This window comes from Sturnira hondurensis, unplaced genomic scaffold (assembly GCF_014824575.4).
Source record: "Sturnira hondurensis isolate 20B ecotype Veracruz unplaced genomic scaffold, ASM1482457v3 Scaffold0009733, whole genome shotgun sequence".
Taxonomy (NCBI): domain Eukaryota; kingdom Metazoa; phylum Chordata; class Mammalia; order Chiroptera; family Phyllostomidae; genus Sturnira; species Sturnira hondurensis.
The window spans coordinates 3,632,184-3,703,175 of record NW_028082364.1 but is presented as its reverse complement, the minus strand read 5'-3'; positions in this window follow the sequence as shown (position 1 = coordinate 3,703,175).

The following is a 70,992-nucleotide window of genomic DNA, read 5'->3' as shown; positions in this document are numbered from 1 at the left end:
TGGGCTTTGGCCTGCTTTGTAGCAGACGCCGGAGCTCACAGCTGCTGCGGCAGGGCCTCTGCGGGCCCCTGCTTCCTTTCGCCTTTACTGGGGGACGGGGGGGGGTCGCACATGAACGAGGGGGCCCCCGCCGGTCTCAGGGCTTGGTGCAAAATGCTCCGGGAGCACTTTTCTCCGGGGCTGACCCAGCACTTTTCATTCAGCTCCTATTTCTTTCATTTAAAAGGGCAGTTTCCCCACTAATATCCCCTCCTCCCCGCCAATAAAGACTAAGTGAAGGTGTCGTTTGTTTCCACGGTATTTCTTCACAAGGTGGGCTGTTTCCAGGAGAACATGGCAGAGAAAGGCCATCTCTGAAGCCCTGGGCTCCCTCCACTGGTGGGCAGCCCCGCATGGCAAATTCTCGGAGTCCTCAGAGGCAGGAGGCTGTCTCTCCAGAAGCTTTAATAATTGACACACTGCGCACCTACTGTGTGCAAACTCTGCTGTGAATGGAGAACTGGAGACCCACTCACATGCAGACCCACAGTGGAGCCCATGGCCAGAGCTTCCTTCCCGGTATGTAGGGAGAGCCGGCCAGGCGGTGTGCAGCCACAGAGGCCTGTGTCGGCTCACGCAGAGGGAACACAGACCCCCCTCCCCCCACCCAGCGACAACGGCACGTTGGAAGAATAGCCCGTGGAATGGGCTCTTTTGAAGGAATGGAGAAATAGAGGGAGAGAAACATTGATTGGTTGTCTCCCGTAGGCACACAACCCAGGCATGTGCCCTGACCAAGAATCGAACCGGCGACCTTCTTGCTTTGCGGGATGACACCCAACCCACTGAGCCACATGGGACAGGGGTTTCCCACCTTCTTATTTTGGAAGGACATGTAACAAAATGTCAGTCCCTAAGCTTCGGACCTGAAGCTGCCTGTATTGGTAGGCCCCTTCTCCTTTGCTTTCTTTTCAATACGCATTTACTGGGAACACTTGCCTTTACGCAGCCCCCAGTCTGGTGGGAGACACAGGCGAGTGAACATATGGCAGAAACCCGGGGGGGGGGGAGGGCAGAATCGGAATGTGGAGCTGCGGTGGTTAACCTCATGTGTCAGCCTGGCTGGGTCACGGCACCTGGACCGGCTTAGGTGTTGCTGAGAAGGCATTTTTTTAGATGAGATTAATTTGAATCAGTAGACTTTGAGTAAAGCAATCTCCTCATGTCCTCACCGCCTCCTCGCTGGGTGCAGTTCTGCACATGGTATGCCAGACGCACAGAGAAACAGTGACTGCCCAGGGCCACACGACCAGGAAATGGCTGAGCCAAGGTTCATGACCCAGTCTGCTTGACGTCAGAAGCCCACGTCATTGACACCACAAAGTCAGGCGGGTTCCTCACCTCCATCCGCGCTCAGGCTCTAGGTGGAGACAGGTGAGCACCCACCCCTCTGTCTGCCCCCGCCACCAGTTTTACCTGCCATTCCTACTCGAATATAAGGAAACCACGCTTGAGAAGCAGACGCCATCTGAGAAGTCCAAGAAAGGGCTTGGCTTCAGTCACCACGCTGCCCGTGGATAGGGAGGGGCATACCGTGTCTGTTGCTTTGTTGAAGGGAAGTGCTGGAAAACAGCGAGGCTCATTAGGGGAAGGCATGTTTGCTGACTCTGTCCAGTCAAATGAAAAGAGACTGGACACAAACGCAACGTTTTGAATCATTACTACTGTGATTTAGGGGGAAGGTGGGCAAATCTCGTTAACCAGTCATTACAGTCACAGAGAGAGGATTTTTTTTGACTGGATGAGCTAGCTAATTGACTCAACTCTCCATTTTGGTAGAGCTGGAGTCTATTTCTATACCCACAACTATAGTGGAGGATTCGAAAACAAGAAGTTGTATCCATTAATGTGTACCCTTGGCAGCGATTTACTGAGTATGCTGAAGAGGCAGCAACGGAAGACACACAGCCCCTTGCTTCTAGATGTTCCCAGTTTCCTTACAAGAGAGGCTGGGTATCTGTTCATCCACCTGTCGGATTTTCCTCCAGCTGCACAGCTGGGTGAGGCCGCATGACCAGTTCAGCCAATGGGACGTGAGCAGCAGCCTGCTCTGTACAGTTCCCTTTGCACTGCTCTGTTCCGTTCCTTTCAGTGTCTGCTGATGGGTGGCCACACCCAGGGGGACCCTGGAAGCCTCGGTTGCAGGAGGCAGGGCTTTCCTAAGCCCATTCCTGAGTGACTGAGTGTGTGAGCACATCAGTCCCCAGGCCCGGGATGTCAATTAGATTTTACAGGAGCAAGAAATAAATTCCCATGGTATTCAGCCATGGAGGTTTGGGGGTACAACTGCTGAAGCAGTCAGCACTGCCTGCATTGATGCTCCAGACGGTTGCCACACACTCAGGAGTATGTTGCAATGCGGGCGTGTGCGGGACTTGGTAGAGCATAGAGGTGTGGAATGCCCTCCTTTGGAGACCAGAAGATGTTGGCGATTTCCCATCAGCTTGGAGGAGTCGCTGGTGTTGAGGGAGAAGGGATGTCAGGGAAGCCTGCCCAGAAGCAAAGGCGGCATTGGAAATGTGCCTCGAAGAGGAAACGGGGTCGTCCCAGCAAGCGGGCCAGGGAAGGGCACAGTCAGCACAGGGCACAGCCTATGCACAGACTTCAGGTCTGATGGTGTCCAGCACATCCTGGAGGTGGCCAGCTTTCTCGCAGGACCAGAGTTACACCTGCCCGGGTGAGACGGGAGGAAAGGTTAGGAGAGCAGATGGACACTGTGGTTTGCAGGGCGGTGAACGGCATGGTAGGATGACCCGAGGTAGTGAGGAGGCAGCGAAGAGGGGGTGGTGAAGGGGATTGGTTCCAAGCCTCAGTCAGGTGACGCCAGCGTCAGGGCGGCGCGGATTAAAACAGGAAGAAACTGGATACAAGGAGCTCAGGCCACTGAGAGGCATTGGAAGAAATTGAATTATCCTAGTTCAGCACTTTGCTTTTTCCGTGTCTACATGTTGACAAGGCAGAAAATGATTTTGCAGTTCAGTTAAATTGAGGAGTGGGTGGGAATGGTCAACTCAGTATTTTAAGCCAACGACAAAAAAAGCGACTGGCATGAAGTTAGCAAGATGCTTTGATTTGTGGGTGGTTAAACTTGACCCTTACTGAGTCAGTATTTTATTGACTCTCTGGCAAAGCCTGATTTCATTTTTTTGAGACAAATAGGCCTCCCAACTTCCACATGAAACCAGAGGACTTGTTGGCCATTGAATAGTTCTTGCTAACTTGGGTTTCAATACTTTTATGAAAAGGAATCGAAAACATTTAAATCAAATTTCCTTTCCAGGAGACATCAACTTTAAAATGATGGGAAAAGTGGATTGGCAAAATGTGTTAAGGGGCTTGGAGGACTAAAATTATTTTCCAGGAAAAAATAGATGTTTTAAGCAGTGCACCGTAAAAGCAAAACACGACAGAGTCGATGGAGCCCCGATCCAATTGCCGAAAAACCAAGCCCTGGGACCAGCGCCTCTCCTTGAATTTCAGCATCGTCTGAGTCCCAAAGGTGAGTATCATGCTTTTGTCCAGGTGGAAATGATTTTTCTCACCCCCTAGCCACTGTGGTGAAGTTAGCTGCCATGCAAAAATCCAATTTTTCAAAAAAAAATTATTTTTTTATTTATCCTCACCTAAGGACATTTTTTCTTCATTGCTATTTAAAGGGCAAGGAATTGCATTGATCAGCTGCCTCCTGTATGTGCTCAGACCTGGGACTGAACCCACAACCCTTTGGGGATGGGACGAGGCTCCAAGTAACTGAGCCACCCGGCCAAGACAAAAATTCCATTTTTAGAGACTCTCTCTGTGGTGGGCGGGCTCTGAGATAGATGGTCCCCAATCCCGGCTCATACCCTTCGAGGGTGAGCCCTCTCCCGTTACCCCAGGGTAAGTCTGTGTGAGCAAATGGTAAGAACATGTCACTTCAGAGATCAGGTCCCCCAAAGTGGTGGCTTCCATCTTGGGGACTAAGTTGCAGCTCAGACTTCCTCTTGGGGACAGGAAGGGCCTTGTTGTAAACATGCCTATGGAGAGACCCATGTGACAAGGAGTCCCACCACCAGTGAAGGACACCCATGAGGGACAGACACCCTGTAAGGGACGGGACTGCCTGCAGTAAGTCCTGTGAGTGAACTTGGAGAGAGATTCTGCTACCCTGGAGGAGAGGAGTCTTGGGGTCACTGACTGCAGCCCCAGCTGACAGCGCCACTGTGACCTCACCAATGACCTTGAACTAGAACCATGTGGCCACGGTGCCTCGGACGCCCGACCCTCAGACACTGTGATGTGGTAAGTGTTGGCAGTTTCAAGCAGCTGGGCTTTGGGGCAGTTTGTTACACAGCAATGGCTAGCTCACACACCCTTCAAACCCAGCTTTCCTTTCTTTGTGCGAGCTCATTTCGTGTGGGGCTGCCTGCCAGTGAGCACGTTTTAAAGTTGTATCTATTCCAGATGCATCTCAGGCTTCAGCCAATGGGCTCTCTTTTCCTAACATTTGAATTAAAAGATTATTTCCTGAAGCTTCCTGTCTTCTTATATCTGTGTTTAAGGCTGGCAATTCCCCTCAAAATGCCACCTTAGCCACAGGCCACCTATTTCAGTTATAATATTTTCATTACCTGTTTATCAATAATATTTCATCCCGTTCACTATAGTTTCTTTGACAAATGATTTGCTAGGTTTTTTGTCAGTGTTTCTGAACGTGTGTTGTTTATCTCTATCTGTCTGTCAACCATCTATCCGTTGGCTCCGGGTTTTCGATGTTATTGCACTGTGGGTAGAGGGTGATTTCTGTGGCATCGATTCTTTCCTGTTTGCAGGGGTTTCCCTTTGGGTGGGTGTCCGCTAGGCATCTTGGGAGTGTTCCACGTGAGCAGGGAGTAGGTGCGTGTGTTTGCTGGATTCCAGGCTCTGTGCACGGCCGTCAGAGCTGTGTGTGTGCATGGCAGTCAGTGGCTGTGCACAGCTCTCGTTTCTTTCTCTCTTGACCTTTCCCTTTCTGAGATGTGCCTTCAGATCTCTGTCGTGGTCATGAACTCGTCAGTTCCGAACGGAATTTCCAAAGTGCTCCTCCTGATGGGGCAACTTTACATTCGTTGGTTTAAAGGGAAGGGCACGTAGTTAAACGTGGTATCGAACAGAAAGGCCCAGACAAGACTGGGATTTCACATGGGGAGAATAAACTCAATAGCAAAACCTTCCGGGAAGAGTACACGCCATTTTTCAAAGCCCTGAATCTCTTTATCCAACGAGATCAGTTTCTTCTTCCGCTTCTCACCCCAACCCCAGCCTCACAGAAGGAAATGTTAATGGACTTACATTGAACAATCACTGATACTTGGAACAATGATCGAGAGGCCTAGAAGGATAACGGATCATGATTGTCTTATTACTAGTAATCTTTCCACCAAACAGGAGGAAAATTCAGTCCGTGAGAGAGCCCATTCTCCGAGCGCTCTGCCCCCGCCTCCCCCCGGCACCCACCCTACACCGTGCCGGGCAAACCCAATTCTTGAAAGCAGCGCTAGGTTCCCGGTACCGGCCACTCACTCTTAGCAAGACTCTGCAACATACAGTGATCAACTTCTAGGGCTTTGTTTTTCTGGACACACTTTCTCATTGCTAACATTCTTTTTATTTCTGGGTGAGTCATTCTTTGTATTTCCCGGTGAGTCAAGCTCCCCGCACCCTTTCTCTGTCTCCCCGACAATGTTCCTCCCCGAGGCAGGGGCTGGGTGCTGTTTTCTGTGGCTCTGACCCCAGCACCCAGAACTTTGTGTATTTGTTATAGAGACAGAACCCATGTCTCTGAGAGAGGTGAATGAATGACGGCTTAACCACTATCTTACCTTGACCACCTGTGGCAGATGTTAAAGGCTGGACCCGTGGCGGCTGTTCTGACAGCTGTTGGTGAAGGATGGTGACCCAGCACGCACTTCCCGAGGTCACATGCCTCACGGCAGCGTCCCTCTGGGGGCTGGGAGGGCGGGGACGAGGGACAACAAAAAAGGTTGTTTCAAGTAAAGAAAGTGAAGCTCTAATTAACTTGAAATAAGTCATCAAACAGAGAACCAATGGTGATTATCCCCAAATAAGAGGCCTCCTCTCCAGGCCTCTAATTTGCGGGACCCATAACACAATCTGGTTTCTCCAGGGCCCTTAAAAAGAGGCTTTGTTCACCTGGGTGACTGAACTCCAGGGAAGGACTCAAAGGAATGAGCTAAACCATTAGGATTCAAAGAGCGGGGTGGAGGAGGAAAACTGGACAGGCTCTGGAATGAACCCGAGGCGTCATCTCCCCAGAGCGCTACAGTCTTCAGAGCCTAGCCGGTGGTCTTGGGGGATGGCCTCCTCCCCCCTGCAGCCCTCCAAGCCTGCGCCTTGCTCAGACATGCCCCTGCCAAGCACCTGGCCTGGGCCCGGTGGCCCTCGGTTAGCTCACGGTCCGGTGAAGTGGGGAAATGGACTCGAAGACTGATCCGTCAACAAGCACTTCTTGGGCATAGAAAGTAACTATAAGGAGCCTTGAGTCTAAACTCGGACAGAATGACGACCCTCCAATGTTGCCTTCGCTTGGCCCATGACCTGAAAAACATGATTCAGCTCCCTGCACCTCTGTTTCTCACCTGTAGTGCAGGAGAACAACAGACCCGACCCCACGGTGGTGGCCTGAGGACTGAGTCCCTGCTTGGCCGTCCCTCCACCCGGTGCTCCGAGAATAGTCAGTCATCAATGGTGGGCACCGGGCTGAGTTACTCAGTCACCTGTATCTGTCCTGACACCGGTTCAATAGTTCCTCGGCTTTTTAGGGGCGCACGTGGGAGGGGAGGAGAGGAAAAGAGACTCCCAAAGTCCTTTCCTTGTAGAATTTTCATGGGACCTGGGAACCCTTTGAACCCATTCAGTGATGAGTTTCTGGGCTCCCATCACCGAAGCGCCAAGAGGTAGCCACCGTGGAGGGCTTAGCGCACGGACGTCAAGGTTCTTTGGCCAGAGACAAAGGATGAGGATGGAGAACAAAAGCTTTGAAGACAGGTAGACACCAGTTCTAATCTCAACTCTGCACTTTGCCAGCTGTGCTCACTTGGGCAAGACCATGTGTTCTGTGAGCCTCAGCATCCTCATCTGCAGAATGGGCATATGATACATGTCTCTTGGTTTGGTAAGAACTGAGTAAGCTGTTAGTTGCAAGATGCCCAGGATAATTTCTGACACACAAGAAGTGGTCAGTGAATGAGTTTCTTATCTTGAGATGTAAAGGATACAAACCTAAGTCTAAATCAGGGCTTGTTTAACAAGAAGCAGGGGCATATGGAATTCCCGGTCAGTGAGACAATATTTTGCTTGTCATTTGCTTAGTAAATATTTGTCCGGCCAACAGTTGGCCTCCCAGTAACTGGGGCCTGTCTGGCGCCTCCCTGGGCCTCAGTTTCCCTGGCTTATAGCGCGTGGTGATCTCTGTAAGGACCCTTCAGTTTGAGTGACTTTGATTTAGTGGTTCGACCCATCCGTAGGTGAGTGGGTGCACATAACCGTGGGGTGACTGTCACCGAAGTTAACCCGGAGTCCTCCCTAACAAACGACAAACCGTAGAGCTATCTGTGCTGTCCCGAAACGCCGATCTTAAAGCCGATCACAACGATCTCTTGCCCTGCAGAGCGCCCTCGGGAGGCTGACGTGATGAACTCGGCTCCAGAGTCGCAATAACATTTGGAATCTGAAATAAAGGTCTCCTCGAGCTCAGGAAATTCACAGGCTGCCCACAAAGGTGTCTGCAGACAAGGTCTCTGTGGGTCCCCAGGCTGTGTGGGCGGCGACCAAATGGCTCCTTTTTTGGAGAGATTTCTGGCTGCTGTGAGTGATTGACCAGCGGGTTCCCGAGGTTCCTGTCACATTGAGAGACTGACAGAGACAGGAGCAGACTCCCAGGCAAGGTGTCGTGGTTGGGGTGGGCGCAGAGCCGGGACAAAACATTCTCACCGTAGAGCCAGCTGGAGTGCCAGGCTCTAGATCTGTTCGTTCATTCGTTCATTCATTCATCTGGGAAGGCGAATTAGTACCAGCTGAGTGCCAGACGGGGAAGGTGCCGTTGCAGGAGATTCTGCCCCCCCCTCAGGGACCGCACCTTCCAGGTGGGGAGGCCGCCCGGTTCCCAGGCCCCTGCAACAGCAGGACCAGTGTTACAGCAGGGGCCGGGGCCCCTGAAGGGAGGCTTGGGTGCACCGGGCGGGTGCAATGGAGGTGTCCCAGCAGAGGGGGCCGTGGGTGCGTTTGGAGGGAACGTGATGTTTTGGGAAGATGGGCAGCGGCTCTCGCCAGGGCTCCTCCCCAGTGACCTGTTGGAGCCAAAGAGCTGTGAACGCTCTCGTCCCTTTGTTCCCTGCGGGGTCTCGGCACCCCCCACCCAAGCCCACCTTCCCCTTAAGGCTGTGGCTTTGTGGCCCGACTCACAGGACACAGAGGCTGTGTCCCATGTGCTCCTGGTCTCAGCCGGGCTCTGATGGTTTCGGTGGGCAAGCCCTCGTTGGTGACAAACAACCTGGAAGAAACCGTGACAGAGGGCAGGGGGGAGCAGTCTCCACCCCCAGCCCCACGGCACACACACCACACTGCAAACCCAATGACTTCCAGCCCCCGATGGATGACCCAGCGCCGGGGTCAGAAACATACCGGCCCGACTCAGACCACAGCGTGACCCTGCCCGCCCCCACAAACAGGCCCTGTTTGGGGTCCCTCAAAAATGCCAACACTTTTTTTCTGGTGGTTTGGGTTTGAGGAATCCTCAAGTGAGTTTAGTCAAACTATTCGTATTATTTGGTTCATGTGTAATTTCAGGGAAATTCAATCCACGATGTGTTGCTGATTTGCTCACCAACGGATCCTCACCATAGTGCTGTTCTAGAAGCATTTCCCACCTCCGGGGCTCTGTCCCAGGGGGGAACGCTCCCTGGGCAACGTGGGTAGCGGTCCTGAAATTCGGGAGCGGATGGTGGGACCCGCATCATCCTTGTAGAAGCAGCCCATGCTGCCAAACTGGGATCTGACTCCAGGCGGCCGGCAGGTGTTCGCGAAGCCGGGGAAGATCTCGGACTCTAGGAGCCAGACTTTGGAGAGTACTGCTTGTCTTAGACTCAAGCACCGGGAAGGAAAGAGAAGAAACACCCAGTTGGAGTCTTCCTCCTGCTGCTGACTAGATGCGCTACACCTGCCCACGCACCTGCTCCTCCAGGCCTCCGAGACTCAGCTTCCCCATTTCTAAAGCCTGGCTCACGATGTCCTCCCTGCACAGCTGTCGAGAGGGTTAAACACGCACACACACTGTTGGTGGTACACACTGTTGGTGGTGGGTGGTAATCAGCCAGGACTGGGCTCTTCCAACTCCTATCAGGGACACAGATAACTTCTCGGTCCTGGGGACGTCGCCTGCCTGCCTACGAGGGGTCTGCGCCTCTTCCGGACCCCGAGATCCCCTTGGAAGTCAGTTCCCTGGGTCGCTCCTGAAAATGCCTGACCTCATCCAGCATGTATGTTTAAAAATAACGTCATGGGGCTTTCCTCATGGTAAAAGTAGCCTCTTCTGTTCACTTAAGGAACACGCGTTACGGAAGGCCAAGACCATCCAGCAGAAGATGGAAACCTCTTACCATCTCAGCCCCTGGAGAAACGGTTAATGCCTTGATCATATTTATAGTCGGGGATGTAAGTGCCAGCACAGTCCCCCGAGTTTGGCCACCAGCGACCTGTGCAAACAAGGTCACGTGGATGGCGGCTGTCGGTGCCTCCATCTGCTGACGTCCCGGAGTCAGCTCTGGGAGCCCCGAGGGTCTCGGGTGTGCCAACCACACAGGCCTCTTGCTCTGTCACTCGGTGCCCAGTGCTCTGTGCCCTAATTAGGGACATCGGGGCAGCATCTACCTTGGCTGCTGCTGTCCACGTCACAGCCCACTGACATAATGGTGGCATCTGGGCCAAAAGCCTGTCCCCTGAGGCTGCCAAGTGATCCTGAGTTCGCAGGTCATTCACAGGACGGGGGCCAGGGCTCTCCCGCCTCCCCCGTCCCTGTCTCACGCGAGCCCACCAGGCACCCCGCCCCGCCCCGCCCCCCCCCCCCCGTTCCTTTCCAGTCTTCCATGTTTCCACTGAGATAAATGCGTGCAGTTCGACACCCATTCAATGGGCTCGTCAACACGGGGGCCCATGTCCCAATCAGGGGGTCAGGCCCCTCGGGGACACAGGCGATTGTCACAAAATCAGAGTCACGAGTTACACCGCTCTCACGCCACGTGTGTTTCTGCCTGGTGTTGAAGCTTCTCAAACCTGCTCTTTTTCATTTGCCACCTACCACCATGCCCTCTAATTCTGTGACAACGGTTGGTGTAGGCAATACCATATTTGGGGGCTTTTAGGGCTCTATTCACAGCGCTTATAAAAAGCCTCTCCGTGAAGGCTCCGGTGTACCCCGGCTTTCGTGCGGACATCAGGAGCCCCCATGTCTGGCCTGCTTTCTCTGCGGCTGTCAAGACGCCCACTCGTCCCAGGGGGCAGCTTTCTGCCGATGCATAAAGCTAAAAACAGGTCACCTTCAAACTCCTGAAACAGGAAGCCTTCCTCTGAGAACGAAAGATGCACCCTCCATGAATTGTCAAGGTCAAGCCCTTATAACACGGATGGCAAACCGGTGGCCCCAGAGGATGAATCTGCTCTCTGACTGGCTTGGTTTGGCCGGTGCCACCCTTTGAAATTGAACTTGAGTCCTCCACCTCCCCACTCCCAAGGTCTACCGTCAGCCTTCTGTTCTACCCCGGCACCTGGCTCCCAAAGCCCTCCCAGTTTTCAGCTCACCCAGCCACCCCTGTCTCGCCCACCTAGTCTTCCAGTCAATTCACCAGTTAATCAAGCCGGTCAAGTGTTTATTGCGAGCTCTTGTGCTGGCTTCTGCGCGCTGCTGGGAACCCAGCTGTGTGCAGTGGGTCCGGGCTCTCATGGAGCTGATGGACGCACGGGGAAGACAGACAGCTAACACACAGACAGACAGACATAGTACTGAACAGGCAAGGAACCCCGGAACAAGGGTTACGATGAGGCAGGAAGACATGCAGGAGACACACGGGGAGTGTGGCCTTTTGGGTGGGAAGTTGGGGGGGGCCGCCGTCCGAGGACATGGTTTGGAAGCTGGGACCTAAAATGACAAGGAGCGAAGCACCACACCATTGTCTGTGTCCACAAAGTTTCTTTCTTTTTTTTGGGGGGTAGGCTTAATCCCCTCATGTATTTCGCCAAGCCCACCCACCCCTCCCCTCTGACAGTCTGCTCTCTGTGTCTATGAGTCTGTTTCTATTTTGTTTGTTTCTTTATTTTGTTCATTAGATTCTACACGTAAGTGAAATCATATGGTACTTGTCTTTCTCTGACTTGCACACTTGAACCCTATATACTTTTATTAACCCATGTCACCCAATAAATCCAATAAATAAATAGAAAAACACAAATGTTCCCCTCTGGTGGGGGTGTGGATGGGGGGGCTATGCCTGTGTGGGGTCCCTGCCAAGTCTCTGCGCCTCCTCGTTGTGCTGCGCCCCAAGAACTTCTCTCCGGGGTGACATCCATGGGAAAACCACTGCCGGACGACAGGAAGGAGCCTGCTGGCCATTCTCAGACTTGGGGGAGCGCCCTCTCCCCAGGCAGCGTCCTCTCTTCCTCAGACGGGGACCTGGGGGCCCCACCTTCAGAGGGTCAGGGCCAGAGATCTGGGCTGGGACCCGAAGGCGTGCATTTTGGACAAGGTCCCATGTGATGCTGAAGCTCTGGCCCAGGGACCCCAGAGGAAGCTGCTCAAGCTCTGAGCTGGAGTTTTATTTGACTCTATCAAGAAAACCAAAGGGACAGCAATAAAGACTGTTTGCTGTCCCCGGTCCCCAGAACCCCACGTGTTCCTCCACATCTCTGGGTGTCCTGCAGATGAAATGGCCCCCGATTTGGATTCCAGGGACTCCACACCCGGGTCTGACAAACTCGCTGCAATCTTGTGCAGCCGCTGAATTTCTCTGGGTTTCCATTTCTCCACGGCCACATTAATTAGTATGTTTTGGCTTCAAACTAGCAATTAAAGCGAAGTTATTTTGGAAGGCTGACAGGGGCCGGGAGACTCGAGGGGTAGCCGAGTAACAGGCATGGGCCGTGGGGAGGGGGCCGGGCTCTCAGTTCCAGAGACCAGAAAGCAGGCCCTTGGGCGGGCGAGCCTGTCTGTTCAATCCTTTCATTTCTCGGTTTCAGATTCCACTTCCTGGGAGGGAGGGCCGGCTGGGCCGACTGGGGGATGTCCTAGCCCCTCAGCTGGGGCAGCGTGGGAGCGTTCAGGAGCCCCGAGCCACATCTAATGAGGAAGATGTGATTTCTGGAAAGGAGACCAGAGTGAAAACGACGCTCACCCACCGCAGCTGTGCCGACGGGCAGGGAGGGGCGTAGGCACCTTCAGCGTCCCTTTGATACCTGAGGGGTTCTGTAGTTCCCAGGGAGAGAGCCCCTTTCTCGGCCGGGAACAGCCACCCTCGGAATGGACAGTCCCCGAGTCTGTAGACCTGGACAGTCGAAAGCAGTCCTGCTATTGAAGGCTAGCTGGAGGGCTGACACTTTTATTGATCTCAGGCCCCCAAGTCTGGCACATCTGTTGGTCGCGGGGACCGTGTGGAGTCTTTCTCCACCTGTTTCTTCATAGACTCTCTCTCCCCAAGGGGCCTTTCCCAACGGGAGTTCCGCCCATTTTCCAGGCGAGGAACCTGAGACTCACGGCACGGGGCCGCTTGCTGGATGAGTCGGCGCTGAGACCTGAGACCAGTCTGCCTTCCAGCCAAGACGTCAGTGGAAGTTAGGAGCTGTCATTGGCTTCCCACGCACCAGAAGTCCTCACCCCGTCCACACGGCCTGTGTGACCTGGACTCCAAGAGCCTTCGCCCTCCGCCCGTGGACCGCAGGGCCCTCTCTGGGTGTGCTGGGCATGCCTCCCAGGACAGGGCGTTTGCTCGGNACCGTGTGGAGTCTTTCTCCACCTGTTTCTTCATAGACTCTCTCTCCCCAAGGGGCCTTTCCCAACGGGAGTTCCGCCCATTTTCCAGGCGAGGAACCTGAGACTCACGGCACGGGGCCGCTTGCTGGATGAGTCGGCGCTGAGACCTGAGACCAGTCTGCCTTGCAGCCAAGACGTCAGTGGAAGTTAGGAGCTGTCGTTGGCTTCCCACGCACCAGAAGTCCTCACCCCGTCCACACGGCCTGTGTGACCTGGACTCCGAGAGCCTTCGCCCTCCGCCCGTGGACCGCAGGGCCCTCTCTGGGTGTGCTGGGCATGCCTCCCAGGACAGGGCGTTTGCTCAGGCTCTTCTCGCTGCGGGGCACCTGGGTCTTTGGCCTGGTGCCTCCTTCAAAGCTTAGCCCAATGGCTTTCCTTCCCTGGCCCCCCAGCTGGACGGAGCTTCCGATGATGAGTTGGCATCGTCCTCTCTGCAGCGTGTGGCGATGGCGGTTTTCACGTGATTTTTCTCCCCTAGTCTGCAAGCTGCTGGGGGACAGCTGCCGTGTGGTGGCGTTTGCACGTCTCCGGTGCCTACTAATTGCCCAGGACATAGTCGGCCCTCAAGACACATACATGAAATAGATGAACTACATGCAGTTTGTGTGGCAAAGTCAGCCAAGGCCTCCAGGAGGGGGGACGTGGAGTTTTGCATGTCCCAGAAGTTCCCCCCCGCCCCCAGCCCCAGTGTCCAGCCCAAACACACGTGATGTTTGTAGCGCTAAGGCCTCAGTTTTCCCTTTAAAGGTGGCTGACGCTCCCCCCTGACTCCGAGATAGCCAAGTGTCAGACTGGCCCAGACTAGCTGGTTACAAAGCAGACGCATGCTCGTTACTAATTCCCTTTGTTCTACCCTTTCTTCTTCTTCCACGCTCGTAAACATTTTCAAAATCTATAAACTGTTAATGAAGGACAAATAAAGTGGGGGACTGCCAACACTCAGCCTCTGAGACCCCTGCGGCCCAGCCCCAAGGTCCTGCTAACTAATCATTTTCAGACTGCTTAGGAGCTGGAGTCCCCCCACCCCCCCGAAAAGTCATTAGATCAGATGGGATGTTTTGATGAGGGACAGTCCTCGGCCACCCATCATTTGTGACGCGGCTCGGGGAATACTGTGGCCCCGCTCTCTGACTTTCCTTCCGTCGGTTGCTCCCAAAACTTGATCAGAAGCATGACCCTGAACACAGTCCAGCTACTGTTTGCAGACCCCGTGCCCATATTTGCCCACACTGTCCCTGGATTTAATAATCTATCTAACAATCTCACCCCAGGTGAACAATGGAATCAGAGCGTTCTTCAAACAAATTAAATTTTTGTGACACAGAGATGCGCCCCCGGATGGGACTAATAGGCCGGGGTGTTGGCAGACGCGAGCTTCCTGGCACGGAGCACTTCAAAGAGAAGCCTGTCCCGTAAAATTGAAACCCCATTAAATCGGTGCTTTCTCCTGCTGCTTCTCCTGCAGATCTGAGCCGTTTGGGTTGACGGCGGAGTCTGTTTCGGCGAATTAACTAAGTGTCAGCTCCTTTTTAGTGGCAGCGACTAGTTTTTTTCCGATAACAAACGTTTCGGGGAAAGACACCAAATCCACTTGCTCTCGTTACGTCTGCAGCGACTGTTGACCCTGGGCACCCAGGCCGAAGGCCAGACCCCTTTAGAAGGCAGCACGGTTCTCTTTATCTCAGCAGGTGCAGGGGCTGCCCCAGCTACCGAGGGTCTGCGAGTGTGGCTTTCTCTCATGGCCACGTAATCACCATCGATTCTGAACGGCCTTTCAAAGCGCCAAGGGAGCTCAGAGCTGTTCCCACCCCATGCGTCCTCACTGACCTCCTCTCACATGTACTGGGTGTCCATGTGGGCCAGGAACCCAGGCATGAGCCCGTCTGAGGCTCCCGTGGTGAATGGGACAGGTCCCTGCCTGGTAATAGTCACTGCCTCGTGGGGAAAGACACCTGGGAACAGATCATGGCCATGTGGTGGGGTGAGGGCTCTGATGGGACAAACCAAGTGTGCCGTGGGGGCATGATTAGGGACATGGTGACTCAAGTCTGGTTGGGGCCATGAAGAGGTTGTAGGTCAGGGAAGGAGCGAGGCATAAACTGGATCTTGAGGGCAAAGGGAAGCTGGCAAGGTCAAAAAGGGTGCGTCTTGGGCGAGGGCATGGAGGCGCCGAATACTGTGTCATGCTTGTACACCCACAGGTCTGGAGAGGGGGGAGGAGGAGGGGGAGGAGGGCGGAGAGTGCAGGGCTTGGATGGGAGGCTGCGGAGCACGGACTTAATCAGTGGTAATGGGGTTAGATGGACATTTCGGCCTGTGCAGGGCAGGGCCAGCCTGCCCCTGGGGGCCAGGCAATGGGTCCCAAGGCACAGCCAGTGAGCCCCTGGGGCCCCATCCTGCCCCCACCCCCCGCCATTGGATCTGGGCCGCCAGCCTCCTTCTATCCTGTTATCATGAACAGGAGCACCAAGCTGTTTATCTCCCCCTCAAGAGCCTTCTAAAAACAGACGGAGGGGACGCAGCAACTTCAGAGGGCAGCGCTGCCCCCGGCTGCAGACAGCTCCAATCTCTGGCCAGAGCGGGGCCCGGAGGCTGGCAGGGGCCGAGCCGCCGCTATCAGGAAGCCCATAAAAATCAAAAGGCTTCTCCCAGAAGGGAGACGCATCCCCGCACTCCAAGAGCCCAGTCCTCGGGATCCCCTACTTCAGCGTAGAAGCTGAAGGTCGAGGTCAAGTGTTTGGGGATTGACTTTTGAGTCCACAGAATGAATGGGGGTTATGAGGTCACTGTCAGGGGTGCTACCCAAGGTCAGGACCAGGGCAGCCTCGTGGCTTCTGGGAGAAGCAGTCCCTGATCCATTCAGCAAGGACTTGTTTTCCCTGGAAGCCCGTGCATGTCGGTTCTGGAAGGGAGGCCAGAAAACAATGGGGGGCAGTTCATGGTGCTCGGGGTGTGCCCGTGCTGGAAGCTTCTGTGGTGTCAGCGGGTTCTTTCCAGCTGATATCGTTGGGGTTTCTGCCCTGTGCTGTGGGGCCCTTCCTGGGTGTCCCTGGTTAATTTGGGGTTAATGGAAATCGAGTCGGGATGGGAAGCAAGAGGCCTGGAGCTGGCCCACCGGAGTGGACCTCCCTCCCAGCCCTGGCCCCGAGTGCCTAACCGTTCTGCTGTGAAATGAGGCAGGTTAGTTCCTCTCCCAAAACCTCTTTCTTCCTTGCGGGAAGGTGACATGGCTGCGGGAAGGTGACACGGCCTCCTCAGACTGTCACTGTGGGGATGACAGGCGACCTTGTCCGTGTAGTCACCCAGCGGCAGCCTGTACGTCAGAGGGGCCCTTTCTAACACCGTGGCCCGCCCGGCGACAGGGTGCTGCACAGTATTCAGAGGACACCGGCATCCCACGTGGCTGTCATACACACCCTGTGACATGGGGCAGGGTGGGAGCTTTGTGGGCCGAGACGCTGATGTTCTCCCCGGATGCTTAAAACAAATTTCACCCGTTTCTTCTTCCTTGGCTCAGGGGGACGACTAGAAAATTTAAAATTCCCCGTGTGACTGCTGTTATACCTCCATTGGAAGGTGCTACCCCGCCCTCTTATGTGGCCACGAATGAGTGAGGTCTGTCCGCAGTATCGTCAAGGATGCTGTCCGACGTCAACCTACCGTTGCGTGACGGAGCTCACTGTATAGCTAAATGCCCCCCATTACGGCGAGGAGGGTGAAGAGAGGCATCTGAACAGGTCCCGGGGGTGGGGTGGGACCAGACAGTGAACCCCAATGTGGCCCCTGAGCAGTGGTCCCTAAGAAAGGGTGAGCTGCCGGATCGGTGACCCATCCTGGGAACGGATATGGACCCGGGGGGAGGGCAGTCAGGGAGGTGGGAGTTTGCTCTTTGGCTGTACCCTTTCTGCAGATTTTAAAATAACAAGCGTGATGCTTTCCACAACATCTTCCACAGAAAGCGATTCTAGAACAGACCGTCGTGGCTGACGGGCGGTCACCGGTTCTGGAAACTGCATCAGGACAGCTGCCGACGGCTGGCCCGGTTCCCCGGGCTCCCCGGCACTGTCTTTTCCAGAAGGTTGCTCCGTGGAGGCGGCTTCATTCCCTGTGTGATAAATGTGTTGTCAATAGCTGCAGCCAACTGAAATAATAGTGGGAGAAACGGCCGTTCTGCCAAGAACTCGGGCCCAGATTGACACTGGTGGGTGTTTCCTGATGCCGAAGGCAGGTTTCCTATAATTAGAAGCAATTTGCTAGAAAGTTTACCAGGCTCTTCCAAAGCATACAATACAGCAAGTTGTTAAAGATTTCTTTATTTTTCCTTGCCTTTCATGACACGTTGCAGACCGGGAGCGTGGAGGGCTCCCTTCTCCCCGGCCGGGGCTGAGCTGTGTTTTTTCAGAGGAGTGTGTCTCTGCCAGTCAGGGGAGTGGGAAGGAGAAAAACCAACGTTCTGTGTCGTTTCAGGGAGGAGTGGGTTTGGAATCATATTCCAAACACTTTGCAGTTTGAGGCCTTCCCAGCGGTCTCCACGGAGTGACCTTGGCCTCAGCCAAGCAGGATCCGGCCAGTGAAATGCACACCGAGACCAGGCTCACTGGGTTTCCATGCCAGGGCGAAGCAAAGAGGAAACGCAGGCCCGTATTTCCACAAATTGCGATGCCCATTTCTGGGTTCCGGCGTCAGGCGTGGAGGCCAGCAGGGCAGGGCTGGGAGGCCCAGCATCCATGAGCAGCAGGGCTCCCCCAGCCCCGTGCCAGCCCCTGGGCCCGTTCTTAGCAGGGCAGCGCCCCCATCACCCCCACCCTGCACCCAACGGCCCTGCCGTGGGCTCTGTCACTGCTCTCCGTATGCAGGTCACAGCGAGACCCAGCGTGGCTAAGACGTTTTCCCAGAGTCGGGGGCAAAGCTGGGAGGCACCCGGAGCCTGTATGACTCCTGAACCAGCGCTCTTTCCATTCAACTCATCTGCCGGGCTGTCCGGGAGGCAGATGGGAGGCCGGCTCTCAACGGCGGGGCGTGGGATGTGCCGATCCCCCAGCTCGGCCTCTAAGAGAGGGAGTCGGGGCAGACTTGACCTCCCTGCCGGGTCCAGGAGCCGGAAGTCTACGTCACTCAGAGGAGCCGCCTCCCTGGGGGCTCCCCTCCAGCTCTCTCAGCCCTTTGTGCGCCTTGACGGGAGCAACGGGAAGCCAAGGTGTCCGGGGGCGGGGGGGGGGGGGGGGGGGGGGCTGACGCAGGCCACCACTGTGCTGGGGCCTGCCTCCTGACCTTGGGCACCTGGTTCTCTAGGACCCTGGGAAGGTGGCCACTTGCATCCTGACTTCCCATCAGCCCGGGGGAGAGAGGGAAGGTGGGTGCCCAGGACTTGCAGTGTGTGTGTGTGTGTGGCTTGAATGAGAAGTGGGGTAGACGAGGAGGAGGATTCCTTGTTATAAAGGGAAAACAAATTAATGAATTAGCCCTTCCACCTATTCATCCTTCATCCATCTATCCATCACTGACCATTTATCATCCATCCATCCATTCACCATCCATCCATCACCCACCCATCTAACTATTCAATAAGCACTATACCTGGGATAGAACAGGCAATAATCCAGGTAATAGCTGTACCGCACAGGTGGCAAACACAAGGCCCGAGGGCCGAATCCGGCCCTCCACCTTGTTTTATCCGCCCAGCACCTTGTTTCTACTGGGCAGCAGCACTGAGTTCTCGATGAACTATTAAGGAGCAGTTACATTTACACAGTCCTTAAATTACATCTGGCCCTTTGAAGGCAACTGTGAGGCCGATGTGGCCCCCGGTTAAAATGAGTTTGACACCCCTGCTCTACATAAAAACAGGTTGTGTTAGGATGATGGGACAACAGGATTTTTTCCCCCATCCACTTTTTAAAAACTCTGGCTGGAACCTGAAAGAAACTGAGGAAGATGGGCAGCAAGCGCCTGGGCTCAGGCACAGAGCGACAGGAACTGCCTGGTGTGTCCCGTAGGCGGAGTCCGCAGAAGTCGGATTCACGGAAGCAGAGAGCCGGTGGGCGGCGGGGGCGGGGGGGGGGGGGTGGCCTGGCGACAGCGAGATGACTGCCCTGGAGAACAGCGAGTCTGTGGCGTGAAACCTGCAGAGCGAGCGCGCACCCAGGGGGCCTCCGCGAGGTGGGGGAAAGTCAGTGAGGCGGCTGGGGGTAACCTTTCACCACGCGCACGGATATCCCAACCCCACATCCCAATTAGAGGTCATGGTTATTCGTCCATCACACCGCAGCAAAGCCGAGACGAAGAACAGCCCTGGGCTTTGGGGTGTGTGTGTGTGTGTGTGTGTGTGTGTGAGAGAGAGAGAGAGAGCGAGCAAGCTGTGGAGCTAGTCTGGCTCTGCTCTGCACCCCACCCCCGGGGCGGGGGTGGGGGTTGGCTGTGCCCATTCTCTGAGGTCCCTCCTTCTGCCCTGAGCGGGGAGGGGTGTTTATTTTCTTGGTGGAGGCGAGGAATGGATAAGATTTGTGGACCTGAGGAGGGGATCCCTGTAGGAGGATTTTGGAAATATTTGTTAAACGGATGAAGAGGGAGGAGTGTGTGGAGTGGATTATGGGGCCTCCGGCACCCTGAATGATGGCTCCCATTTGATTCTGTAACCCAATGCCTCTTTTTTTTCTTTCTTTCTTCAGTGATTAGGTAACAAGTGGATTATCCATCCACCGGACAGAGGCTGTTAGAAGCCGGCCTGTTGGAGAGGAGGGGAAGATGTTCCAACCCCTCACCTTAAACCTCTTCATCAAACTGGGCACATTTTCAGCCGAGGTGCCTTTGAAACTGAGCAAGTTCACTTGACCCAGAGGTTAAGTGTTGCTGGGGCCCCGCTGAACACTTTGTCCGGGGACGGGGAAAAGCTGGGCGGGGTGTGCATTCCTTCCCCGGGGCCTTAATCTGCTTACGAGATCTCCAGCCCCGGCCCCGAAACCCTGGCTGGACGTGGCCGCTTGGGCGCCCAGGGCAGGACGCCTCTCCAGGGCTTGGCTGAGCTTCTTGGCCAGGAAGTGAGAGTCTTAAGTCTTTCGGGGCTCATGGCAGAACCGATTCAGCAGGTGAGGAAAGTGAAAAAGGGTGGAGGTGTCCCACGGCACCCAGGTCCCCAGCTGACCTGGGATGGCACCCCTTCCGAACCCAGGTGGACTCCCAGCAGCCTTCTGGCAGCAGAGTGCTCCCCCTTAATGAGGAATGTTGAGTCGGGCACCCCAACTGCATTTCCTTGTGCAGCAAGGGGGCCGTGAACTCCTGCAGGCTTTTATTCTGTCTTTTCTTTTACAAGTGCATATTCTTATGTAATTAAGTGAAAAATAAATGCATTTTGCCCTGGCCAGTGTGGCTCAGTGGGTTGGAGCGTCATCCTGTAGACCAAAAGGTCGTGGGTTCAATTCCCAGTCAGGGCGCATGCCTGACTTGCAGGTTCAGTTCCCGGCCGAGGACGTGTGAGAGGCGATCGATCCACATCCCTCTCTCCCATCAGTGTTTCTCTCCCTCCCTTCCCCTCTCTCTAAAATAATAAACATGTCCTCAGGTGAGGATAAAATATCAATAATTATAATTAAATAAATAATGCATTTTGTCTCAAAAAAAGACAGCAACACAATGGGGCACGGATGCTTCTGGGGAGAAGAGGATGGAACATACGAGAAAGTCTTCCTTTTTCCTTACTTTTGCTCTCCTGTCCTTTCTCCCCCCCTTTCTTTTTTTTAAAAATGAATATTCTTTTTATTATTTTTAAGATTTTATTTATTTCTAGCAGTGGGAGGAGAGGGAGAGAGGAAGAGAAACATCAGTGTGTGGTTGCCTCTCATATGCCCCCGTACTGGGGACCTGGCCTGCAACCCAGGCATGTGCCCTCCCTGGGAATCGAACCGGTGACCCTTCTGGTTCACAGGCCTGCGCTCATTCCACTGACCCACACCAGCCAGGGCTCTCCCTCCTTTTCTGGTTCCTCACCTGTAAAGGAGGGTGAGTCAGAAGGTCCACCTCCCTGGGTCATCGTAAAGGATGGATAAAAGCCTCAGATAAACTCTGAAGCGCTGGACACATCAATCAGAACGGCACTGAAAGGAAACTTCTAGAAGAACAAAAATCATTTGATTTTCCTGCCAGAGGGGATTGGGTCCGTTCCCACCCATCCACCCCCCTCCAAGGAGCCAGAGGCCTGGGGCTATAATGCTTTCTTGGCAACACAAGAACAAAGCCCTGCTGAACGGAGAAAAACGCTAACGCACCTTCCCGGGTTATTATATCAGGCGAGCGACGCTGTCAGCTGAAGCTGTCTGAATAAATTACTGGCAGGCGGAGGGTGAGGAAATTGAGCTGTGAATGCATTTATAGAAGGTATTTATGTGTCAGACTCTGCTCCTGCTCTGTATATTTTTCTGGCTTTTAGACATAAGCTATTCCACCAGATTCTGCTTCCCTCAGGAGGCAGTTGTGCAGGTTAGGAAAAGGCCCCAGACAAATTTCCACATGGAATATAAATTCTTCTGTGAGAAAAAAAAAATGATAAAAGACTCTCAAAAATAAAATAAAAGACTCACTGGTGTGAGGCACACATTCAGGGGCAAAATTCTTGAAGTTAGATTGGGAAAGACTTGAAGGCAGCCTCAGGATGCTCTTCTTCGCTCATCACCTAGTAAACTCCTACACACACGTCAAAACCCGGATCAAAGTCACCCTGTCTGTGAACCCTCCTGACCTGCTGCTAATGCTAGTGGACGCCTCCTCAGTACTCGGACTGCTCCGCATGGCTCTCTCTGTCACAGCGTGTGACACCCTGGATATTTCCTTGCCTGTCTCTCAGCAGATGTTAGGACCTTCCTGAAGGCAGGAGCCACGTCTGGTCTCTGTGGGTGCCGCAGAACCCAGCACAGGACTGCCCACCGCACAGGTGCTTAGCTAATAGTTTAATGAGTGGCGTACCTGCCCTCATTATAACACACAGGTGGGCATGAGGTGATGGAGGGACACGGTGCAGGGCCCTGTGCTGAAGGGGGGGTCGATGAGCCTCTGAGTGACTTGTAACCTCGTGTGCAAAGCCACCAGCAACTGCTTTTACTGGATACACAATACTAAGAAACAACATAGTACGTGTCATGGGGGGCAGGGTTCATCTTACTGGGTGTGAAGCCAGCGAGTACGGCAGGAGTGGAAACAGCCCACATGGGGCAAAGCCCGTAAGTCCCCATAAATAAAAACAAAAAATGGCTTTGTGTGTGCAACCTCTACACTGCCTGCTTCCACCCCCTAGAGTTCTCCGCTCGCTCTGCCCCCCAGAAGCAGGGCACCTTCACGACTCTGGAGCCATTTTCTTTAGAAAGCTGGGTCCCGGCCCAGTGGAATAAGATGCTCCCTCCATCGGTTCCAGGCGCACGCACGGGCCGAGTCTGGTGCCGGCGCCCCCTGCCCAGGGCAGGTGCTCCCGGAGGGGACGGCATGGGCTCGGTGCTGCAGAGTGTGACATCACGGGGTGAAGGTACGGGCAGTAATTCTGTAGTGATTGATTTATATCTGCTTGTAGAAAAAGTCCTGTTAAACACTGTCACTCATCAGAATGCACAGGACACTCCAGCCTTTGCAAGGGAAGTCGCTTACGTGAAAGAGGAAGGCTCTGTCTCGTTCTTCCGACTTCAGAAAGGGCGGAGTGGGCCTTGGGCTGGCTGGGTATTCTCTCTCTCTCTCTCTTCACCCCTCCCCGCCCCTTACAGAAGACAGCCTTCTGCTCACTTGTGCAGGGGAATAGAGTTGCTCCCAGGCACAGATTCGCATTTTCCAGCACAAAGAAAATTCTTTCTTATGGTCCCAGCAGAAAACGCCCAGAGAAGGGCTCTGGTGGCTTTGTCTTAGGTGACCCTCCCACCTCTCCCGTCAGAAGGGGGGCGACTGGGTGGTGGACAGACTCGGTATTAACCACATCGGTGTGGGATCCAACAGACCTCAGGGAGGATCCCGGGATCCAGACGTTTAAAGATTCCACTCTCAGCTGAAGGTCTCTGTGTAACAAATACGTTAAACGGATATGAGGTATCAGGTAACGTGTTCATAGATCCCACGGTGGTGAAAGAAATGAGCCTGTCTCGCCCCCGTCACTGCTTAGGGGTCTGCCCTGGGCCAGGCTGAGGAAGCCACTGCTGCGTGAGAGGGACAGACACAGACGACAATGATCGTGGAGACACAGCCTCAGTCGGTAGTCCGAGCCGACGAGGGTGGGAGCCCTGAGGTGCTGGGAGTACTTCCCCCGAGGACCAGGGTGTCGGAACCGGGTCTGGAGGGGAAAACAGAAGCTCGCCCTTGAGATCAGGGACGTGTAACTTCGAGGGGACCGATGTTCGAGAACCCAGGCGGGCGTTACAGCCTCATCCTGGAGCCTGTCACTTTGAAGTCCGGCAGCATGAGTTCAAGTCCCGTTCTTCCCACTTTGCAGGCACGGGACCCCCAGAGAGACGCCTGAGTGAACGCGCCAGGTCTGTGCCTCCCTCTTCTTGTTTATAAAATGGGGTTCACAGCTGTGTCCCTGTGGCCACCTCCCCGTGGTCTAATAACATGGGGTTCGCACCCTAGGGTTTTGAGTCGCACGCACTCAGCCGTGGGTGCCTGGACGGTGGCTCAGTGACTGCGACCCCAGGCGGGTTGTTGCTCTGGTCTGTTTGCTGGCGTCCAACACGTGGGTGATGACAGAGCAGATCTCGAGGGTATTTCTAAACTTGCGAGGGCAGTGATGCGTGGGGCATGTTCGCCTCCAATCTGGCCCGTGGCACGCACCGAGTCCATGTCCCACAGCCCAGTGGCATCATGGTCCCCTGCACAGTGCTTAGTGCCACACCAGCTCATAGTAGGTGTTCACTTTCTTCCTCCCAGGGCTCAGGGCAAGGAGCTGCCTCTGCGAGATGCTGGGAGAGGCTGGGGCACAGGCCCCTGAACCAGCCGGTCGGTCGGGGCTGTGCATCGGGTGGTCGGGGAGCTGTCTCCACCCAGGCCAGCTCTGTGCCCCCAGGCCCAGGCCCAGGCCCAGCGGCTAACGGATGGAACGCTGAGACACCGAGAAGTTCACTCTGGAAGAAAATTAAATTAAAGCCGTTCAGAAAAAGGGCTTCGGTCAACTTGCTCACAGGTCACAGACTTGCTAAGCAGTGAGGACGGCAAGACTTCCTCAGGGTGTCTGGGCCCAGAAAGAATGCCCGACGGCCCATACCATCGGGCCACTGTGTGGCGCTAATGAGCAGCCAGGCCTGCAAGAAGGGACCCCCGCTTCTTTGGGCCTGAGCGACGTCCCTTTGCCAGGCCCCTGATGCCTGCGGCCCCTCACACCCTGAGATGCTGAGACGAACAGGAAAGGGGCCTGCCCAAGGTCAGAGTCGGTTTCCAACGAGGGCCTGCTGGGTGCCAAGGCCAGGGTTCTTCCACCGGCAAACCACTGAGAAGCTGGCTGGGGTGAGAGGCCTGTNCACTTTGAAGTCCGGCAGCATGAGTTCAAGTCCCGTTCTTCCCACTTTGCAGGCACGGGACCCCCAGAGAGACGCCTGAGTGAACGCGCCAGGTCTGTGCCTCCCTCTTCTTGTTTATAAAATGGGGTTCACAGCTGTGTCCCTGTGGCCACCTCCCCGTGGTCTAATAACATGGGGTTCGCACCCTAGGGTTTTGAGTCGCACGCACTCAGCCGTGGGTGCCTGGACGGTGGCTCAGTGACTGCGACCCCAGGCGGGTTGTTGCTCTGGTCTGTTTGCTGGCGTCCAACATGTGGGTGATGACAGAGCAGATCTCGAGGGTATTTCTAAACTTGCGAGGGCAGTGATGCGTGGGGCATGTTTGCCTCCGATCTGGCCCATGGCACGCACCGAGTCCATGTCCCACAGCCCAGTGGCATCGTGGTCCCCTGCACAGTGCTTAGTGACACGCCAGCTCATAGTAGGTGTTCACTTTCTTCCTCCCAGGGCTCAGGGCGAGGAGCTGCCTCTTCGAGATGCTGGGAGAGGCTGGGGCACAGGCCCCTGAACCAGCCGGTCGGTCGGGGCTGTGCATCGGGTGTTCGGGGAGCTGTCTCCACCCAGGCCAGCTCTGTGCCCCCAGGCCCAGGCCCAGGCCCAGCGGCTAACGGATGGAACGCTGACACACCGAGAAGTTCACTCTGGAAGAAAATTAAATTAAAGCCGTTCAGAGAAAGGGCTTCAGTCAACTTGCTCACAGGTCACGGACTTGCTAAGCAGTGAGGACGGCAAGACTTCCTCTAGGGTGTCTGGGCCCAGAAAGAATGCCCGACGGCCCATACCAGCGGGCCACTGTGTGGCGCTAATGAGCAGCCAGGCCTGCAAGAAGGGACCCCCGCTTCTTTGGGCCTGAGCGACATCCCTTTGCCAGGCCCCTGATGCCTGCGGCCCCTCACACCCTGAGATGCTGAGACGAGCAGGAAAGGGGCCTGCCCAAGGTCAGAGTCGGTTTCCAACGAGGGCCTGCTGGGTGCCAAGGCCAGGGTTCTTCCACCGGCAAACCACCGAGAAGCTGGCTGGGGTGAGAGGCTTGTAGAGTCGTCGGGTGTGGGGGCTGCAACGTCCTAGCTGTGGGACCTGGAGAACCGACGGTCCCTGTCTGTGACACGGAAACAGTCACTCCTGTTTCAAAGGGTCAGGGTCAGGGTTCCACGGCAGGAGGGGCTGTGTATGGTGGCGATCGATCCCCTGAAACCTCTAAGTGCCCAGCACCCCCAGGCAGAGACAACTCTGTTTGGAATTCCCAGAGGGACGGATAAGCCAAGGGGGAGGGTGGACAATGAACCTTGAAGCTGACGAGCCGGAAACCCCCCAAGGGGCAGCTGGTCCTTGCCGGACACCTAAGGGGGGCTTAGTGAAATCTTGGCTTAGGAGACAGGGCAGGCAGGTGAAACCGGGAACACCTGGCCTGCGATGCGAGGCTTCACCCGGGTGTCTGGTGAACCAGGACCTCTCCGTGCCCCCCAGTCCCGCATGGGCATAGAGACGTCTTCACATGCCAACGACCTTGGGAACGAAGGCAGTTGCAGCCCAGGCCTCCGCCCTACAGCTCCGAGGAAGACTAAGCACGCCTCTCCCCACGTCGATGACACAGGGATGTCACATGGGCTTTGTTTGTCTGTTTGCTTATTGTCTGTTAGCTGTGCGACTTTGGTGCTTGTTTTTTCTTTTTATACTACACCTTAAACATGTCTCATGTTATTTGACATATCGTCTTTTTAAAACGTCTTGATTGGATTTACTGGGGTGACACTGTACGACACACCATCAGTATACGGTGGCAGTCGTTGTTTTCCAGGAACCACTCCCCAAAGGTGTCACCGTGCCTGTCCTGTTTCTGGAGAGTTCCGAGCAGGTTCTCCTTCCCGTCTGCTTGGGAGAGTTTGTTCCTGCGGCTCAGTGCCCTCACCCTCTTCTAGGCCCGACTGAGAAGTGTGCAGGGGCAGGGTGTGTCTGGGTTTTATTTTAATTTTTTAAACCGGTTTTAGAGAGCAAGGGGAAGGTAGGGGTTTGTGGGGGGAAAGAGAGAGAGAGAGAAAGAAAGAAAGAGAGAGAGAGAGAGAGGGAGGGAGGGAGGGAGGGAGGGAGGAAGAAAGAAAGAAAGAAAGAAAGAAAGAAAGAAAGAAAGAAAGAAAGAAAGAAAGAAAGAAAGAAAGAAAAGGAAATAACAATTCACGATTCCACTTTACTTAGCACTCATTGGCTGGTTCTTGTCTGTGCCCTGCCGGGAGGGAGGTCAAACCCTTGACCCTGGGGTTTCGGAATGATGCTGTAACCAAGGAGCCGCCCAGCCAGGGCAGGTGTGTCTGTTTCTAAATCGAAAGCTTCGGGGCTGAGAGCAGAGAGAGCCCAGAGTGCCGGGCAACCTCTCACGGGGCGAGCTCGGCGCTGGGCCCCAGGCTGCGGGAGAGGCGGGTTGAGGGGGGGAGGGGTCTGCGGTGGGCGGGTGGACACAGGCCAGGACACAGTTGCCCGTCCCAGGCTGGGGGAGGGAGAGTTTAATCTTCTTCAGGAAATCCTCGGGGTGTAAAAAGTCGGGCCTGATATTATAAAACCCCGCTGAGGGGCTTTAATGGGAACGGACGTGTATCGGGAGCGTTTTCTAGCTCCAATTTTCTCATCATAAAAGTGACCGGAGTCTAAGAAACACCCAACCCACGTTTAATATCTCTAATATGTGGCCGCCTTTAGCCTCCGGAGAAGGACAGGTATTCATTTTCATAAATTACTTTTTAACTATTTTTTTTTCAAAGGGGGGGGGGTTGGTGAAAGAAGACAGAGACGAAACAGATGCCCGCAGCCTTTGATCAGCCCCACTGCAGACAAGCGGGCTGCCCACTCGCACCTCCGCAGCCGCCGCTTGCCAGGAACAAAATGAATGGGCTTCGCTTGGCAATTACGGCGCCGCTGAAGGTCTGTCATCGCAGCCGGGGACCGATGCCGGCCGGCTCGGCCGCCCCCAGAATTACAACCAGCAGGCCAGAAAGTGAAACACCCCTCGTGGCCGGCGGCTTCCAGGGGTCCAGAAGTTCTCGGCCAGCCCCCTCCCTGACCCAGTCCCCTGCCCCTGTCCCCGAAGCCCTGTCATTATAAATAGAGAAAACAGAGACCATGTTCAAGGGCTGGCCGGAGCAGGAGGCGATGGGCTTATCACAGGGCCCTGAGCTGGAGAATGGGGCGGAAGGGAGGGGAGCGCCGAGAGGCTGAAGGTCAAGTTTCTGGATTGTCCTGGCCAGAGCAGACGGCCTTCCGGACACCGGCCCCTTACGGCATCAGCTGAGAGCACACAGGCTGGTCCGAGGGGTGTTGGCGTCGGGTGTCACCGACTCTTCTCCAAGGGCCCAGAGAAGGCAAGTGTGGACTCAGGCCCCATCCTCAGGCTCTGCCCGAGGTGACTGGTGGGCTTTGTCCCATATCCTTGTCCCATCTCTGCACATGCCCAGTGCCGGCACCGTGCTAGGCACTGGTTGGATAAATGAGGGGCTGTCAAATTTGGGGGAGAGAATCGAAATCCATAGAAGTTCGGTGACCTGCCCAAGGCCTCCCGGGTTGGGGTGTTGGAGGCGGAGTTGGGGTCCAGGTGGGCCCGCCCACATGGGCAGTTACACCCTGACACATGTGCCCCTGTCTGAGAATCAGGGAACACGGGTGCACCCTGACTCTCGGGGCTGGCACTGGGGTGAGGTGCTGGGCTCGGGAGCAGAACTTACAGGGGCCACCAAAAAAGCTGAGTAGTCAAGAGTAATAATAGTTTAATTCAACATTTTCCAACGTCAAAATTAGTGCAAAAAATCCACGATGAACAAAATACCACATTTCACCATAAAAACAGGGTCAATTTTATAGACCTAGCCGCAGGCTCGAACCTGACTTTATCTTTTCTAAAGTTTTTTGAAGTATGTATGTTATTGATCACGCTGCTGATTTTTAATTGCTGTGTGAGCTTAGGCATCCGTTTTCCCTCTCTGGGCCAAAAGGAACAGACCGGAGGACAGGCTGGTTTCTGGAACAGTCAGGCCCGCAGCTGCAAGGCTGGGGATGGCCAGTGCATGAGCCCTCACTCCCAGACCACGCCCACCTGCCCCAGAATGCACTGGGAACCCCGGTTGACTGCAGTTGGTGCATTTTTTGCCAGGGGTGCTACAGGGGCTGGGGCGGTTCCGGGGAGTGCAGTGGCTGGCTTCTCCGGGCGCTAGCTGTGACAGCCCCTCTCAAAGTCACCAGTAGCTCCAGCCTGTCCTCCTGGGATGGCAGCCCCCAGGGTCACAACTCTCCATTCATGTGGCTTTTTCATTCCCCGCCCACCCTCCTTAGCAGAAATTCTTTTATTTTACGAACAATGACAGGGACACTGGGGGACCATTGCAGCTGGCTGCCAACCGTTCTTCTGACATTTGCTCATTGTGTTATTACACTTCTGATGCTGTCGTCTCCCACGTATCAGGGCAAGGGGGCCATTCCAGACACTCATCGGCATGCACAGTCACTGATGTCCCCGCGAGACCGACATTCACTGCGCGCCATCCGGGCGCAACGCGCCCCACCAGGCAATCGCCCATCGAGCCGCCCCCGATCCATCAGCACCAGCGCGTGGCACCTGCCTGCCGCCTGCCAGGGGCACACAGCCTGGGTTTGCACTGCAGACCAGGCTGGCCACACGCTGCCGGTCTTGCAGAGCCGGGGACAGGCTGGGGACCACGGACCAAATAGAAATAAGGAAGCTTCTGATAGTTCACGGCAAGTGTCAACGGGGCCTGAGCGTGGGGCGCCCGGATGTTGGGTTCCGCCTGATTTCTAGGTGTGTCTGTGAAGGTGCTTTTGGATGGGATTGGCGTTCGAGTGGGCGGACTGCGTAAAGTGGACTGTGCCCCGCCCCCAGTGTCGGGGGGACCCGAATAAGGAGGCAGAGGAAGGGATCTGCCGGATGGCTGAGCCTAGACCACAATCTTCTCTTGCCCTCCGTCAGGAGTTACTCCCGCAGCCCTCCTGGTTCCCGGGCCTTCGGACTCAAAGTGAAGCTGCACCACAGGCCTTCCCGGCTCTCCTGATCGCTGGCGACAGGTCACAGGACGTGTCCATAACCACATGAGTCAGTGACGCACAAAGGGTCTCTTTACGTGTGTGTAAGTATGTGTGTGCCTGTGTGTGTGTCTGTTCTGTTTCTGTCGGTTCTGCGGCCAAAGAACCCTGGAGGGAGGGGCATCTGGGGCAGAGAACAGCATGTGCAAAGGTCCTGAGGTAAGGAGGCAGGTGGGTTTGAGACTCTGGAAGAAGCCTCGGGTGGCTGGAATGCAGGAAGCAGCGGGGCCCGTGTGGAATGAGGCCGGGGATGTCCGTAGAGACCAAGGTCACCCGGGACCTCACTGGCCATGTTGAGGAGTTGCTTCTCGACATTATCATCCCGGCTGCGCTGGTTGTTACTTTATTGCTGGTACCACTGTTTTTCCGAAGACACAAATTAGGCCCAAAGAGGTGTATTCCTTCACCCGTTAACCATTAGGGAGCGCCCACTGTGCGCCAGGTGCTGCCCAGCGTGCTGGGCAGACGGCTGTGAGTGGGACGGCCTGGGCCTCGCGGCTGGGGAGCCACAGGCAGGCACACACACTCGAGTGCCAGGGACAGGATGGGGACCTGGCTCTGCCTGTCCTGAAGGCTTTGCTGCTCACCCACGCCACAGCTTCCTGGGCCGGACACGGGGACGAGAGGTACAGCGCCTCTTCCCTGTCAAGGGCTGAGAGTCTGGGAGAGAGCAAGGGGACCGAGTGCTTTGTCCCATTGTTTGTTCACTGGGGCCAGCCCCGCCCCCCAGCCCCCAAGTGGTGTCCCAGGCAAATCCCAAATCTTCAATGAGGGAGATTGACGTGCAGGAGCCGGGCTGTGGCCCTAGCTGGGAAGTGACAAAGGGGACAGCCCTCTTCCTCCCTCTGGGCTGTCCTTGTGACTTACCTCGACCACTGCAGTCCAGGCGGCCGTGGTGACCAGTACCAGCCTTATCCCCATGCTCTGGGACGTGGCATCTCGGGGTGAAGAGGCTCAGCTTGCCACTGGGTGACGGGGCAGGACACAGAGGGGGAGCAGGACCCCGGGGGTCCCACGGGCACCCAACCAGGCCAGCAGAGGAGCCCACACGGACGTGAGAAAGAGCTGATCACCACTGTGTTTCCCGCCACTAAGTATTGGGGTGCTTTGTTGTGCATCAGGAGATCATGAGCGTCCCAGGGAGAAACGGAACGAGTGATCTGTGGACAGGTGACAAGTTGCTCTCACTCTGCCCCCACCCCCGTCCTTCCACTAGGGGCACCCCATCTCCACGGAGCTGGCTCACCGGACAGACAGGGAGGAGAAAGGAAGCGGAGACCTGGCCAGGCTACTACTTACATCCCCCACCGCCGTGTGCTGTTGTTTTTTCTGTCGCACACACGGTTTCACAAGAGGCAGCAACGTTTTAAAGTAAACTCCAGTCCCCAACCCTGGGGCCGTCACACCCCCTGTGTCTGCCAGGACCCCTCCTGGCAGGACCCCATCCTACCGGATGTGGCGAAGGTACCCGGATTCCGAAGAGAAGCCACTGTACGGCTTTCCTGCATTCTGGGCGGGGGGGGNCAATCTTCTCTTGCCCTCCGTCAGGAGTTACTCCCGCAGCCCTCCTGGTTCCCGGGCCTTCGGACTCAAAGTGAAGCTGCACCACAGGCCTTCCCGGCTCTCCTGATCGCTGGCGACAGGTCACAGGACGTGTCCATAACCACATGAGTCAGTGACGCACAAAGGGTCTCTTTACGTGTGTGTAAGTATGTGTGTGCCTGTGTGTGTGTCTGTTCTGTTTCTGTCGGTTCTGCGGCCAAAGAACCCTGGAGGGAGGGGCATCTGGGGCAGAGAACAGCATGTGCAAAGGTCCTGAGGTAAGGAGGCAGGTGGGTTTGAGACTCTGGAAGAAGCCTCGGGTGGCTGGAGTGCAGGAAGCAGCGGGGCCCGTGTGGAATGAGGCTGGGGATGTCCGTGGAGACCAAGGTCACCCGGGACCTCACTGGCCATGTTGAGGAGTTGCTTCTCGACATTATCATCCCAGCTGCGCTGGTTGTTACTTTATTGCTGGTACCACTGTTTTTCCGAAGACACAAATTAGGCCCAAAGAGGTGTATTCCTTCACCCGTTAACCATTAGGGAGCGCCCACTGTGCGCCAGGTGCTGCCCAGCGTGCTGGGCAGACGGCTGTGAGTGGGACGGCCTGGGCCTCGCGGCTGGGGAGCCACAGGCAGGCACACACACTCGAGTGCCAGGGACAGGATGGGGACCTGGCTCTGCCTGTCCTGAAGGCTTTGCTGCTCACCCACGCCACAGCTTCCTGGGCCGGACACAGGGACGAGAGAGGTACAGCGCCTCTTCCCTGTCAAGGGCTGAGAGTCTGGGAGAGAGCAAGGGGACCGAGTGCTTTGTCCCATAGTTTGTTCACTGGGGCCAGCCCCGCCCCCCAGCCCCAAAGTGGTGTCCCAGGCAAATCCCAAATCTTCAATGAGGGAGGTTGACGTGCAGGAGCCGGGCTGTGGCCCTGGCCAGGAAGTGACAAAGGGGACAGCCCTCTTCCTCCCTCTGGGCTGTCCTTGTGACTTACCTCGACCACCGCGGTCCAGGCGGCTGTGGTGACCAGTGCCAGCCTTGTCCCCATGCTCTGGGACATGGCATCTCGGGGTGAAGAGGCTCAGCTTGCCACTGGGTGACGGGGCAGGACACAGAAGGGGAGCAGGACCCCGGGGGTCCCACGGGCACCCAACCAGGCCAGCAGAGGAGCCCACACGGACGTGAGAAAGAGCTGATCACCACTGTGTTTCCCACCACTAAGTATTGGGGTGCTTTGTTGTGCATCAGGAGATCATGAGCGTCCCAGGGAGAAACGGAACGAGTGATCCGTGGACAGGTGACAAGTTGCTCTCACTCTGCCCCCACCCCCGTCCTTCCACTAGGGGCACCCCATCTCCACGGAGCTGGCTCACCAGACAGACAGGGAGGAGAAAGGAAGCGGAGACCTGGCCAGGCTGCTACTTACATCCCCCACCGCCGTGTGCTGTTGTTTTTTCTGTCGCACACACGGTTTCACAAGAGGCAGCGACGTTTTAAAGTAAACTCCAGTCCCCAACCCTGGGGCCGTCACGCCCCCTGTGTCTGCCAGGACCCCTCCTGGCAGGATGTGGCGAAGGTACCCGGATTCCGAAGAGAAGCCACTGTACGGCTTTCCTGCATTCTGGGCGGGGCGGGGTGGGGGTGAAGGGAGTTTTCAGAGAACGATGCCTGCCCCTCCCGAGTTTTGGCACCAGAAGTGTAAACAGCCGGCAAACACGGAAGCTCGGTTGTCACCCCCGTCCCACCGTCCCCAGGTGGATCCCTCATCGACGACATCCTGCATGCGTTTCTCCATCGTCCTCCAGCGAACCCACAGGTTCCTCTGGCCCGTGCGAGAAGTGGGGACGGGAGAGCCACGGCTGGGACAGCCCGTGGTCACGGGCTCAGTGAGCAGAGCCACGGCAGCAGGAGGGTGGCTTTGCGGGGACGATGGAAACCAGTGAGTCCAGGGACAGTCCCAGCGGCTCAGTGGCTGCAATAAAGCTGCAGCAAGTCCTTCTGGAGTGACCATTTGAGGCCGATGGCCACAGGGACAGAGAGAGGACTGAGCAGAGGGCAAGGGCCTTCGACCCTTGGCTTGGGCAGGGAAACCGCTCGGGACAGGGGCGTTGCCCGGCAACAAAAGAAGAAGAGGGAAGAAAAGGAAACACGGTGGAAGGCAGGGAATGGGGGGAGAATGGGAGAGAGAAAAGGCGGGTGGGGACCACATGCTAGGTCAGGTGCGTCACTAAGTAGTCTGAGGACCTATGAGTAAGACGTCCTCACCTGCCTTTTTTAGGCGAGGGAAGCGGCCACTCAGGTAGGCGAGACCGCCTGTCTGTACAGGTGAAGCCAAGCTCTGGATTCAGAACTGGAGACTTCAAACCGAATGTCCTGCCCGCTACCATGACAGCGGCAGAGACATCCGCCCAGTTAGTGGCGTGTTACTGGTCCAGAAAATGACCCAGAGCTCCCCAAGGCCTGACCTTGGCCATGACTGCATCTCAGCTGGGTCAGCCGCCCCTCCGGGTGCACAGAGACCTCCAGGGGCCCTCTCGTCCTCTGGTCCAGACGCCTCTCCAGACCCACCATCACCAAGTTTGTGACAGGGCCCTGGCCCCACACTGGTTCTGTGGGTGCTCTGCAGGGAGTCCCGGGACAAAGCAGTCCCTCCACTAACCCCCACCCCGCCTTCCCCAGCCTTGGTGCCAAAGCTACTTCATTATCCCCCTTAGGTCACAAACATCCAACTGAAAACCTCACAAAACCAACCCCTGGGGACGTGCCCAGGCCCTTCCCGACAGGCCCAGGCTTGTCTGGGCTCTGGGGCACACTCAGCTGGGTCCCCATGCTCCAGTGCCGTTCAGGAAACAGCTTCCCACCTGCACCCTCACGTGAGCTTCGGAATAATCCCAGGAGGCTGGCAGGAAGCACAGTTCTCTCTCCTTTGCAAATGGGGAGGTCGCACTTTGAGGGGCCCCACGGTGGGGAGGTGGGGATGGGGGCCCAGGATTGGACCCCCAGTTGGGCTGCAGTCGCCAGCATGAGTCTGGAGTCAGGGGACTGTTCCAAGATCCTTAGCAAGTGCCTTGACTTCCCCCTCAGTCTTCCCATCTGCAGCCTGGGTGGAAACCCTGCCTGCCTCTCATGGCTGCTGTGAGGACCCGGCGGGACAGAGCGCTGTGCCAGGGGCCCGGCACTGCCTCCTGCAGGCAGCAGGGCACACAGGTGGGGCAGAGACCACCTACCAACCAAAACGCAAAGCTTCGAAGGGTCAGTCATCCTTTGTTCAAGAAAATGCTCCATGACCCAACTTGACCCCTTTGCTGTAAAAATGGGTATAAAACAGAGATCTTATTCCATGGGGTTTTCCCAAAGATTACATAAGGATGAGCTGATGGCTTCTTTGGGAACGAGGACAAGCTAATCAGCCATCATTGTCCTTGCCACCCTGGCCCCTTGCAGGCCTGGACTCTTAGGGAATGTTTTCCCAAATGCAGAAGGAAAACAGGCCCCGGGCCCAGGACTGAGCTCCCATTTTACAGCTGAGGGAACTGAGGCTCAGAGGTGCTCAGAACCCAGGCTCGATCACTGGGAGCAGATAATCGGCCTCTCTGATCATTCTCCACCGGGCTTGAATTAAAAACTGAGGCACAGGCCCTGGCTGGGGTGGCTCAGTGGATTGAGTGCCAGCTTGCAAACCAAAGGGTCACCAGTTCGATTCCCCGTCAGGGCACATGCCTGGTTGCAAGGCCAGGTCCCCAGTAGGGGGCGCCCAAGAGGCAACCATACACTGATGTTTCTCTCCCTTTCTTTCTCCCTCCCTTCCCCTCTCTCTAAAAATAAATAAGTAAAATCTTTAAGAAAAAGAAAACTGAGGCACAGGTTAGAAAGAGGTCAAAGAAATAAATGGTCCAGGGATGACTTTGTTTGAGAACTTCTCCAAATGCGAGGCCAGGAGGAGGCCCCTCAGATGGGACTGTACTGGTAAGAACCGCAGGGACGGGTCTGAGCCTCACCAGCCCAGTTACAACCAGGGGCCCAGAGGCCTCCCACCAGCTGTCCCCAGCACCAGGCCTGCGGAGACCGGATCCCGAGGATCCTCACCAGTCGCAGGTGTTATAACTAAAGAGGCTGTTGCCTGGATGGCGAGCTCTCTGTCGGACAACGGCGCCCTCTGCTGGCAGCTTGGCGCATCAACCATCAGTCACAATTACAAAGCTGGGCGGCCTGGGAAGTGTAATATTAATAGTTCTTAGAGTTTGGGTCTCGTTCCTGAAAACACTTTTTATAATTTTATTTGTTATTTGTTAGTTTTTGTTAATGTGCAGTTTTTGATTATTATTGCTGTATATGTCTGTTAAATTGATCGCTGTTTACTGGATTAGAAATTAAAATGGATACACTTATAAAATATTTCAACTCATTTTAAGACCATTACACTTAACATATTTCTATGAAAAGATGTTGTGTTTTTTGAACAAAAAACATTTAGAGGAAGTGTGGCATCGCTTCTTTTGGGCACAGTTCTTCCACGTCTGGCCTAACAGAAGACAGCTAGCTGGGTCTGCGCGTGTCTGCCTGTGTTCCGTCTGCTAAGGTGGATCGGCTGAAGAATATAAAGGCACTCTGCCGTCCCCAAAACATGCAGTTGGAAGAGGGAGGAGCATTCAATAGCCTTTTTCAGATCATCGTGGATATTATTCTGTGATGTAAGGCCCCCAATGGACAAACGGTCCTTTCTCAGAGGTGAGCAGCTATCTGAAACCTGAAAACATACCAGGGGATTTTTTTTCCTTCTGTTACATTAAAACCCATTGTTCTCCCTCAGATGGCCCCACACTCGGGCCTGGCTGTGAACATCACACGTTCATCATTTGGGAAACAGAGTCACACGGATCCTTCAAATCTTGGCGCAGTTTCGCTTTAAAAATATCAGAAGGTCACGTTTGCTAACATTATGACATGTCTTATCAAAAGTGTTTAATTATTGGAAAACTGTCAACCTCCTGGGGGTAGCTATAAAATGTCCCCAATTCTGATTTCTCTGGCAAGATCAGATTTCAGCATTGGTAACAAATATTGTCATTTTCCTCCTTTAAAGAGACCAGCTCCCTAGATCTGCTTTCAAGAAAATGTCCCGGATACTAAAGTCTGAAGTTGGGCTTTCAGATGAAATGGTTGTCAGTGAAAAAGTGCTGGTTTAGCCCCAAAACGTGCACAACTGCTTGTTCTCCACACAGCTCTGCTGGAGCAGGAGGTGACTGTCCCAAGCCTGCTTCCCACGGCCTCACACGGAGTACAAAGAAGTTGTTTTACAAGGGTTGAGATGTAATAAAGTCCATAATTTGTACTTCATCCAGGACATTCTTAAATGAAACCGTTTTTTAGTTTGGCTTTTGTACCGTGGGCGCGTGGTGGTGGCCGACACCGTGACGAGGACGGCGGTTTGGGGCCGCTCCCTCCATCGCTGCTGCAGCCCCCTTGCTCTCTCAGTGGGCTCCTTTGCACCCTCGGTACGGGGTCAACGTGGGGAGACAGGCAAATAATATATTAGCTTCGTCGTGCAAGGAGTTTGAACTCTGCAGCCTCTTGAAAGGGAGCTGGGGTGCCCCTGGGGCAGCAGACCACACCGCCAGAACCTTATTGTCAGACCCGTACAAGGGAGACAGGAAGTGGGAACAGCAGGGGAGTGGGGGCGGGGCAAGGTCGTCCTCCGCATTCCTGCCGCAGACAGCGTGGAGGTGTGTGAGCTAATGGAAAATATTTATCGGTCTCTGCCCCACCTCCCGCCCCGGTTCCTGACATCGGTTCCCGAAACCCCGGTAACCTCCTGGGGGATGGAGTGCCTTGTTCTAACAGGTGACTCTGGGTGCCCGCCCCGCCCCCCCCCCCCCCATCGCTGGTCAGCAGAGAGACTGGGCCATGGTGAGAAGCTTGGGATCTCCAGCCCGCCTCCCCCATTCTCCAGAGAGGGAGGAAGGCCTGAAAATGAGAGTTGGGGACGGATCACCGGGTGGTGACCACATGGGGCGTGCGGGGAGAGGGGTGCCCCGGGGCAGCGTGGAAAAGGCCACTTGTTCAACCTTTATCAGCAGGTCATTGCCACAAGGGCCAGAAGGGGGCGCGGCCACGGTCTCCAGAAGCACCCACTCAAACACCTGCTTACTCCCCGCACCAGGCAGCGCCTGGACACTGATTAATTTTCTAGCACCCGGGACACCTCTCGGCTCCGGTTATCTTATCCGCGACCTCTGGCTCCTCCCAGGACACGCTAACCCTCTACTCCAGCCGCTGAGCCAAAGCACGAAGGGCTATGCTGCATCTCCGCCACTGGAGGGCGATGTTGCTACAGCCAAGGCGCTCCGACAGCCCCGAGGAGGCTTGGGGCTCCCACGCTCTGCGTTAAGCCAGCAGCTTCTCCGTCCCTCGAGGCCAAGGCACCCTCCCCTGAGGATGGGTGAGGGAAGCAAATGAGGACCCAAACTTTTCAGAGCCCTTAAACCCTGAGCGCTGATTTCATATTGGAAATAAGAATAGCCGCTTGGCATGCTAACCTTTGAGCCATCTGGCCCCACTTCCAAGTCCTGGGACAAGCCACCGTGTTACTGTGAGCCTCAGCTTCCTTACCCTAAGGCAAGCAGGATGACAGTGTGGACTTCAGAGGGCTTTGGGACGACGAAATGACATGCTATGTAAAGAGCTTGGCCTGGCACCTGGCACAATGTGAGCTTGGAGACATCAGCTCTTGTCACTGTTATAGTTTCCGGGGGGCCCTGGGGGGCCTCCTCCCAATCTTGAGCTGAGCCTCTGAACTGTGGGCTGTTATCCTGCATTTTACGGAGTATAACACCGAGGAACATAGAAGGGAAGTGACTGTCCCAAGGCTGCACCATGAGTGGGGTACAAGCAGAGACTCCAGTCTGGTCCACAAGAAGCCACACACCTCCTTTCTTGCTCAGTACAGCACAGCAGAGACCGCCAAGAGAAGAGAGCCCGCAGCCTGCTGCCGGGCCCCACCTGCAGCCCTGCCTCCTCTGGGCGCTGGGGAGGGGCACCAGGGGGTGGGGACCGGGCTCAGAGTTCACCTGTCTGAGCGTGATGCCTTCCTTGGGAAATGAGAGCCCCCCCCCCACACACACACACACAACGTTATTGACAGGTTCCGGGGCCAGTGAGGATGGAGTGCTTCAGGAGAAAGGGCCATCAGCTGTGTCTTCGTTGAACTTACGTGGGTGGTGCTCCGAACCTTTGCAAGGCCCCGGGAACAGGGCAGGGCAACCCCCTAGGTGATGCCCTGATGGGCCCGCAGCCTGGAGAGGGTGGGTGGGGCTTCAGTTTCCTCCTCTGGGCTCAAGCATCCCTGCCTGGCATATATGAGGGTAGGCGAGGCACCTCTCAACACGCCCCCCTCCTGTCCTCCCCATCGCAGGCACCTGTGTTGACGTCCTAACTCTCACTACCTGAGAATGGGACTGTATTTGGGGACGGGGTCTTTAGAGAGAGAATTAAGTGAAAACTGGGCCATTAGGGCAGGCCCTGATCCAATATAATGGGCCCCCTTATAATAAGGGGAAATCAGACGCAGACCCACAGAAGGAAGGCCACCACGGGAACACGCAGGGAGAGGACAGCCACCTGCGAGCCAAGGAGCGAGGCCTCAGAAGAAACCCGGCCCGCCAACATCTTTATCCAGGGTCTGAGCCGGCCTAGGCGGAGCTGGAACGGGAAACAAAGGGGCTGCTTGCGTCCTGGCGCGGCAGCAGCTGCCGCCAGGGGGCAGCGTGCGCTCGCGGGCTCCTCGCGCCTTTGTCCCTGCGAGCGCCCTGCGCGCCCCTCCCCAGGCCCTGCCTGCACCCCGCTCGCCGCCGGACAGCCCCCCATGCCCGTCCCGTTGTCCCTCGCAGACCCCCGCCTCCCTCCCAGCTGCCCGCACATTGGTTGGCTTCTCATCCCTTGGGGCCTGGCTCCAAGATCTTTCCGCCGGTTCCGCTTCACGGAGCCTTCCCATGTCGCCTGCACACACGGATGCAGGCTCTCCGGTGGTGACAGCACCTTCCTGAGGGCCATGCTGGGCGAACGGAGATCCAGCGTTCCCTTCCGACCACAGTGAGCCCAGAGGCCCTTCCTCCGAAGAAATCCGGAGGCAGGGGGGCTTCCACCCCTTCCCCGCCCAGCAGCAGCCGGGGCCTCTTTCTGTCCCCGCACTGCCCACACGGGACAGTGAAGGTCTGTTTAGGGGAGGAGACCCCCTCAGCCTCAGCCAGTCCCATGTCCAAGTGGCCCGTGCTCCGGCCCAACTTGGCTCCTGATGGTCAAGCCCTACGCGGGTTCCCTGGGGTGCGCTGGCACCGGGAGACCCTCACAGCTGCCCCCCTCCTGCAGTTGGCTGTTTCTCCTGGGGGAAGGGGCTCCCTGGGTGGAGAGGCCTTCACAGACCCCAGGGGAGCTCCACACTGGACGGAAGGTCGCTGGGCAATCAACAGAGGGGCGCCTCAACCCAGGTGGGCTGTCTCCAAGGGTGAGCCAGATAGGAGTCCACTCCCACCCCCATCATCCCGCCCCTCACCATTATCCCCATGTGACAGATGAGGACTCCCAGGCTCCGATTGGGGGCCAGCATGGAAAAGAAGGAACATTTCCGATATAGGTCAATCAAAAGGTCTACCCGCATGTATTTGCTTAGTGCTCACAAACATAAAATGATACAAATCTGTATTGTAAATACTTTGCACGTTTTACTAACAGAAAGAACTAAAAGAGCTGACTGCATAAAACACACCTGGTGTGCTAACCACATGGAAAGGAAGGTGACAGAGGAAAGGGACTTGGGCGTTTCTGCTGCTCTTCCCCAGGGAGGGTAGCCTTGCTGGCTGAGGCCTGGAGGGGGCGAGGTTCGGGGCGGAGGCTGCAGGGAACCTGGGCTGCTACGGGGAAGACCACACTGACCGGTGGATTTGGAGGCCTGCGGCTGCTGTCTTGTCAGGATGACCCTGGCCAGCATGGAGACGGGGGTGGGGCCAAGCCACTGGCCTCTGAACGCTGGACCCTGAACTTGGATTGTGTCCTGGGGGCCGTGGTGGGTTTGGAGGGCAGAGCTCAGATTTGTGTTTCAGGGAAGGTCGGAGGAATGAATGGGAGGGTGAGCCTGGAGGCCCGGTGAGGGGAGGTGTGGGGGGCAGGAGCTGAGCCTGGCCGAGGACCAAGGCCGGGGACCATGTCCCCCCATGCTCCCATTATGGGTCAAGGGTCAACTCCCCACTGCCTGCAACCTCACCTGGCTTGCTCTCAAATCCTGGCTCCTACCCCTTCCTGTTCATTTTCTATAAAACAACAGGATTTATTTATTTATTTATTTATTTATTTATTTTTAGAGCCAGGGAAGGGAAGGAGAAAGAGAGGAAAGAAACTGTCAATCTGTGGTTGCCTCTCAAGTGCCCCCTACTGGGGGCCTGATGCAACCCAGGCCTGTGCCCTGACTGGGAATCGAACCAGCCATCCTTTAGTTCGAAGCCTGCGCTCAATCCACTGAGCTACACCAGCCAGGGTTAAAGCACCAGGATTTAAACATTTTGTTCTCAAGGAAGTTGTGAGAGCCGCGGTGGAGACGAATGCATGGCTTCCCCTCTCTGGTTCTCTGTGTCTCCATCAGGGCTGTGGACACAGGTCAGCTTCCTGCAGAGGCTCAAGCAGGGGAGAAAGCCACCCCCCCAACTTTTGACGCCTGGTCCCCCATCCGTGTGGGAGTGCGTGTCTGTCGTCTGAAGCTCCCTGGTGCGTGGTGATGCGCAGTGCTGGGCACGAGGAAGGTGCTCGGCCTGTCCTCCAGCTTCGCATCAGAACAGGGAGACCGGGAAAGGTGGCATCTTCCTCATGGTCACCAGGTCCCCCAGATGCTGGCCATGACAGGCCCAGCACGCAGACACGTGGGGAAGATGGGGAGACAGGCTGGGAGGTGAGACAGGGCCCTGCCACCAAGGGGGAGCCACACTGGTCGTCATTAGAAGCACTTGGAGCCACCCAGGACATGCTGATGTGTGACCTCAGAGAAGGAACAAACTGTGTTCCGCCCCCAGAGCTCCGCTGGGCAATAGCAGAGTTGCCTGTGGACAAAGCCTGCAGACGATGCAGCCGTGCACCCGAGGGTGCTGGGTTGTAGGGAAAACTTTCCGTCTGTTCTCCGAAATTTCCCTGAGGTCACGTTACTTTTACTTACTTATTCTCTGGGAGTCAAAACACACAGAGGAACCTGCCCCCTGCCCCCAACGGGACAAAGACCGGAATGGCAGTGAAACCGAAGCCTGGCGCTCAGCTCTCTCCACCGGCTCTGTGCCTCTGCTGCCCGATCCCTCGTCCCAGAATCCCCTGCTCTGCAGGAGCCAAGCCCACTGGACACTCAGGGAAAGGACAAAAGGAAGAGTGTTCGTGCCCTGCAGTGCCCAGGACTCTGTGCAGCAGGGGCTGGAGGTGGGGGAGGCACCACAGGGCGGGGTGAGGCGGGCAGAGACTGCATTGCAATGTGTTAGGCGACCTCATCGGCCAGGTGCTGGGAGCTCGAGGCTGAGGCCCTGTCACCCCCTGGGAGCTGTCTCAGGGAGGGGTGGGCAGCTTGATCTATGCTCTGGGGTCAGAGGCCCCAGCTGAAGCCTGGGGTCTTCAAGGCCGTGCCAATGTCATTCGGAGGGCGAGAGGTGGGGCACATCCGAGTCTCCGGTCCCTCGTTCATCTCGCTCTGCTGACAACTGTGTAGGCAGCACGCGCTGACATCACCATCCTCATCCTCCTCATTGGCCTAAACCAGGAGGCGGCAAACGGTATATGAAAGGGCCAGATAATGACTGTTCAGTGTCGGTGGGCCATTTGGTCTCTGTTACAGCTCCTCAACTCTTCTTTGGAGCCCTGCCCTAAAGCCACAGACAATCTGTGGGTGACCAAGCTGCTCGCGCTCCAACGACACTTGATTGTCAAAATCAGGCAGGTGGTCGCTTGCTGACCCCTGATCCACACGGGATTCAGAGACAGCATTTGCCTCTCTGCATGCGAACTGGACGGCCAGGCCGCCCTTCGTCACCGGCCACAACACAGGCCACGGTCCCCTTGCTCTGGAACCGCAGCTCGGGCCACCGCTCCCACACACGCAGAAGTGGACACTCCCGGGGATTCTGAGCACCCCTGGCCTCGCTTCCATGGTCACTGCCTCACTGTGGATCCTCTTAAGAGAAAAAAAATTGAGTGGAGTGGTAGGGGCTAGGAGACAGCCAACCAGGATGCAAGATTTAAAAAGGGGAGCTTTCAAGAAGCATCTTCTCTGCTGGTGAAGCTCACAGCTGCCCCCTTTACGTCATTTCGGAGGCTCTGAAGGTCCGAGGTCAGGGTGACCACTAAGATCGTCACACCTGCAGGCAGAGACGTTTTCTGACACGGCGGCCCTGGCCCTGCCCGACCTCCTAGAATCTCGGAGGACAGCTGTCTGAATGTCTTCTGTGTGAGTTAAGTGACTTTGGTGACCCTGGCCAAGGGCAGTGTCCTGGGGCCGTGGAAGGGGCAGGGGCAGCTGTGGGTGTGAACAGCAGACCCCCCACGGGAATGGCCTCAGGCAGCCACTGTGCCCCATAAGCCCATTTCCATGTGGGCACCACGGGTGGGTGATACCTGCCCCCAGAGGGTGGTCGACAGTGTCCCTCGAGAGAAATACACGTCATGTCACGTTTTCTTAAATATTCTGAACTCTGGGCCGTACGCCCGGAGCTGGGCGTTTTCTCCACGTCCACTTTCGGCTGTGAGTCATTGGGGCTTGCTTTGCCGTCCTCTGTCACCGTCTCGGGCAGGTGACGAGATATTCCTGAGTCCCCCCCGCCCCTAGGTCCAACCCAGCACGCTTTCCTCCCATTCTCTCCCCTGTGAAGCCACTGAGCATCGCCATTTGTTCATTCAGCAAGTGCCACCAGCCTCTGCTCCANCTCTGGGCCGTACGCCCGGAGCTGGGCGTTTTCTCCACGTCCACTTTTGGCTATGAATCATTGGGACTTGCTTTGCCGTCCTCTGTCACCGTCTCGGGCAGGTGACGAGATATTCCTGAGTCCCCCCCGCCCCTAGGTCCAACCCAGCACGCTTTCCTCCCATTCTCTCCCCTGTGAAGCCACTGAGCATCGCCATTTGTTCATTCAGCAAGTGCCACCAGCCTCTGCTCCACACCACGCTGCACAGAAGGGGAGCGGGCAGGTTCACTGCCATCTCAGAGCTCGGGGCCCAGGAGGGGGTCAGCTGACCAAGGCCCGGAGCCGGACAAGGTGAGAGCACCCCCGAGGGGTTCCCATGAAGGGCAGGACTGGTACCCCCAGCCCCCACAGCTGTCCCTCCCTGGCTACAGAAGATGAGAAAGGAAAAAGAAGGAGATGATTGGAACTTGGAGCCTTCAGCTGAGAGAGAAGTACAGGGGCCTCATCCCTCCTTTCTCCCGGGCCCCGAACCTGAGCGGCCTTCCAGCACCTTCCGCACAGAGGCCTTCAGAGCCCCTCCGTGTCGGCCAGAGAAGCAGTGAGCGTCAGAGGCCGAGGAGGACGAGCACGGACGGTGCACAGGGAGGTCTGTCCTTCCCTCCCTCTCCCTCCTCTTTCTCCACCTTAGAGGCGGGGCAGACAGGAAGTGTCCCGCAGGGTCAGGGGGCAGGGGGAAGAAGGAGCCACAGGGCAGGTCTCTCTCTCTCTCTCTAACTCCATTGTAAACAGCTGACACTGGACTTCGAAGGACCCACGGCATCTGGAAAGCTCTGCGCATAGGCTGAGCAGGTGACAGACGGTGACGTTCGAACCCCGCCAGACTTGGGCGTGAGTCAGGAGTAACTCGGTGGCCAGGTCAGCGAAGCTGACCCAAACCGCACAAAGCGGAGAAAGGGTTCAGTCCTCCCTCAGTGGGCAAAACCACGGGTTAGCCCTCGAAGGGGCCAGTGCCCCCCTTCAGCCTTCCGCCCGTCCGTCTGTGTCAGTCTGTCTCCATCTGTCGTCTCTCCCTCTGCTTCTCCAGTGTGACGATCTCGTAAGTATGTCTGTCCACTCATTTATCTGTCCAGCAGCGCTGCGCAGTTCCTCGGGGGCCTGTATTGGGTTCCTGTGGCTGCTGTAACGGGGTGCCACGCGTTTGCTGGCTTTGCACTGTACGTTTCAGAGGTTCGAGGTCCCACATGCAACTCGCTGGGCTAAGATAAAGGTCTGGGTCAGGGCTTACGTTCCCCTGGAGCAGGCGTGTCTGACCTTTGGCATCTCTGGACCACTCTGGAAGAAGAGGCGTTGTCTTGGGCCACCCATTAAGTATACTGTAACACATAATCACAACAAAATCTCACAATGGCTTAAATAGATTTATGGTTTTGTGTTGGGCCATCCTGGGCCCCAGGCAGCCTGTGGGCCGCGGGTGGGATACCCCTGCCTGGAGACTGTGCAGCAGAGCCTTCTCCTCGCCCCGCCCAGCTGCCGGGGGCCTCCTGCTTCCCCCTTCAGAGGCATCCCCCTGACATGGACCCTTCTGCCTCTCCAACACGGACCCTTCTGCCTCCCTCTTCCACGTTTAAGGACTTGCGGTGAGACAGGGCCACCTGCATAACCCAGGGTCATCTCTCCATTGTCAAGATGGCTGGTTAGCAGCCTTACTTCCGTCTGCAACCTTCACTCCCCTTCCCTGTGAGAGGTGGCGTATTTGCAGGTCCTGGACATCAGATGTGGACACCTTCAGGGCCCCTTGTCCTACCTGTCACCATGTCTGAGAGGACACAGGGCATGGCTTTGGGGTGGCCATGGGTTCGTTCAAACTCTCCTCAACTAAATCCACTTGCCCAAACTGCAGGCAGCGCTCTGTTAAGACGGCCAAGGCAGATGACCAACACACTCCCTTCCTAAAAGCAGACGGGCGGGCGTGAGGGAGAGAGAGGCTCCCCAGCCAGCACAGTCTGCCCGACTTCCCACTGGGGGGAGAGTGAAGGGTGTGGAAAATGGCCAAGAGTGTCCCAGGATTGTCACCCCACCGGGCAACAACACAAGCAGAGAGTAAATGTTCCTTTTCCATTCCTACTGAGGTTTTAATACAAGGGGATTTGTTTTAGTGGTGCAGAGAGAGCCTGACTTCGACATCTGGGGAGGGGCGGGTATGCACTGCAGGGCCCCGGTTCTAACTAGAGGGTGTTGTAGGCAGCCAGCACCTGTACTGTGTGCCTAGGTGTTGGGGGGGGTTTCTGATATGGCTTCCGTGACCCCCACCTCCTGGGCCTCACACCCTGTGAAATCCCCCCCACTGAGAATGGGCCAGATCTGGTGACTTATTTCTAATGACCGAAACATGTAGAAAAAGTGGTAGAATGTCACTTCTAAGATAAGACTACACAAAACTATGACTTCCGTCTGCGCCGTCCCTCCCCCCATCTCTCTAGCACCCCCCCCCTCTGTTGCTTCCTCTTCTCTTACACTTTACCCAATGAAGCAAGTGTGGGGGAGGCCCACATGCCAAGAAACTAAGGGTGAACTCTAGCCAAGAGCCAGTGAAGAATGGAGGCCCCCAGTCCCACAGCCTGTGAGGGACAGACTCCCATCAACAACAGGATTGGGCTGGGAAACAGCTCCCCACGTGCCAGCTCGAGTCTGGAGATGTGTATAGCCTTGGTCAGCACCTGGACCGCAGCCCACGAGAAACCCTGAAGCAGAGGCCCCCACTAAGCTATGACCAGGTTCCTGACCCACAGACATTGAGATAATAAACTGTTGTTTTAAGTCATTGTGTTTTAGGGTCATTTGTTACGCAGCACTGGCTAGCTAATACATCACTTCTAAGCACAGTGCTTGGCACATAAATACTTATAATGTGGACACTGATTTGTTATTTCCCAAAACCACTTCCCCAGATATTAAGATTGGCTGAGAGGTATTTCTAAAGTTAGAGATGTTTCCCAAATATCCTACTTCCTGTGGCCTCTCCGCTGTGCCGAGTCTCAGAATTAAGGAGCAGAGGGTGGAGAACAGCGCTCCTTCCCCTGAGCTAGGGAGGCACCAAGAGGCCGAAACTGAAGCGAGCAGGTTGTTTTCCCCCCATGAGGTGATGTGCTCACCCTGAATTTCCTTCTCACCCCATCGGTTTAGTGGCAGCTCCAATTCTCCTCTAGCTGAGTAGCTCTAAAGTGGTGTGGGATAAAAACAGCCAGGCCCACGTAGAAACAAGCCTCCCCTTCTCACGGTTGCCATAGAAATACGGGAAAAGGTGGCTAATAGGAAGGCGTTGCCTGGATGCTGGTGCATGGCCCAGCCGAGATGCCCGGGAGCTGGACTTTTAATCAGATAGCGGTTCTGAGGAAGCCGGCTCCACCAGGCCCCTAGGATGGCATGCGGGAACCCAGAGGCAGGCCACGTTCTAGGCCCAATGATGCTTTTCCTTGGGGAGCCGCCGTCCGCACAGTGACTACTTCTGGACGGACACGTGCCCCAAGCCAGCCAGTGAGCCTGCCCGCTTGGACCCTCCTGGACCTGCGGGCAAAGAGAAGTGTTATAAAAATAGCAGTGGTAGGATGTCATTATGGGAGTGCTTGGGGCCACCATACCCAGACAACCTGCCTAGGAAAAGGGGCGAGGGCAGGACACGGAGAAAAACGGACAAGAAGAGAGAAAGGGGGAGGACAACAGAGTCCACGTGATTCCATCTGGGCCCTGAGATTCATGAATTTCTGACGGGATTTCAAGCCCTAGGCTTGTGGGTCACACGAGCCAGCCAATGTCATTTTTACCCGGGTCTTTCTGGGCTGGGTTTCTGTCCTCTGCAAAGGAAAGAGGGCTGCTGGGGACCAAATCGTATCCCCCCAAAAGGATTTGTTGAAGTCCTAACACCAGCACCTCAGAACGGGGCCTGCCTTGGCTGAGGGGCTGTGATAGATAGCCTAAGTCAAGTCCAAGTCCGACGGCAGGGGGCTGGGCCCTGGCACTGTCCCCCGGGGACCCACGTGTTCTAAAAGCGAGCAAACTCGGTACGATGGGCCCACGCTCTGCCGCTGCCCTCACGGGCATCTCTTTCACACCGCTGCTGGCGTGCTCCGAGCACCGGGGGAACCTGTCCCCGCCTCCCAGGTCCCCCAGCCCCCTGCGCGGGTTCAGGAAGGGCCAGTGACCAGGCGTCCTGCCCTTCCCAGAGATTATGTGAAGGGCTTTCACGCCTCGTGCCTCCGCTCATGTGGTCACTTCTGCATGAAGCACTCTTTGCCCACCTCCCTGCCTGGAATGATTGTACGCACCCTTCACATTCCACTCCAGTGCGGGTTGCAGAAGGAAGCTCCTTCCCCTCCTTCGCCCCACCCCCCTCACCACCAACATCCTTCTGAGTGTTAGCACGTCCCTGGGGGAGCAGGGGCTGAGGTCCCCATGCTGTCCGGCCTGTTGCCCTGGACCCGACTTACTTACGCCGCCCCTCTCTCTCTGACTGAGCCCGGGGGTCCCTCAAGGTCAGAGAATGGGCCCCATGTGTCCTTGTGCGGGAAGAACCCAGCACGGTGCCTGGCTTCGAACAGCAACTCTCAGGCCCTGGTTGAATGAATGAATCCGTAAATCAACAGTGGGTGCCGGCTCGCATCCCAGCCAGCCCCGTGGGGGAGAGAGCGTTCTCGAAAAGCGCCGCTCTCCCGCTCCCAAGGCGCAGCTGAAACTGCAGACGGGGCCAAGCTCAGGAAGCACTGGCTCTTTCATTCTGCTCCATTATTATTTTTTAAAAAAAGAAAACAATATGATATTTCCTTAGCGCTCCCCAAAGCACGCCAATCAGCATGCTAATCACCCCAAAGTGTCATCTGAATCTGCCAATTTCATAAATTTGCATATTTCCCAATCAGTCCCTCGTCCCCTCCCCCCCCTCATTAGCTATTCCTGGAAGAGCTGCACTTCCCCATATTGCTCACACTGGCTTGATTTTTATTTCGCTTTGTAAAGACAGATTTGCGAGATGATGAATTAGTCATTGCCAATTTCATGCATTTACGCTCTGCACACTTACACCTTCTATTTATGCAGCCCCATTCTCCCCTTCTGGCTCCAGATGGTGTGGGGATGCAGCTCGGGCGAGGGAGGGGGACGCTCCCCGCCCCGCCCCCCAGGCCGCTCCAGCCCCCGCTGGGCCAGGTCTGAATGGCCCACGGGCCCCTGGCACACGGCTGGATCCGCAGCCTCTCCGAACCGGGAAACGTGAGCAAGACAATGGAAACAATCACATGCAGACTCTTCTTACTCACTCACTGTATTTGTGCCCCCAAACGAGCCATGTTTTGGCTCAATATTTTGAATTGGGACGATATTTTGAAGTAGTTGCCGACGTGGGTTTTTTTGGGTTTTTGTTTCTTTCTCTGAAGGCTTCCTCTGTTCAGGCCCCTCCAGCGTGGGGCTGGCGCAATGCAGCGGGGACACAAAGGAGTCCGACGGGTAGACTTTCCAAGTTCAAAGTCCTGGTGACAGATGAAAAAAAGATTTGGAAGAACCTGAGATCCGGCTTACCCAGCAGCGCTTCTTACACCCAGAGCGTGAGCCTAGATAAACATGCGCACAAGGACCAGGCTGGCTGGGGAAAGGGCCAGAGACCAAGATGTTGGTGGTCCTTGAAGGAGCAGCCTGGCCTGCCCATGGCCCAAGGCTGAGCCTCGGGGACATCCTAAGTGAATTCTGGGGCGATCTGAGTGGGCGAGGCCCATGCCTTGGCTTCTAGATGGAGCCGAGGGAAGGGGCAAGTTTGTGTAGCTCCTTATCCCCCAGGATCAGTAAATAGAAAAGGTGACGTATTTGTCACAGGTAAATGAAGGAGGGTGCGGTGGAAATAAGCCCGGGGTATCTCTTGTGATCAGAAATTTTTCTGTCCCCAAGAGAGGGAAGCAGCAGGAGGTAAGGGGGCAGGACGTGGAGAGAGTGGGGAGTCCGGAGTGAGTGAGGCTACCGTTCAGGGGAGGACAGCCAAGGATGCCGTGGTGTGGCGTGGTGTGGCGGGCACGCAGACCCTGCCAGCACAGACAGAGGACACCAGCAACAGGTGACCCCACCCCCTCCACGATGCCACAACCCTCCCTCACGCCCTGGGAACTCAGCCCCAGGAGCAGACAGCAGACTGAGAAAGTCCCTGACTTGGCGGATGAGACCCTAAATGGACTGAGAACATCAGGAATCGGCCAGGATTACTCCCAGTGGACTGGAGACAGGTGTGAAAGCTAGTTTTAGGGCAAAAGAAGAATTTCAGGTCTGGGCCTGGGGTTTATCAAACCACAGAAGGCCCTGCATCACCATCTGCCTCGCCATGAGCCTCAGATTCCGAGAGGGGACCCCCCACCCCAAGTGCGTCATGGATCCAGGCCTTTTCTGCACCAACTTGGCCGGGGTCCCGAGGACCACTGCGCTTTCCTGGTCTGCAAGCTCCCCAGCACCTCCAAAACCCACTGATCGTAACGGAGGAGCTAATTCTAGTTCTCAGCACAGGTGCCCACACAGAAACATTTTACAGGGGTATTTTTAAACATCTGTGAGGGTGTGTGTGTGAGGGAGTGCGTGCGAGCGTGTCAGCTTATGCAGAAAATAAGAGGAACAAAGGCGACGAGCTTCTGGGGGCCGAGGGCCTTCTACCTGTTTGGACCTCGGGTCACAGGCTCCACGTAGAGCTCTGGGGAGAAGGGGACCCCTGGACCGGGAAGGATGCTGTTGGCAGAAATACGACCAATCCTTCACGCGGCTTGTAAAGCTGAACTGTAGTTAATTTGCAGGCGATGAAATATATAATGAATTATAAAAAGAACGGTCAAATTAAGCGCAATTGGTTTTTCCCAAGTTTTCTCATTAATTTTGATCTGCTGCGTTCGCGTCCCATCTGTCACTTACACACAATCTCGGCGAAAACTGGCAGGAAGCGTAGGGAACGAAGCCATCTACGGGAGGGCCGCAGCGCCTCCTGTGCCCTCGACCTGGCTTTCCTCACTCGATCTCGTTCTCAGGGTGGCCCCCGGGAACCCTGCGACCCACCTCCCCATCCCCTCCCCACACGTGCAAATCCTGACCCAGTGCTGGACACCCAGTAGGCCCTCGACCAATGGGGTGTCAGCATAATAATGACAGCAGGAATTATTATTATTCGCTGGTTCCCTTTGCTGACTTCACTAGGAACCCACAGTTCTGAAATCCTTCCTGTTCTCCAGATAAGCTGATGTCCCCTCAGGCTTGGTGTCCCTTGGTTTCAGGGACAGAGTCCCACAGGGACTTGCATTCATGTTGCCACGAAGGGGCGGGGCATGGGAGTGCAGCTTCATTGTGAAACGACAGGCAGGGGGTCCCACAGGCAGGGACCGCTGCGGAGTAATGGGACCGAAGCAAAGCCCCTCACTTCCCATTGCAGTGGGCACAGCTCCGCCTGGAGGGCATCTAACTGTAGCCAATGAGGACGTTTCCAATCGAGCCCAGTGTGGCTCCTGGCTCGGGTCCCCTCCCTCCAGACGCCCATTTTGCTCCATCGTCTCCTCTCATTGGTGTCCCTGGGGAGTAGTTCAGCCGCTGGGACTCCACCACAGCGTTGAGGGGGCTTTCATTCCTCCCCACCCCAAACCTTCTCCCCCCGCCTGCCCTTGTTCTGCATCCATAAAGCTCTCCCAACAGCTGCTTCGTGGCCGCCAACCTGGGGTGGTGCGGCTTCCCCGAAGCGTCCTGCTGCTGGGGTGCAGAATGATCTTAGCAGGCACGTGGGGGACATTTTTACACTGGAGCTGGTTTAATGGATGTTGGGTGCTGACCCGTGTGCCCCGCCAAATTCACATGTTGCAGGCCCCAAACTCGTGACCGCATTTGGAAGTAGGGCCTTTAAGGAGGTAATTGAGGTTGAGCGGGGTCATAAGGAAGACTGGTGTCCTTATAAAAAGAGGAGGGGACACCAGGGATGTGCCCACACAGAGGAGAGGCCACGTGAAGACCCAGGGAGAAGGGGGCGTCTGCGACTCAGGGAGAGAGCCCTCGCCAGAGATCAACCCCACCGACACCCCGATCTCAGACCTCCAGCTCCAGAACCGTGAGAAAATAAATGTGGGTTGTTCATGCCATTCGGTCTGTGGGATTCACTCACAGCCGCCCCGGCAGTTGGGGAGGTGTGTGCCAGGAGAGAACCGACAGGTAACAGGCACCCCAAAATGCTGTCTCACAGGGGCTGCTGCTTAAGGCGAGGCTTCATTTTTTGAGATGAAGAAAAAAGTTCAACCAATACTAACACTTTGAGGGGCAAGGAATGACAAAACACTGTAAAGGTATTGTCCAACTGAGTGAAGGTTAGGGGGATGTTGGCGGAGGGGCAAGGTGGCTTGGGCTGCGGCAGCCCCGAGTTTGAATTTCAGCTGCGTGGGGTACACCTGCCCGCCCAGCTGTGGCCCAGCCCCTCCGGCCAGCGGAACAGCTGGAGTGTTCAAGCCAGCAAGAATTTAACATCTCTCCACGGGCCTGAGTTCCACAAAAGCCTTCACATTTTAGTGTGCCCGCGTGGTGGCTGTGTGGCGTCCCCCACCCACCGTGCCCCGACCCTGAAGGATGTTCTTGTCCGTGAGCCCCACAGCCCGAGAAGCTCCCAGAAGCAGCACCTCCCTGGTCCCCAAAACAGCTCTTTTAGGCTTTGGGGGTTTTGCGTGCTGTTTTATCTATTTATTTATTTCTGACAAACGAGTATACAGCTTCTTTATACCTGACTTTAAAGGGCTATTTCCTGTTCCTTAAGGAATGTGCATGTGCTAATTAGTAACTCATTAAAAAAGTGAAATCAGCCAGAGCAGTTTTTCATGGCTGTGTTTTCTGCCGTCACCTTCCAACGGCATCATCTCCTTTTGGGGAGAAGACCATGGGGAGAGGGTGCAGAGCTGACCCCGTGCCCATCTCTTTCCCACGGTCAAGCCCGTTTACTGCGTTGGTGGAATGAGAGCAAAATACCGAACACGGTAATCACATCATCATCACAGCTAGGAGGGTTGGGTCTGGTTTTTGTTTCTTCAATATAAAAGAAAAAGAAAGGCGGTAATACTTTTCTCAACCTTGTGTACTTGGTTTATTCAAAAATTGCTTACTTATCCTTCTGGCATAGCTCAGTGAATTGAGCACGGGCTGTATAACAAATGGGCACTGGTTCGATTCCCAGTCAGGGCATATGCCTGGGTTGTGGGCCAGGACCCCATGGGGGCCACATGAGAGGCAAACACACATCGATGTTTCTCCCCTTCTCTTTCTCCATCCCGTTCCCTCTCTCTAAAAATAAACAAATAAAATATTTTTAAAAATTGCTATTGAGACCCCCCCCCAGGGTGACTGATCCTGATTTTTGGGGCAGACCCCTCTGAGGGGGGCCTCTGTTTAGCCGGTGTCCCCCCAGCTCCTGCCTGCCTGCCTACATCACACCCGACTCATCCCGTCGAGTGCGCCCCACAACACCTGGAGTTACATTCTGTCCCAACTCCCACTCACAGCACAGAGCAGAGGTCACAGGGGTGAGTGACGTTCTGGGGTCCCTCAGCTAGTAGCCAAATCCAAGTGTGACCTCGGCTCTCTAGGTCACACTGCTCTTTCTTCTCCTGCCACACCTCCTCCTTGACCCCTGACCCTCACAGCCCACGGAACGAACGTGAAGCAGGATGTGGCTGGTCTGCGTTTACTCTGGGGGGCACAGATTGGGGTGGCAGGGGTGCCTGACAGTGCCTGGCCCGCAGGGCTGAGATGAGGTTATTCTCCTCAGGACCAGTGGAAGGGAGACCTGAAGTGCCACCGGGTCATTGCTCAGACGCCTGGTACCACTGGTCAGAGCGCGTGGCCTAGCCCAGGGCCTGCATGGGGACTTGCGCTGCTCCCCAAGCCCTGACTGAAGTTCACAATCCTGTCCCATCTGTGAACGACCTATAGACAGAACACAAGGAGAGCGGGGTTTTTGGACACCTTTGACAATTGATACGGAGTCACTGTTGGCCATGACATGTGTCAAGTGTTGTGGCAAGACTGAGGTAAGAGGGTGTAGGGAAAATGCCCTTAGAAGGGGCCTGGAACACCCCAAATTACAGGTCTGCTCTTGGGTAAGGGCCCGTCTGGGTGGGACCCATCTGCTCCCCCATGGGCTGTAAGAACTCAGAGCTCCGACCACCCACGCCTGAGATTGGCTGCACCAGGGGTCGCACTTGGAGTCCTACCGAACTTCCACTGCACTGGATGCAGGCCGCCACCACAGCCACCTGGCTTGAGACTGACGCCCACCTTTCCACCGCAGACGCCACCAGTGACCGGGACTTCACCTCAAACCCTCCTTCTGCTCGCTTCTGTCACATAAGCTGCCCCCTCGGTGTCTAACCTGTGCATGCCTCTGCTGGCTTACTGGGGGGGGTCTACCCGAACACACCTGGCCTTGTAGGAAGATACAGGCGTGCCTGACTCCTTCCAGGGACGCTCCCTGGCTCTCGACAACTTGGTGCAGGAACATGGCAATGGCCATCATGCTCGGGCGAGCACACAAACACTCAGAGCCAGCGAGCTGGTTAGCGGGCCAGGTGGGGTGGGGAGGCCAGCTGGCTGGGTCGGCAGAGCGGCGCAGGACAGCTGGCCCTCCAGCTGAGTGGGAGATTGTTGGCACAGCCCCTCCGACCCTTGAGTCAAAGAACCTGGGTCCCGGCAACCCTATGAGCCCCGCCCCTTGGAGGGGAGCAGAGGGCAGTGGGAAGAGAGGATCCAGGACTCCACCTCGTCCTGGAATATTTGCGAACAGCGTCATGTCGAGGACATGACCCGCAGCAGGAAAGCATCATCGTTTGGGCACGTCAGCGTATCTCTCCAATACACTGTTTTAAATTAATTCTTCATTCTGAAGAGCAGCAATTCCTAATTGCAATCACAGGGCCGTTCTCTCCCTCCTCACTTTCCTCCGAGCACGGGAGGGAACAGGTGGCCAAGCGGGCGTGGCCTCTCAGAGGTTTGTGAGTCGGGATTACACAGAGGCACCGAGCCAGCCAAGAAATGATGGCACTAGGATGGAAACATCAGCTCCATTTCCCTTCACAGCATTTGGAATTAATGTTTAATGCGCCCAGGGCCTTGTGGGCCATGCGTGGAGATGCCGGCAAGGAGCGCCATGGCCAGAGAGAGGGGAGAACAGAGAACTGATTCTGGAGGGGGCGAGAGAAAGAGCGTAGGGCCTGAGAGAGCGCAGCAGCCCCGAGCGCTGCCGGCGAGGGTTCAAGTTCGTCCTGTGTGTGTGACTGCCTTTGTTCACATTACAGCCGTCCGCAGAAGAGTTCGGTCGTCGTCTGCTAATGGCGCGGCCGAAGTAAAAACACCATCTGGTGTGCAAGAGAGAGCGAATTCCAGCTCACACGTGACGAGGAAGTGAGTTGCCAAGGGCGACAAGGAGAAGCATGGAATAGCGGATTGTAGCCAGTTCTTACTAGTTATGGGCCAATCACCATGACATAGGCACACGGACACATTGAAATGGTGGAAAAACCAACACCACAGAAAGTGCCACCATCAAAACCATTTCTGCATCTCACAGCATCAGCAGCGCTCAATACATTCACCCCGTCGCACCCCCAGTTTCTGGGACTCTGGGCCTTGCTCTCTCCTGCTTCGGCACTAACTTCCCCCATCTCAGCCCCCCAAACCTCACCCCTCTTCTACTTTCTGTCTTGGGGAGGCGACTGCTCACGGGGGTGGACGCACACAGCGTCTGTCTTCTTGAGACTGGCTTATTTCACTCGGCAGAGTGCCCTCCAAGCTCCTCCCCGAGCTGCAGTGTATTTGGAATTTCCTTCCCCTTTAAGGGTGAATAATATTCCATTGGACAGAAACGGCGTTTACTTGGGTCTTTAAAAACACATCTTCAATCAAGTATACTTGTCTGCATATTTTTACGTGACGACCTGGCATGCCATTCTGATAAATGTTAGGCTTTTGGAGGTGTTCGTTTTTAGATTTAAAATGCCACACCGTTGCTGGTGAATATAAATGTGATTGATTCTGTGTTTTGGTGGTGTATCCAAGCCTCTCGCTACCATTTTCGTTAATAATTTGTACATAAGTTCTTTCGAGTTGCTAATTAGACATCTCTGTTATCTGTGAATATTTAGGTTTTTTGGTTGTTTTCTATTCCTCACGAGCCCTTATTTTGCTCCCTTCAGCTTGAGTGTCAGCAGAGAGAGCTGGCTTCCTGTTTTATTCCAGATTGAAAAGGAATGCTTTGAACGTTTGGTCTTTAAAACAGGACATTTTCGGCCCATTCTTACTGTGCTTGCTTAGTCTTATTTTGTTTTATATAAACTTTATCCAGTAGAGGAAGTTACTTTTTGCTTGTACCACAAAAGCTGTGTTTTGTGTTTCCTCGTGAACAGTGGCCAGGTTTTGTCCTGTCCCTCTCCGGTATCTAATGCAATCAAATTTTCCCCCTTTGATTTGTTCATCTGCTCATTTGCGTAAATGAGTTTTCTGCTGTTTCATCAGCCTCGCTTTCTTGAAAAGAAGCCAACCTTAATACAGTGGATTTCGTTATCCACTGTTGAACTCAGTTATCTTAGATTTGGTTTAAAGATTTTTTCGGTCGCGTTCTTGAATAAAACTGGCTCATACTTTGTTTTTTAATGCTGTCTTTGTCTGGCTGAGATGTTGCATTCGTAACAACTTTAGAAAATGAGTTGGACCGCGCTTCTTCCTTTTTTCCCCAAATTTGTGTGAAGTTTGAAATGATCTATCCCTTTAATGTCGAGTAGAATTTGGTGTTTTATTTATGAGAAAAATTCAATTTTACTAGAGGCTCCCATAATAATTCATGGACCATTGATGTTTTCTATTTTTTTAAGCCAGTTTTAATAATTTATAGCTTCTGGTGTTTGGTCATTACGCCTGATTTTAAATTATTATGATAAAATATTCATCGTTTCTCTTATTTTTTATTCCTAAAATCCCTACTAAATTTGCATGTATGTCTATTTTTCCTTTTGTAATTCTTTTTAAAATTTGATTCTTCTGTCTTGAGATTTGTCAATACTGCTAGAAGTGAATTTTTTTAGAGTTTGCAAAAAACCAACTTTCAGTTTTATTATACCTCTTTATCTCTGTTTTCTCTCTTATTTTATTTTATTTTTGCTTTTACTTTTATACGCCACTCTTTCTAATTGCTCTGAGTTTATTGCCTTGTGCTGCCGTTCCAAACTCCTTAAATTGGACGCTTAACTCATTTTTTTCCCATCTCATTTACTTCTTCTTTTATATCATCATTTAAGGCTGTAAACTCCCTTGTAAAAAGCAATTTAATTGCATCCCACATTTTGTTACATAGCTTTTTTATTATCACTCGGTTCTAAGTATTTTTTTAATTGTCTTTATGAATTCATCTTTAAGTCATGAGTTATTCGGAAGTTTGTCTCTAAATTCAAAGAGTCCATGGATTTTACTCTGTAGGCGAGGGATGTTAAATTCTGCTCTATCTCTGTGCCGAGGAATCTCGGTTTCCCCAGCCACAACCAGGCCCAACGGGACCATGACCCCTGGCGTGTCCGCCACTGAGCCCAGAAGCCACCCCCACACGGAACTCCAGGTGGCCACAGCCAGTGGCTGGGAGAGCAAACGCAGAGACGAAACCCCCGACCACGCCTGCTGCAGACTGCGTAGGCCGTCCCGCAGAGGCAGCCCAGCTCACTCCTGGGCTTCAGGAACATTACTCCGATCTCAAGGCAATAAAAGCACCAGCTTTCCCCGGCCGTAGAGCATTTGATGTTCAATCGCAAGGGTACGCTGCATCGGCGGACCCCGAAGTCACCTATTGAGCACTCACTGTGTGTAAAGCAGCACATAGTGACCTCCTAGGACTGTGCTGCTGACAGCCAGCCCAGCTCCACAAAGTCTTCCATCCAAAAGCCTCGATGGTGCTTCCCGGGTGTGGCTCATTTCCCAGCGACCCTGGGAGCCAGCTGGCGTTATCTCAGCTTCCCAGAGGACGCAGCGAGACTTAGAGAAATGAAGTGGCTTGCCCGAGGTTGCCCAGCCAATATCACCGGCATCAGAGTTGAAATCCAAAGGCACGTAGGTGGTGCTGCCTTGGAAAAGATTACGAGGTTCTATTTTTTTCTCTCCCCTGGCGTAGCCGAGTCCTCAGCAGTCGGAGGGTGAGATGAGAATCAACGGATATGCACTTGATTCGCTTCTGCACCCCGGAAAGAAAGCACATCCGATCTCCAGGCTGCCCTAAGTTACATCATGGTTAGCGGCCTTGAAGAATCTGGCCGTCATCTGTCTCCTTATCTCTTCGGGAAGCTTTGGCCGACCAAGCAGAATGTGTATCTCGCAGCTATAGGACTCAGAGAAAATGTATTCGGTGTTATCACCTCCACTTCCCCACGAAGGATGGAAGACTCGGAGAGAACACGCGATTCACCCAAGGTCTCGGGGCCGTTCACTGGCAGGACTGAGATTCACACCGTGGTCTGCTGGACTCTGTCCCCTTTCAAAGAGGGGACACCTGCTCACCCAGCACACGCGCCCTCTGTGTTGGCAGCTATGCAGGGACATCGGGCAGGGAGATGGTCCTGCCCAGCAGGTGTGTCCTCGTATTCTGATGGCCTGTCCTGGCTGCAAGACGGTCCTGTCCCACCGTCACTGCAGTAGCGAGGACAGATTTGTCCCCAGCCTTGCTGCCCGAAGCCCGGCCCTCGGACCAGCAGCCTCAGCTTTGCCTGGGAGCTCATTACAAACGCGAGTTCTCTGGCCCTCCATGTCCCTGCTGCAGGCTCACAAGAACCCCATGTGGCGTGCATGGTCACTAATGTCTCTATGAGCCACCAGACAGAGAATAAAGTCATTTTTCTCCCATCTGCATCCAGTTCTTCGCTCGTGGACCGACACAGCCCGTGGGCTGCGTGACATGGGGGACCCAGGTCTACAGCACCTCCAACACGCTGGCCTGTCCCTTGGGAACAAAATCCCAGTTCAGGACGAAGATACTGCCTTCTGATGAGCTGGTTAGACTCACGCTTTTATTGTCTCTTCCCCGCTTTCCTTTCTCACCAACGTTAAAGAAAAGAAGGAAGGGAGGAAGGGAGGGAGAGAGGGAGGAAGGCAGAAAAGAACAGAAATCAGCGACCCTTTGGCATCCTGGGCTGTGAGCTCCGGGCGCAGGAGGAGTTTCCTGGGGGCGCTTGGTCCCAAGCACAACCCGGGTGGGACGTGACAGGCAGAGCCCAGAGTGGCTGTGTCATTCCAAGGCACTCAAGCGCTCTGTGCTTTTTGTCACCGAGGCAGCAGACAGTGGTTCCCACTCTGAGGAGTGACTGAGGAGACACTCAGACATTTGGAAGTGGACGTGTTTGACGGGCGAACACTTTCCAAATGTGGGAACCATTAGCAACCGCAGGCACGGGCTGGGTTTCCGGAGTGGACCGAGCTTGCACACCTCGAAGGCAGGGGCCAGCGTTGGAGGGGGGTTCGGAGGCTCTAGTGGGGACCTAGTGGCTCCTGATGACATCAGAGCTGGGGCTCAGCACACTCAGGGACGTGGTCAGAAGGGAGGCGCAAGGAGCTGGGCACAGGCAGAGCCCTGGCCCCCAGCCAGCCACACAGACACCAGACACCCAGCTGTGACCTTTTCTGCACAGCCAGGGCGGATTTCGCGGGTGGACCCCAGGACCTACTCCTTCCTGTCCGGCCCAGACTGGACTCAAATCCCTCCTAGGCAGAGCCCACTGCCAAAGGGGTGGAGTCGGCTTCGGGGAAACGCCACCACACCCACACTGTCACAGCAGGGCTGGGTCTCCCATTGGACAGCGCCCTCTGACAGCAGCATCTGGACCGTGGGCCTGTTCTGTGGCGGATGTGGAAGACGATCGTCACCGGGGACTGGGGGGCGTTGAAACGCGGCTAGTGTGACTGAGGAACGGAGTGCTTGGCTTTGTGTCATTGTAGTCAATTAAAAGTTAAATCACCACTTTGGGGGGCGGGGGAGGGGGAGACCAATGAATATCCGGCATCCTTTTGGTGGAAAACTCTCCTTCCCTCCTGTGCTTTCCTCCTTCTTCACCTGCCCTGAGATGCCACCGCTCCAGTTCAGCGTGACTCCTTAGGTCCCAGCCCGGTGATTCTCCGGTAAGTGCTGGCCCCCAGGCTGATGTTTGTGTTACCGCATCTGTGTCACGGCCTCTCCTCACCCCGACACATGGGGACTTCTCGCCCTGGTTCACAGGCAAGAACACTGAGGTTCACCTACTTAGCATGACCAGAAGGCGCATACCTGGCAGAACGTGGTGACTCTCCAGTCCCCTGCATTTCCCCTCGACCCAGTATGTCCCACTGGCACAGCCACGACGGCCCCAGGTGGCCCCAGGACCCAGGACAAAGGGCCCTCCGTGGGCTCAGGGGCCACTGCCTTCATCACACACGGCCAGCGTCCCGGAGCCAGAGCAGAGGGGCTGCCCGTGGCTCCCCAGCAGCTGGCATCAATCAGCTGGAACAGCCTTACATTCTGCTTGCTGAATGGGATCGCTCGCAGAAAAGGCTAGGGTGGCAGATGAACGCAGTTTTATGGCCGTGCCATCAGGGGAAGCTAAATCTCATTTGAGCCGGCGAGACAGGATGTCTCTTTGAAAACCTGGGGGAGCACTCAGACGTTCAGGCCTGTTCATCAGGCTTTAGGGGGCTGGTTTTTTTTTTACTAGTCACTCACAGCAAACATGTTCCCCTTTATGGACGGTCGCCTGGTGCAACAAAAATCTCCATCTAAGCTCCACACCAGGCTGAGACTAGAAAGCAGGGGAGGGGAAGCGGGGGGAAGGGCAGCATCTCATTCCGAGTAAAAACCGAGTGAGGTCCCAAAGGCACCATGGAGACTCAAAGGGGAGAGAGGAGACTGTCCAACACACGGTGCCGGACGATAGGACGCTGTGTGGGAAAAACGAACACCCGACTCAGCTCACGCCATACGCACAAGTCGACTCAAAGCCAATCGCAGGTGTGAGTCTGAACCCTAAACCTGTAAGACGTCTGGAAGAAAATGGGCAGAAAGGTCTGAGGCCTTGGTGCAGGCAAAGAATTTTATAGCAAGGACACAGAAAGCAAAAGCTGTAAAATAATTGATAAAATCGACTTCGTGAAAATGAGAAAGCTCTGTTCTTCAGGAAAGGCTGTTGAGAAAATGAAAATTCAAGGCTCCGCGAGACAAATGTCTGACAAAGAACTTGGTCCAGAATGCAGGAAGAATTCATAACTCAAAGAGGAGAAGGTGAACATCAAAACCGGTAAAAAAAAAATAAAGACCTTAATAGACACTCAAAATAAAGATGCAAATGGCAGATAAGCACATGATAAAACGTTCACCGTCGTGGGTCATTCGGCAACCACAACTGAAAACCACGACTGGAGGCCTCTGCACACCCGTCAGAACCACAGTCGCCAACAACCACGAAGAAACCATCGCTTCTGCTATGGTCTGAACGTCTGTGTCCCCCCGGTTCACACCTTGAATTCCTACCTCCTGAGGTCGTGGCGTTGGGAGGTGGAGCCTGTGGGTGGTCAGTCATGAGGGTGGGGCCCCCCGGGGATGGGATCGGTGCCCTGACAGAAGGGACTCCCCAGCCAGGTGAGGACACAGGGGGAAGCCACCCCAACGCAGGGCCCGCGCGCGCCCCATCACACTGGCCTCCTGGTCTCAGACTCCCAGCCTCCAGGGCTGTGAGCAGTAAATCCCCATTGTGTGTGTGCGTGACTCACTTTGTGGTGTCCCATGAAAGCAGCCTGAACAGACTGTGACGAACGCCACCTAAGGGGACAGAGTGGCTGGCACTGTCAGGCGAGGGAGGCAGGACTGCCAATGGGCCACCCCACCACACTGGAGGGCTGGCTTGGCGACATCCTGTGTGCGGCAGGGTCACACCCACCCCGCGAGCCAGCAGCCCTGCTCTGGATTTTTACCCCACAGAGACGAAAATGCGAGCCAGCGGAAGGCCTCCGTGCAGATGCCCACGGCAGCTTCAGTCGGAATCGAAGCCAGAACCAGCCCAGACCCCTCCCGACTGAGGTACAGATTCTACATCTGCACAGTGAAATGCCGCTAAGCTGTAAGGAAAGATCAGCTCTCGGTGCATGTAGCAACAGGGGTAATTCTCAAAACACTGACGCNCACAACCACCCCACGAGCCAGCAGCCCTGCTCTGGATTTTTACCCCACAGAGACGAAAATGCGAGCCAGCGGAAGGCCTCCGTGCAGATGCCCACGGCAGCTTCAGTCGGAATCGAAGCCAGAACCAGCCCAGACCCCTCCCGACTGAGGTACAGATTCTACATCTGCACAGTGAAATGCCGCTAAGCTGTAAGGAAAGATCAGCTCTCGGTGCATGTAGCAACAGGGGTAATTCTCAAAACACTGACGCCCATCGAAAGACGTGAGATGCAAAAGCTAAAAATGGCATGACTTTATTTACGTGACAATCTGGAGAAAAAGCACAAAGCTAGAGTGACAGAAATCAGCAGAGCTGGCTGGGAGAGCGAGCAGATGGGGAGGGGAGGGGAGGGGAGGGGCGGGGGTGAGGAACAGCCAGTGCAAAGGCCAAGAGGCAGTAGGGTGCTGCTGAGGGTGAGCAACAGCAAGCAGACCAGGCTGGCTGGGGAGGCGGGAGTTTGGAGACCAGTCGTTCAGAAGAGGGATCGAGGGGAAGGGGACCGGGACATGAGTCCTGCAGGCCCTGCAGGCCCTTGTGAGGGCGTTGTCTTTTACCCTGAATGCAAGGGGGAGACTTGCGGAGTTCTGAGCCGAGAAGGGCAGGTGGTCTCAATGCCCACCTCCTCTCAGAGTTGTTTTGAGTGTGACCCTTCCAGCAAGGGGGTGGCAGGAAGCCCGCTTTCAGAGTCTCCTGTGTAGGCGGGGGTGGCTCCGGCCCAAGGGAGGGAATCGGAGATGCACAGAAGTGTTCAGACAGAGCCCCCCAGGTGGCACCTGGGGTGTAAGGGAGAGGATGGTGTTGAATGCCGTCCCATCTCAGCTGACACAGAACTCGTGTTTCTCTGGCACACAGAGTCCAGAATATGTTCCCCGGGGCTGGTGTGGTGCCTGCACTTGTATTTGGGACCCAAACCATTTCCAGCTTTCCTCTCCACTCCCCCTACACCCTGAGAACTGTGTTCATCCTCACAGTCCAAGATGGAGCTCCACCATCACACCCAAGTTCCTAATAGTGAGGTGTGGAAGGAGGGAAGGGGGGACAGATGAGCCAGCTGCACTTTAAGGATGTTTCCCAGAAGCTGCCATGGACACTTGTGCTCCTATCCCGTTGTCCAGAGCTCAGCCGCATTCCTTAGCCACCTCCCGGGAGGCCAGGAAGTGCAGTCTCCATTCCAGCACCCGATGGACCCCGGGAGGGGCTCCTACTGCCGAGAGGGGAGAGAACGGATATGAGGGTGACCACATGCCATCTCCGCCATGCCCATCCGTCCAGTTGCTCAGGGTGGACCCTCAGTCCCTCTCAGCTGCTCACCCTCCAACAGTATCAACCTTACCTCCTCAATAGACCGGCATGCTGCCACTACTCAGCCAGGGCTGTGGGGTCAGACAAGCCTGACTCTAAATCCCTGATTTGTGCAGTAGCCACGTGACCCTCCGATACCACTCTGTGGTCCTTTGTATAAGCTCCTCCCAGGCAAAGAAAGCCACTTGTCCTCACTCCTTCTGCAGCACACTCCTAGTCATGCCTCAATACCCAATCCCAATGGCCCCACTCTGGCGAAGCTTTACTTGATTTAGCCAGAGTGCCACACATCCACCTTTCTCACGGACATCTTCTTCCCTGAGTACGAGGTCTAATCCGCTTCTCTACACCCAGTGCACCATCGACATTCAGAAAACATTCCTTGCCTTTCAACTGTTTCCAAATATTGAAATGTTTGCATGTAGTAAGAATTAAATAAATGGTAGCTATTCTTACCATTGTGCTTCTTGTTACAATTATTTTGCTTCCTGTGCACAAAACGCATGTGATTGCCTGGCTGTCAGGCCACGAGCTTGCAAAGCAAGTCGACAGGGTGAGCATGCACCACAGAAAGTCCAAACAGAGAGAAAGGTCTCTGGAAGGCAGCCATGACGAGAAAGCGTGTTTCTAGCGGGGCGGGCTGCCGGTCACAGCTAAACAACGGGCCGTCGCTGGCTGCGCGTGCAGCCCGGAGCATCATCCGGGCACATTGGATAAAACTTCTGTCTTCTTTCTAAAGCCTGAAATCAAAGGGAAATGTGCTTGCAGCTTCAACGCTGCGTCTTAAAATAGCAACGCATTAGCATCCACAATGGGATTAATTAGGCTGCCCTGGAAACCGTTCAGGAGACCGCGCGGTTCTCTGGGAAGGTCGGGCTATTCGTTCTTTCCTGCTCCTGCTTTGCAGTTATCACCTCGGTCCAGGCCCCGCATGGTGGTCGCGGGCAGGGCGCCTCAGCTCACGCTCTGGGGTCTGCTGTGCGCGGGTCTCGTTGGTTCTGGAGAACCGTAGAGCCAGGTTTGTCGGGCTCTCCCCCCAGGTAGCAGACAGAGGTCCTGCGTCCTAGGTCTGGGGGTGACAGCAGAGATCCAGGGCTCTGAAGTTCAGCACCAGTCCTGCCGCCTCCTCTCCGGGCCTCATTGTCCTCCTCTGTGAAGTGGGAGAGACATTCCCCACTGCAAAGCAGGGTGGTCACGAGGCCCCCCACTTCAGCACCCCCACATGCTCCTCCCCAGTCTCAGCGAGAGGCTGCCCCTCTTTGGACCCTTGCAGGAATGAATGTTTTCTTTTAATCAGTACATTTTAGAAGAAAAGTCTATATAGTCTTACTTCAAATAGAAAAAAAAGCCACACATGATCTTTTCATTCACAACCCAAAACTATTAAAATGTATATACTTAAAATTGGTATACCACCAGAAATCATGCCATTACCCAGCAAGCTTTGGGAAAGGCTGTCTTGCTACCTGTTTAGGGGGGAGAGCTCCCCTTGTTCCCCAACCCGGAGTCTTGCCACTGTCCTTGGGCAGGGCAGTCCCCTCACCACCCGAAATGTTCCGTGCTGCCTGACACGCTGATGTTCACTCAAAACGGAAAGGTGAGATGAAGGGGAACACGTGCCCTGGAGCTGGAGACCCAACACCTCGTGGAATGTGCTGGAACCCACCCTGCAGCTGTGGTTTGGATGTGTACAGCTCTGTCCCCATGTGACTGGGGGGCCCCAAAGGCAGCTGGACTGGTCCCTTCTTGTGGAATGTCTACACGTAGCCTCCTGGAGCACTCATGTGTGCTTAAACCGGTGCATTAGCCATTGTAGCTTTTTTGATGCAAGTGACGGAAAAACCCTCCCTGGATGCACCTAAGTAAGTAGTAAGCATTTATCAGCTCACAAAACTGAAGTCTGGAGGCTTCAGGCAAGGCTTGATCCAGGGCTAAAACCACGTGACAAAGACAGGCTTCTCTGCCTGCTATCAGCACCTTCCTCTTCTGTATGGCCTCCTTCTCTACAGGCTCTTCCCTTGTTGTCAAAAAACACTAAAGGGAGCTCCCAGGGCCCGTGCATCTGCATTCAGAGCCAACAGAAACATGCAATTCTCACATCCCCAGAGCAGCCCAGCCCCCCACCTGTACACGGAGCCCATGTTGGTGGCTGATCCCTTACATCTGTCCTCCTCGTGGGATCCGCACAGAGGGTGGGTTCCTTCTGTGTTCAAGAGCCCAGACCTTGAACACTTGGCCCCCCGTCCACCACCTAATCCTGTGTTCCCACCCACTCGACTCTTTATAGCTAAACCCAGCTGGCTGCCTGCTCCAGCTCCAGGCTTGCTCCAAGCTCTGCCATCCTTGACCTTCACTCTTCTCTCCCTCCTCCAGTTCCTGCCCTGTAGCCCTTCCTCAAATCTCCTCTGCACGGGGGGGCAGCCCCAGGCTCTGCTTCCCCAGGGTGGGGGAAGGTGGGCACTGTCCCTTGGAAAACTTTCTGCGGTTGGTGGAGGAGGGGGCCTTGCCTAAGACACTGACCTGGTGCACATAAAAGACGTCTGTGCCGTCAGACCAACTTCTGGGTCCCTCATTTCACAGCGCAAAAGCCCAGGGTAGATGAGCGTTTTACTTAATAGCATTCATTCTGGACCCTTTGGGCTTTAAGGCAGAGGAAGCCCAGGACCCAGTCCCAGGTGGGAAAGGAAGCTGCATTTCTCTGCACAATTTAGTCCCAGGAATGAGGAGCTTTGTCCGGCATCCAGGAGGCGGGGAGGAGGGGTCTGGAGAGAGAGGAGGCCCCCACCACCCGGGAGCAGGCTGGGCTGTAGGAAGAAATTGTGGGGGAGGACTAATAGTTGAATCAGCGTGAGACGGATTAACAGAAAGAAGTGACGAAATTTATGACGTATGTATACACGGGGGCTCAACAGGGAGGTGAGACCCCAGGACCGATGGGGAAGTCAAGGCCCACAGGCCATCCTGAGCTAAAGAGAGGGGTGGAGGGAGGTGGTCTGCGACTCCAAAGTCAGGAAGGCAGTTCACATGGCGAAGGAAAAGCAGGTGTTTGGAAAATACGCGTTTGCTGGGCCCTGCTGGGCTCCTCCCGGTCTCACACCCAGTTCCCTCTCCCCTGCCCCATCTGTGGTGAGCGCCTCCTTCCTGGAGCAGGTCCTCTGTCTAACTACTCTCAGGACATCAGGAGAGTCAAAGAATTTTTTCTGAGTCTTGCCTTTCTTAAAAATAACCAGCTTCCAACAGTCCACATTCCACACTTTGGGGCAGCAAACTCTGCTTCCGTTCACAGACTCAGAGGCGGGGGTGTAGGGAAGGCGGGGGAGCAAGGTCTGTGGCCCCGACACCCACGAAGGCCCTCTGAGACTCGACCTCACTCTGGGGGTACAGACCTTCGTCCCTGCGCCCCAGCCCCCTGGCAGTCTTCACCCCCCAGTTATACACCAAGAGCCCCGTCATGCAGTGGGCTCACACCTAATGAAACAAGAGGAAATGTGCTCTGTTATTCATGGAAATGGGCTTGTTCTTCGGAGAGTCCAAACCGAGTCCACCTTCCTAAGCACAGAAACCCAGTCGGCACATCTATGGAAGGAGCGCCTTGGGAGACCCCTCTCTCTAAGTAACGGGTGCTGCTGCCTGGGCCGGGCCTCTCAGGGGCCTGAGAGGAGAGTCCCATCTGGAGGCCAAGGCCACCAAAGGCCTCCCGGTAGCTTCGCTCAGCCGAGCCCCGGTCCCAGGTCACCTTCACCAAAGACAGCCTCCTGCTCTCCCCACTTGAACTCGTGTGGCCCTCCCCAGGGAAGGGCCCTGTCTCCCCACTTTCCCTCCCTCATCCGAAAGCCTGGAAAACACGAGCACCTGGAATGGACCGGTGGCTGTGAAGGCTGAGTTACTGCCGTGCCACCACGGCCTGGCCCGAGAGAACACCCACTCGTTTGTCCCTTGCACGCCTTCAAGTCCCACTCCTCTGCCCACTCCCCAACTGCCGCCGAGTCTTGCTCCGAGTCCCCCTGAGAGGACCCCACAGGGGCTTGAGAGTCACCCAGGCCGGGCGCCCTCCCCAGGAGGGGACATCAGAGCTGCCTGGCAGCGGTGGCCAGCTGCTGGCAAGGCGTGGCTTATGCCCGCACCATCACAGAAGGGGTGTCAGCACTTGCAAAAAACGCTGGAGGTGACACAGAGCGCACACCGAGGAGGCGTCATGTGGCAGAACTCGGAGTTTGACAATGCTGATGGAGCAGCCACAGAACGGTGACAGATTCTAAATGGGACAATGTTTTAGGAGCACATTAACCCATTAATGTGCATATGATTTTCTTCTCACCCATGCACAAGCTCGATATATGATAAAATCCCTTGCCTAAGAAAGTCTAAAATACACTCTTTGTATACGTATAAAGTAAATCTTTCAGTAATAAGAAAGCTCTGTGTTGGAGTTTAATTGGCAAATTTTTCTTTCTGAGTGGGTATGTTAAACAGTGGTGTAGCTTGTAATGGACGGCATCATAAGTTTGATAAGATACGGTATTTTAAAAAAAACCCTGGATCTTGAGTTTCCACCCTCAAAGTCAGCAAGTCTGATGATATAGGGTCTTTATTTCTGTGTGGCAGCCATTAGCGAGAGAGCCAAGAGGCAGTTGCCCCTTTGGAATGGGGTACATTGCACCCCAGTTTGCCCCAGTCCCCACTACTCCTTACTACCTAATGCTAGGCCCTTATCAATCATTCCAGTTACTCCCTGGTCTCTGGAGCATTGGAGTCTGTCACCCTTGAAAAGATGCATTCAGTGTTGCCTGCTTGGGAAAGGATGACCTCCGTGCAGCCCCAGCAGCTCAGATTTGGCCTCTGGTGACGCCTCGTTCTTGCCTTGGGCAACGGAGAGAGGAGTTCATCTCCAAGAGCAGCTACCAAGCCGTGGTACTGGAAAGTGGCACGCTGTCCCAACGGGATCCCAGTACCCTGTCCTGTTCCATGATTAGCCCACTGCCTGGCCTCCCCACTGAAAGATCAGCCAGCCATCTCCAGCCGCTAAATTTTTGGTCACACTTATCCGGTGCGTGTCACAGAGACACCCAAGCATGGCAAAACCAAGCAGAGGAACAAGCCAGGCTCCGGCTGAGGCCCCCGCTGCCCACGTGGTCATGCATTCGCAGACTCCCGCTGAGAGCGGCTCACATCAGGCAACAGCCAGGCGACAGGATGTCAAAACGCAAGGCTCTGTGGACCGAGCCGCAGGCACGGGAGGGGCGGTCGCCTGGCCTAAGTGTCCAGAGACAGGCGGAGAGGTGACAGGAAAGCGAGGGGGGTATTTCTATTTTGGGAAGTCAGAGAAAAGCACCAGAAAGTGATTCCAAAACGAGGTTTTGAGAAGGTGAGTGCTCGTCTGGAGCACCAGAGGGGACGCGTGGGGAGAGGCATTCCAGACCGAGGGTCGGGAGGTGTCTGTCGGTCACTCCTAGGTAAAGTGCGGGGGGCGGGGTATCATTTTAACTTGTTTTACATGGAAAAGCTATATAACAACAAGGAATATATCATTATAAATCCATTCTGAATTGTATTGATTTTCATACCAACACAGCCATAAAGTATGTATGTATATTATACTTAATTTTTCAGCAGAGGGAGGGCCCCAGAAGGTGAAGCTCCCCCGCCCAGAGCTGAAGGAAAACCTCCATTTCACTCAAGGAAGCTTTTCTGGTGCCTAAACTGCTTCTCTGTCCCTCTCTAGACATTCATGATGTATTTTATAGAGTAAATGTGTTCATGTTTACATTTATTGTTATAATGCTTGTCCTCTGTCCCCTCCCCCACCCCAACTACACACTCCAGGGGGTTGGGGTAGCGAACACCCTGCTTGAATGGATGGATGGGTGAATGAGTGAGCAAATGAGTAAATTTTAATTTTTGTCCTGAAAATATCTATCATTGTCCTTCTGCAGCTTTGTGTCCCTTTAAGCATCGAGACCCTCCCGTAGCTTCTGGCCAGAGGGGGTGTCACTTCCCCTGTCTCCACCCGGCAGGAGCTCACCCAGGGGCAGCCCAGCGGCTGGGGGCTCTCTACGGAGAGAAACTCCGCCCCTTTCCATTCCGTTCCTCATTCTACCCTCACATTATTGAGGCATAAGGGATGAGGCTGTCACTTGGGGCAGATTTGGCACACCCCAAAGATTTACTAATATTTCTCTGCATTAGGAAGTTGCTTGCTAGTCTTCCTCATACTCTAGCCAGGAAGGAGGGGGCCCAGGCCAGCCCCAGGCTGGGTTCTGTACGTCTGGTGTGAGCTTCACTCGGACCCTCGGGGAAGCCCACTCGGCCTACGCTCAGGGAGAATCGTGGAAACCTGCCTTCAGCTGCAGTGTGAGCCCAGGTGAGCCAGGTTACAGCGATACAATTGATGGGCCCCCAAATCTCAGAGACTTAACACAGCAAACATCTGCTTTACGCTTCAAGCAAAGTCCAGGAGGGTCTTGGTGTCTCTGTAGGGAAAAATGACCTCCGACTCAGCTGACCTGGCTGCTTGGAACTTGAGGCTCTGACCTTCTAACGCAGGTGTCCTCCCTCTCTGCCCCCATCCCAGAAGAAAGAGAGTGGGGAAGGACACACAGGCTTTTCGACGTCATGACCCAGGAGCCCACGCCATCACTTCCCTTCACATTTCATTGGCCAGGACTGGCTGGCAGGGTGGCCCCAGCCCCTTTCAGGAGGCTGGGAGGTGCAGAGCTTTGTGCCCAGTAGGAAGAGCGCCCCACGTTGGTGACTAAGGGCCCTGGATGCTACAGAGCAGGGGGAAGCCTGGGCGGGGGGAGGCAGGCAAGCCTGCAGCCCCTGTAGATGGGGACCCTCCGAGAGCGCCCCCCCCACGCATGGGTGGGCCGCACTGTGCTCCTGTTCTTCCTGCAGCACCCTGCGTTGTAACATCTGGGGAGAATGGCAAACTTTGACCCAGGAGAGGAAGAGAGAGTCCCTTTTATCTGTGGGTGTCACAGTTCTAATGATGCTCCCCCTCCCTCCGCCAGAGGCGTGAGCACAACCCGGTGATCTGAAGCCTTCAAGGAGGGGCTCAGCCTTCCCCTCTAAGTGTGCGGTGGGCTTGGGTTCCCCCTCCAGTGAGGCAGAGGTGAGTTCTTGCATTATGTCAGAAAGTTCAAAGCAAGTGAGTTCACAGAGAGAGCTCTGGGCAATCGCTTCGGATGTGGGATCAGACAGGCAGAGGGCAGGGTCCTGCAGCTCCTGCCCAGTGGACAAGTGACTTCCAGGAGATTCACTCACCTGTCTGAGCCTCTCCTTCCCCGTCTGTGCTGTAAGGTGATAACACCTGCCCTGCAGGACTGTTTCCAAAGACTCAAAGTCACACGATACCCACCGGGTCCCTGTCCTGCGCTTTCTTTCTCTTCTAAGAGTTATCATCCTAGAAGCAAGATGTGGTCCCAGACGTGTGGAACTTCGCAGAAAAATACATTAAAAGAGGAAGTGGGAGTGTTTTTGTTGTTCCATTTCCTTGCAGCCCTGGTCCGCTCGTGCCTCCAACCAGCTAAGGCGGGGTCCCAGGCTCGGCGCCCCCAAGAAGGAACGCCAAGCAGGAAGTTGAGGCACCGTGGGGAAGACGTACAAGTCTAAAAAATCCGGTACACTTGGGAGAACACACAGATGGACAGGCGCTGGGTCCCCCACCACCCAGGCCAGATCCGGGGCCCCCAGAGACTCTGGCCCGGGCTACGATACGGGCAAGCTGTGAGAACATTGCACTAAGTGCAATAGGTTGGCCTGGAAGGATGCACCCCTCGTGGTTCCTCCTGGGGGGGGTGCCCAGGGTCATTGGATTCACAGAGACAGACCAGGTGCCATGGTCACGAGGGACAGAGGGAGGGAGAGGGTGGGCAGTCAGTGCTTCAGGGGACAGAGTTTAAGGCTTGCACAGGGGTAGCAATGGTGATGGGTGCGCAAGGGTGAGAACATGCTCAATGCCACCGAACTGCCCACTTCAAAGTGGTGAAGATGACTCGNTTCCTCCTGGGGGGGGTGCCCAGGGTCATTGGATTCACAGAGACAGACCGGGCGCCATGGTCACGAGGGACAGAGGGAGGGAGAGGGTGGGCAGTCAGTGCTTCAGGGGACAGAGTTTAAGGCTTGCACAGGGGTAGCAATGGTGATGGGTGCGCAAGGGTGAGAACATGCTCAATGCCACCGAACTGCCCACTTCAAAGTGGTGAAGATGACTCGTTTTCTGTCATATGTATTTTACCCTAATAATTTTTTAAATATTTATTTATTTATTTATTTTAGAGAGAGGGGAAGGGAAGGAGAAAGAA